The sequence below is a fragment of the Erythrolamprus reginae genome, chromosome 1, assembly GCF_031021105.1.
Source record: "Erythrolamprus reginae isolate rEryReg1 chromosome 1, rEryReg1.hap1, whole genome shotgun sequence".
In the NCBI taxonomy this organism is placed as follows: Eukaryota; Metazoa; Chordata; class Lepidosauria; order Squamata; family Dipsadidae; genus Erythrolamprus; species Erythrolamprus reginae.
In genome coordinates this window covers 203,054,058-203,126,146 of record NC_091950.1, presented here as the reverse complement: position 1 = coordinate 203,126,146, position 72,089 = coordinate 203,054,058, and the positions used below count along the sequence as shown (strand labels likewise).

At 40.5% G+C, this 72,089-nt stretch overlaps 1 protein-coding gene across 1 annotated transcript; it reads right to left on the bottom strand.

The window, feature by feature from the left end:
* Window positions 1–34,553: 34,553 nt before the first annotated feature.
* On the bottom strand, window positions 34,554–48,932 carry LOC139170046 (uncharacterized protein MCAP_0864-like). The gene is made up of 8 exons (XM_070756797.1): window positions 48,894–48,932; window positions 38,379–38,455; window positions 37,559–37,621; window positions 37,145–37,171; window positions 36,911–36,975; window positions 36,588–36,725; window positions 36,307–36,447; window positions 34,554–34,695 (listed from the first exon to the last, which is right to left on the bottom strand). The coding sequence occupies exons 2-8, from the start codon at window positions 38,433–38,435 to the stop codon at window positions 34,554–34,556; spliced, it is 633 nt and encodes a 210-aa protein (XP_070612898.1). The 5' UTR covers window positions 38,436–38,455; window positions 48,894–48,932.
* Between the last annotated feature and the right edge of the window lie 23,157 nt (window positions 48,933–72,089).

Genomic DNA, 72,089 nt, shown 5'->3' with positions numbered 1-72,089 from the left:
GTTAACCAGAATTTTAAATTTTAAGTATATTACTTATATATTATTTTAGCATTTTGTTAATATTCATATAAAATTATTATTTATTTATTAGATTTGTATTATGTTTAAAAAGTTTTCATTTTTTATTTTTCTCAATCTGAAACCAATTTCCCTATTTTCCATAGAAATACTACTATGAATAGTGTGAATTTGAATAACATTCACCACTTCATGGAACTCATTAACCTCAATGAGACCTACCTGTATTAGGAAATTGTTATGTATCTGCTGAATTGGGCACTAATAAAGACCAGCATAAAATAAAAATAATTTGCAACACAAAATCAAGCTTATTATCAGATATATACAATTTTTTTCTACTTTGTAGTCATTCAGTGGAAGCTCTTATATCTCTTTCTTTCACAAAAGAACTCTTCAAACATATACTGTACACTAATATCTTATATATTTATAAACCTCTTAAAATATAGCTTTTCTCCATCCAATATTAAAACATCACGATAACCTATACATTAATCGCTGTTCATTTAAATTCACGCCTTATTTTAATCTTACAAATCTATTTAGCTAATTGTTCCCAAAAACAATTTTCATATAATATCTAGTAGTGGAGTAAGTTATATGTAAAATATAACATATAAATCTTCATATTACAATAAAAAATCTAGAAAGCCATAATCCTACATATCTAATAAACTGACAATGGGTTTGACCCAATACCATAGAACAGCTCTCACTAGAGCAAGATTTGAGCAGTTAGATTCTATGGTTAATTACGGATGATTCCACTAAGTACCATATTTTGAGAGAACACGCATCTGCAGCGCACCAGAAATAGAAGATATTGCGCACGTCCTACTCAACTGTAAATTATACTCCTCAGTAAGACCTCAGTATTTACAGTCCCTACTTGACAAAATTACACACTGGGACTGTAATAAACAATTAGCTTACTTTCTTCAGGGTGCAAATATATATATGTAGTTTCTAGAACTGCTAAATTTATAGTCAAGGCCAGGGGTGGGCAATTAATTTTGCCATGGGGCCGCATGAGAAATTGGGATGGTTTTAGAAGGCCGGACTTTAATTATTTTTTATATTTAGATATATGAATTTAGGAATTGCTGATCTGTTTTAATAAAGTTAGAAGTATTGATTATAATAAGATACGTAGTGTTGTGGCTGGCTCTGGGCCAGCTCCTACTCCAAGGACTGTGGGGGTTGACGTGGGAGAATCCTCACATTATCAGAGGCCGGTTTTACTGCCAACAGTTTCCGACGGTGAAGCGTCTGTGACATGGGACGATTCTGGAAGTGAAGTAGGATCAAAGGAGGAGGTAGTTATAGGCAGCCCATTAGCTAATTACCCCATTAGTGAACTATCTCATCATCATCATTATCATTGTTAGATTCAGAAGGGGAGGCATTCATAGATGTTCGCAGATGCAGGTTGATGTCAAGGAAGGAACAAATGCGCAAGTATTATAGGAAATAAGGGAGAACACCTGTGGCTGGGGCAATTAGGCTAATGGGGCTGCTGATAAATTGCCAGTGTTGTTGCCTCTCTGCGTGGGAGTTTATCCGTTTTGAGAGAAAGAGACTTGTGGTTTATTTCAGAAATTTACAAAGACTTGTGAACGGCTTCAGGATTTACAAGGACTCTGTGGAACAATTCACAGTTAAGCATGAGGACTCTTGAAGGGGGGTGGTTGTGATGTCTTCACAGCTGCTTTTTATCTGCTTTGCTTTTGTTTTATATTTTTCACAGCATTCAAGGCTTGTGGTGTGTGGGAGAGCACTTTGGCTGATTAAAAGTGCGTTTTGGACAGTATCTTCCTTTTGATAAACCAACGTTGTTTACTTTACAAACCTGTGTGTTTGAATTTCTACTTTGGTCTTAATTGGGGGCTTGTAACGTGAAGCCCGGCATAACGTAGTAGGTGATACTGATTTGGATTAATGCATAAATGGAATTGAATTTTGAATGGTTGGGGAGATTAATGATGTTAATGATTTTTAATTGATTGAAAATAGAGAATATTTAGAATTTTTTCCTTTTTTTTTCCTTTTTTCAAATTGACTGAAATTTAAGATTAATAATTAAGTAAGAAATGCAGATAAGTATTAATTGGCTAAATGTTAGATGGGTTGAAATAATTTTTAAATTTGGGATTAGGTAAAGTTGCTATTTAGAGGGGGGAAGAAGTCTGAAATTCATATATGTTTATGTTTTGTTTTTAAATTTCTTTTGTTAACATCTGATTGGCTATACAAGGTTTTATTGGTTTATAGAAAAATGTATAAAGAAAGAAGGAAGCACTTTGGCATAATGGTTAATAAGTTAGAAATATAATTGGTGTCGTACTTTTTGAAGGAACATTAAGGAGGGAATTTAATTAAAAGAAAATGTAACTAGATGACAAAATTAGAAAAAAAAACTTTTGCAACTCTTTTGATGATTGATATTAGTTACTAACAAAATACCGCATTTTATTCATGGAAAATTAGATGACACACTGTATTGTTTGAAAGTATGTTAAGAGAAAATTTTTTAAAAATTACCACCCCCCAAAAGTCTTTCCTTCCTCTGTCCCTCCATTCATTTCATTCTTCCTTCCTTCCTTCCTTGTTCCCTCCATTTGTCCTTTTTTTCCCTTTCTTCCTTCCTTCCTTCCCTCCTTCCTCTCCACTTCTCTTTCCCTCCCTCTCTTTGCGTTTTCTTTCTTTCTCTCTATATTTTCCCTTTCTCTCATTCTTTCACTCCAGGTCTCTCATTTATTTCTGTGTATTTCTCCCTCTTCCCCCCCTTCTCTCTCTTATTTGTTTCTCCTCCCTTTTTGCTCTCATTTCTGTCACCTTAATTTCGGGTGGGGGGTGCGGCTGTGGTGGCAGGCAAAAAGCCGTTTTCTTCAGGGAGGGGCCATGTGCCTCTGTGGGGGGAGACTGAGTGCAAGCTTTAAAAAGAAAGGCTGAGGGAGGCCGAGGCAAGAGCTCTGGTTTGGGCAGCGCCATCACTGGACAATGGGAGCGACCGCCCCTTTCCCCCCACAGAATACACACACACACACAAACACACATACGGCACTGCCCAAACCGCAACTCTTGTCTCGCCCTCTCTCCGCTTTTCTCTTTAAAGCTCACGGCGGAGTGCTTAGCTTCCTCCCTGCCCCCGAACATGGCAGGTTAAGGTTCCAGATTAGAAACCAGGAGATTATGCCACCTTAAATATGAAAGTCAGCTGTGTACTTTGGGTTAGTCACTGTCTCAGTCCAGTCTACCTTAAAGGATTGTTATGGGGAAAAGTAGGAAGGGGAAGGGCTATTAGGTATGTTCATTCCTTTGAGTTACTTATAAAATAATAATGGGAGGAAATAAATAATTAAGAAAATGAAATAATTAGAATGTTAATGTATTCCAGGATATCTATTTATGTTTTAAAGGCTCTTTTGGATTTTTTTTCTTTTCAAACTTTGCTTTAGAAAACAGATAATAATAGTAATACTACTACTACTACTACTACTACTACTACTACTACTAATATTATTATTATTATTATTATTATTATTAATAATAATAATAATAATAATAATAATAATAATAATATATTAGATTTGTATGCCCTCCGGCTCCAAGGACCCAGAGCGGAGATACAAAATCTAATATGTTCAGGTATTTTAAAGACCCACACAAAATAATTTTCAAGCACAAAGATTACTTATCATTTCAAAAGCAGCAGGAGAGCCAAAGAAAGGCAAAGGGCTGGGGGATTTGATTCATTTTATTAACTTTATGTATTTTGCCCCTGCAAAAATCCAAGGTTTTTCTTTATTTCCCTGTTGTCATTTAGCACTTATCGAATATTTACAGCCCAGATCTAGTTCTTTTAGATTATATGATTAAAATCTGAATCTAGGGAGTTCATGCAAGTGTTGCTGTTTATCTATGTTCTAGTCTAATATTTGGAATCAGTGTTAGTTGTAGCAATAAAATATGTTATTTTGAAGAATGCTTGTAAGGTGTATATTGCTGCAAGATTCATTTGACTTAAGCGGGACAACCTTAGCACTGTTCGAATGTGGTTCTAACAAATCATGCACAGATTCTAATCAATTTTCCCAGTTAAATTTTCTGACTTTTTCCTCTCTTTCTGCAAAGCCGCAAAGTTAGCTCTAAAATAATAATCCGTGTGTGTCCAGTGACCTCCCCCTATCTCGACGAAGTACTAAAGCTGTTGTGTAGTATTTTTTAAAAATAGATATGCTCCATTTGACAATAGCCCCTTTATTTATTCTGGATTCTGCTATTAAATATGTAAAATAAATTTTGCCTTTCTCTTGGCCGTAGAACAGTAGCTAAGCACTCTCTGAGAAAAGATGGGGAAGGAAGGGTTGGGAGGGGGAAATCAGAAGACTTTAACAATATCAGTCTGTGTTAGCCTACTTAAAACTAAAACCTATTGACTCCAATAGAATCGAGGCATCTACTGTATACGTTGGACTGTGGCATCAGTTTCTTTTAATGGATGATTGAGGCACAGTGTTAAGTAATGTGAAATGGCAGGACGCTCCTTTGCTTTGAGGAACACTTGTTTGTATTCAGGGCATGGCTAGTCTCGTGAAGAGAAGGACTAGGGGAGACATGATGGCAGTGTACCAATATTTGAGAGGCTGCCACAGAGAGAAGGGATGAAATTCAGCAGGTTCTGACTCATTCTGGAGAACCAGTAGCGGAAATTTTGAGTAGTTTGGAGAACTACTCTTGCTGGACCCAAAGTGGGGTGGGAATGGAGATTTTGCAGTATCCTTCCCTTGAAGTAGGGTGGGAATGGAGATTTTGCATATCCTTCCCTGCTACGCCCACAGAAGTGGTAGGGGAAATTTTTGAATTTCACCTTGGGTCAAGCTATTTTCCAAGGCACCTGAAGGCCAGACAAGAAATAATGGATGAAAACTGATCAAAGAGAGATACAACCTAGAAATAATTTTTATTTATTTTTATTTATTCATTTGTCCAATACACAACACATATGGAAGAGAATAGACTTGAAGTAATATATATAAAGATAATATGTAAAAATAGAGGAGAAGATATATGAAAGGGAGAAAATATATATGATATATGAGATAAAGGAAAGACAATTGGACAGGGGATGAAAGGCACACTAGTGCACTTATGTACGCCCATTACTGACCTAATAGGAATCTGGAGAGGTCAATCGTGGATAGTCTAAGGGAGAAATGTTGGGGGTTAGGGGTTGACACTATTGAGTCCGGTAATGAGTTCCACGCTTCGACAACTCGATTGTTAAAGTCATATTTTTTACAGTCAAGTTTGGAGCGGTTAATATTAAGTTTGAATCTGTTGCATGCTCTTGTGTTGTTGCGGTTGAAGCTGAAGTATTCATTGACTGGTAGGACATTGCAGCATATGATCTTGTGGGCTATACTTAAATCGTGTTTTAGGCACCGTAGTTCTAAGCTTTCTAGACCTAGGATTGTTAGTCGTAGGGTATTCTGTTTCGAGTGGAGGAGTGAAGGGCTCTTCTGGTGAAATATGTTAGGACGTTTTCTTTTCTTTTTTTAAAATATACTTTATTAGGTTATTTAAAAAAGAAGGGAAAGGGGCGATGGGAATACAAAAAGAGAAGTAGGAGGGGGATGGGGTAAACAATATTTTTATACAATAGCTTATATATATTGTTGTATATACATTCCAAATCTTATAACTGTAGTATTTGGCAGTCCAAGGGTGACGTGGAAAGGAAAGGTAGTTGGAGGTGGGATAGAAAAGAAAAGAAGGAGGAAAGGAAAGAAGGAGGAAGAAAGAAAAGAGAGAAAAGGAGAGGGGTGGGGTAGTACCTGCAAACTAGCAGGAATATGAATTGTGATGACTTTGATTGTGTTTGTTATTTTTGTTAGTGAAAAGTATTTGTGAGTTATGGTATTAGTAAGTTATTAATAATTATCAAGTGGATTGAACTCAGACAGGGATTGTATTGATTTTGGTCCGAATTTCTATTGTGTATATCTTTATTTTGATTTATATTAAGAGATTTTGATTGATTTTTATTTTATTGTTTTTAAAGTTTCTTTAAACTTTGGACGTTTTTAAGGGTGTTGATGTCCAAGATGTGGTATGGGTTCCAGACAGATGAGCTGTATTCAAGGATGGGTCTGGCAAAAGTTTTGTAGGCTCTTGTGAGTAGTGTGAGATTGCTGGAGCAAATAAGGAGGAATTTTTTAATCGTGAGAACAATCAACCAATGCCAGACCCCGCACTGTATATTAATGCAATGGAATGAGTCCAGAGATATTTCATGAGAAGAGTCCTCCACTCCTCTGCTCGTAACTGAATACCTTATGCCGCCAGGCTTGAAAATTTTGGGCTTAGTCAACTGAGAACTACGCCACCTTCGGTCTGACCTAAATGTAGTACATAAAATTATCTGCTACAATGTCTCACCTGTCAATGACTACTTCAGCTTCAACCACAACAATAAACGGGCAGGAGTGAAATGCTGCTGGTTCAGCACAGTTTGGGTGTACTGGTAACAGCGGCAGCTGTTGGTTTGGTGAACCAGTAGAAGCTGCAGTGTAAAGCTCTGCCCACCTGCCTGGACATCACTATTTTTAACACTATGTGCAAAACCTTCTGCATATTTGCAGAGGTGAATGTATGCGATGCTGGCACAAAGTGTGCACTTATGAACTGGTAGGGAAGGTAAATAGATTTCACCACTGGAGCACACAATAAGGTAAAGTGCTCCAAAATCGATTGCAGAAAATAGCTTTTAACACAGAGAGTTACAGTGTGTGGACACAAAAATGGAAACACCTTGAAAAACCATCAAAATATCTTTTAATATGGTGTTGGTCCACCTTTTGTGGCAAATACAGCCTCAATTCTCTGAGGTATTGATTCATACAAATTGTGAGTTGTTTCTAAGGAATTTTAGCCCATTCTTGGTTAAAGCACCCTCCAGTTCTTTTAGAGACGATGGTGGTGGAAATTGACTTCTTACTTGAATCTCTAAAATTGACCATAAATGCTCAATAATGTTGCGGTCTGGTGATTGTGGTGGCCAGATGAGATGCTAAACATCATTAGAATGATCCTCGTGCCATTCTTTAACAATTCTTGCTCTATGGATTGGTGCATTATCATCTTGAAAGATGGCATCCCCCTCTGGAAACAGTTCTTGAACCATAGGATGAATTTGGTCGGCCAAAATTCCTAAATAGTGATGGCTGTTAACTCTTCCATGAAGGTAAATCATTGGCCCGGTGGATTTCCAAGAAATAGCACCCCAGATCATCATTGAACCCCGTCATGTTTGACAGTTGGGAGAAGGCAGTCTGGATGAAATGATTCTTTTGGCTGCCTCCAAATATAAGCACGGCCAGAGGTTGGAAAAACGGTAAACGATGATTCGTCAGAGAAAATCACATTTTGCCACTGCTCGAGGGACCATTTCTGGGGGTTTCTACACCACTCTAAATGCTTTGAAACATTTGTCTTTGAGAGCAGAGATTTTCTAATTGCAGCTCTTCCGTGGAGTCCAGATTTGTGAAGCTCCCTTTGAACAGTTTTTGTGGAAACTGGATTCTGTACGTGTCTATTGAGCTCTGCAGTGATCTTAGGAGCTGTGGTCTTGCGATCCGCTCTAACAATTCACTTTAGAGTCCGACGGTCTCTCTCAGACAACTTCGACTTTCGACTAGACCTGTGCTTGACTCAGGACGTTTTCTCTTGTCTTTCAAAAGCAGTCATTACTTTTGAGACATTACCTCTTGAAACGCCAAACATTCGGGCACATTCTGTTACACTAGTGCCTGCCATTTGAGGACCAACAATTTGGTCTCTTTGAAAGTCTGAGAGGTCTGCCATTTCTAGAAGGTTATAACCAATTTCCTTAAATTTCTGTAAAAAAATAAGGTAGTTTAAAAAACATCAAATAACAGAATTAAAAAACAAAAAACATTAAAATATGTCATGTTTTGGTTGATTTGAACATGTTCAAACATTATGATGCCAAAAAGTCAAGTATTTCCATTTTGTTGTCCACCCCCTGTATATCTGAATTAAGTCAAATTCACATCCTTTTTTACTTAAGAAAAATTAAACATATGGTTCTTCATATACACAAGAGGGAGCTTTTGCACAAGTATTTCAAATCATAATACAGTACTATACTTTTAATAGTGATCATAGAGAAATCGTCCAATGTAAATAATGAGATGTTTTCAATTCATAAACAAGCAATAACAAAATACTAAAATACATGAAAGTGAACCGTAGCAACAATGGATTGTGAATATTTGAAGTGTTCTGGTTCATATAATAAATACTTCTTGTACCAACTGTTTTGCAGAATGTCTTCTGCTGTCATATCGGTAAATCTAAAACAAACAGATCTGAGCTGCAGAAATTAGAGAATACCAAACGCTAACCCTCTGTTCAGAGTTTTGCACACCAGATCTGGTACCCTTAGAAAACTGCCATACAGGTCTGGGAAGGAATTAAATTCTCTTTTTAATTTAAAAAAAATCTGACTTTATTAAAATGTAGGGTTTTTTTCCCCAAAATTCAAGACAAACACTAACAAAATTAAAACAACCCAAAATCATGATTAAAAATATAAGAATCTGAAAAGGAGAATAAAATTTGGGAGATGGTTTCCTCTTCTCTTTCTTATACACAAACACCAGGAGTGGGTTCCAACTTATCTCACTGCTGGTTCACTTCCTCCCATGCCGCTTGGGCACACAGTGCAATTTTTTTTAAAAAAAAGCCGAAAACAAGATGACGATTGCATGCACAGTGCTAGAAACATGGCTTCTGCGCATGCTCAGAAGAAAAAATAAAGAAAAAATAATTCAAAACATTTTTTTTTAAAAAAGATGGCGGTGCCCAGACCATGGCACTAACTGAACCGGGTCGATGACATTCATTCATTCATTCATTCATTCATTCATTCATTCATTCATTCATTCATCCATCCATCCATCCATCCATCCATCCATCCATCTATTTATTTATCTATTTATTTATTTATTTATTTATTTATTTATTCATTCATTCATTCATTCATTTTTATTTATTTATTTATTCATTCATTTATATATATATATATGCCCCCCCTCCAAGGACTCGGGGCGGCTTTATCATTTTACCGTGGGTCACTACCAGTTCGGGTGAACCGGTCCAAAGTGGGAAAAACCCACCCGATGGACACACAGAGAAAGAGAGGGCGGGGAATTCATGAAAAATATAAGAATCTTTTAAGAGAAAAGTTTCTTGAGCGATTTGAGGATAGAATGACAACTGTACAATTGAAAGAAGCAAATGAAAATTTATAAAAATGTATAAAATATAACACTTAGGTGTGAGACTCTTTGTTGCTTCCTACCATTGCAAATTGACCATAAATTGTAATCAGTGCAGATAATGTATTAATGCTCCCTTGGAGACAGGAACCTACCTCTTAGGCAAGACCACTGTCAGTAAGAAAGGAACATCTACCCAAGCTTAAAATTAAAAGTAAACATGAAAAGATAGTTGATGTTAAACACGTCAAGATGACCCTTTAGAGCAGGGGTCCCCAAACTTGGCAACTTTAAGGCTTGTGGACTTCAACTCCCAGAATTCCCCAGCCAGCAAAGCAGGCTGAGGAATTCTGGGAATTGAAGTCTACCAGCCTAAAATAACTTCAAAGAACCAAGGGGAGTAGGGAGGGCTTCTGAGGTGTGGCATGGATTGTGTAGGGATATAAAATGTATAACCTGAACACTGCTTTTTGCACTCTTTGAACTCAATCCATTTGGGAAGGGTCTAAGAGGCAACCATGCCAGCAACCACTTTTTCAATTTTTCTTCAATAAAACTTTGATCCGTGAACCAGACTTGTCTTCCCATTGTGAGTATACAATTTGGCGGAGGAGGCAGTAGTGGGTTGCTACCGGTTGCCAGATTGCGCAATTTGCAATGCGGCTGCTCCGATGGCAGTTCTATGGGTGGCGCCATCTTTTTTCATATTTTTTGCGCATGCGCAAAAGCAAAATCTCACAAAGGAGCGCGCGTGTGTGCGTGAAATTTTTGGCTTTGGCACATGCACGGAAGCAAAAAAATAGCAAAAATCTTGCACACGCAGGCACGAATCCCCTCACAGAATTTCAGCACATTTTTTGCCTCCTGCTCATGCGCAGAATCAAAAACATGCTCGGGATGCACACGCATAGCGTGCATGTGCACAGAACACGAATGAAGCTACGTGCCCCTGGGAGTGGGTGTCTTGCATCTCACACCACGGTTTGTAATATGTTTGTCTCTTGTATTATAAAGTACTGGGCCATATCTGTTGCTATTATTATTTTTTAAAAAACTGCCGTACCAGGTGATGAAAAAGGAAAATTGAAATTTTATTTATTTATATTTTTTTTGCAAAAGAATACAAAACAGAATGATACACACCAGAAGCAAGAACATTTCTTCTGCAGGGTTGGGAACACAAAAGATTGAATTATAGCTCCGGATTTTCTTAACAACTTCAGTGCTAGCTGGTAACCTGTGGTCTGGCTGGGGATAGTTCAGATACTTTCTCAAGTCTCCATTACATTTCTGTCGGCTCTAAAATGTAGACCAGAGCAAGAAACAAAAGCCATATTGGTTTAAAACTCCTTTTGTTGGAAGAGCTAGAGAAACAGAATCTTCCAACTCTGAATGTTGCTCCCATTGTCCGTCTCCCCCCGCTCCTGCCGCGATAGCCCCCTTATTTTAATCTTTGTGTGAATTAGGGAGAGGTTGTCTGAAGCATTTTTCTAAAATTTATCTCTTGGAATGAGCTCAAGTCTCATTGTTGCCTTGGTAACAAATCTTCCCTCTGTCCTTTAAGGCCATTCTCTATGCCCTCCACATCTTGGCTCCACAACCTGGCAACCAAAGACAGCAATCTACCAGACTGGGCTTAGAAGCCTCCTTAGAAAAGCAAAACACGAGCAGCTGCAGCAGAGTGCAGTTCCACACCACACATACACACACTCCCCCCGCCCTCCGGAGGGAAAGGATGCTTGCTTCTTGTAAAAAAAAAGAACAAAGGTATGCAGGGCCGGGAGATAATTTCCTGTGAAACTGAGGGCCAAAAGGATGGCAAGGAACATTCTGGTGAATAGGATCATTGTAATTAATTAAATGCCTCATAGCTACTGTTTGGCGGATGGGAAAACTCATCTAGTCTTCCCACCATTTCACAAAAATACCTGCAACATATTTTCGAAAGACTACGAGTCCCAAAAAGGTTGAGAACTTTCTGGCAAACTCCGCTTTTCCTCCTGAATGTTGGTGTGCTGAATTTGTCATTGTCTTCATTCCTGTCTTTTTGCTGTTTCTTTCTCTTTATTATAGTTCATATGTTCCAACAGGTAACCTCATAATCAAACTACCTGTTTTTCTTTTAACAACCTGCTGTGGGAGGCCTTGGTCCATCTGTTTTCATGCCCTTGTGGTTGTGAACTTAGGAAAGGGATTTATAGCCCCATAATATTAAAAAAGGAAGAAGCAAAAAGAGGAATATGTACAGATGTGTTGGTTATTACCTATTGTTCTGCCGGGCTTTATGGTATGAGTCTCCCGAAAATTCAAGGGTACAAATTTCCGACACACACACACACACACACTTGAAAGTTCAAAAACAATGTTCTTTATCACAAAAATTCAAAAGAAACAAAGCACCCTTTTTGTATTGCAAAGAGCACTCGTCCAAAAACAACCTCGTAGTCTGTACAATCCCCTTAATCAGTCCTTAAGTACTTAACTAGCAGCTGTGAAGGAACATCACAGCCCTCCGTCTTCCACAAAGTGAGACCCCCACACTTTGCTCTGCTTTGGTTTCAAAGTCGTGAAAAATCAACAAAGTCTGGAAACAGCAAGGCAGGGTTCTGAAGAAACAATGATCAGATAATCTTCCACAACGGCCAAACCAGCATGCTGCTATTTATATCAGCAGCTCTAATTACTGGAGCCCCAGCCAAACACTCTTATCTCCTGTAATATTTCTTCAATTGTTCTCTTCGATGCATAATTCTGCACATGCGTGGGTCTAACACTTCCTCATCCGAATCGACCGAAGATAATAGAGATTGGTTTCCTGGGCTGTGTGCCAAGCCCCCCTCTTCCAAGTCACCCCCACCTTCTTCTTTGTCCGAGGAAATTGTATTACCTGACTCTGTCAGCAATAAAACAGGCATATGACATGTTGATGTTTCCCCTGCATCCACCTCCACATTCCTTGGGGCAGGAGCTGGGCCAGAGCTAACCACAACAATCATCATCATCATCATCACCACCACCACCACCACCACCACCACCATCATCATCATCATTATTATTATTATTATTATTTATTAGATTTGTATGCCGCCCCTCTCCGAAGACTCGGAGTGGTTATGATTTGGAGTGAACAATTTGAGTTTCAGAACTGCAGAAAAAACAATTACTGCCAACCTGCCTTCCATTGAGGACCTGTATACTGCACAAAGAGGGCTGTGAAAATATTACTGACCCCTCGCATCCTGGACATAAATTGTTTCAGCTCTTGCCCTCAAAATGACGCTATAGAGCACTACACACCAAGACATCTAGACACAAGAGCAGTTTTTTCCTGAATGCCATCCCTCTGCTAAACAAATAATTTCTTCACCACTGTCAAACTTTTCTCTTAGACTGCATTACTGTTACTATTAGTCTTCTCATCGTTCCTATCACCCATCTCCTGCCTTTTATGTCTGTATGACTGTAACTTGTTGCTTGTATCCTTACGATTTATATTAATATTGATTGTGCTCAATCCTAACACAATATTTACAGCCACTGACAATTCTTTCTCCAATCTCTTGAGTTGGCATTTATGGATTATAAAGCAAGTACGTACAAATAAAATTGAGGTGTATTTTTCCCAATTCAAATTAAACTTTGTGCAAGTCTTGTCAAATCCAACCATGGAATATTGAACCTCAGAACTTAAATGTTAAAAGTAGCCTCCCCTTAAAGGTTTACCTAATAAAGTTGGTAACAGGGAAGGCTAGAATTAACATTTCTGAGCCACAAACTACTATCTTCAGTTATTTCAGGCAATATCCACCTCTAATTAATTTCTCTTTTGTTGCTTTTTAGCAACAAAATTTCTGTTTAATACAGAAAAAGAGCAAAAAGACCCTGTGCAAGAGTAAAGTGTACAGTCCAATTTGAACACATTTCTTCAGTCTAGTAAAGACCATTGCTATGTTTACCTCATGTTGAATTTGCCTATGGAAATTGTTGCGACAATAATACCACCATTATCTATCCCGAAACTTTCCATTCTGGATAAAGTTGAATTATACTGGATCTTACAACCTAAGAATTGTCCTCCTCAACCATACTGACTGGTGATCGATAGTTCTACTATTCAACCTGTCTCTTGCCATTTCCTGTCCTATAGTTGCATGGGGGATCACTGTGTAATAAAACCTGACGAATCTTGGATACAACTGAAGAGATTCAGATGACATTTACATGTGGAAAGTACTACCTATAATGACAACATAGTGTAGATACATAGATAGATGATCTCTACACATAGGGCTTCCACAGATAAAACCTGCCAGATGGTAATCAGATGGGATGAGATGGCATGGGGTGCATTTAAAAACTGGGGGAAATGAATCAAGCTGGCTAATCCCCTTTTCCATCCATTGTGAAGCAGCTTTCCAAGTTTGAGAAGTTAAGGGCTAGGACTTGTCTGACAGATTCTGGAGCTTTTGAACCACACAGCATCAAAATGTCTTTTGTAATGGGACAGTCTTTTCTGGCTGGCATCTTCCTTCCTTTTGCCTAATAAGCACATCCTATGCTTCAAGAAGCATATTTAGGTTGCAAATATCCAGAAGACTATTTGGTAGTGGCAAACAGCTTGGGGTTTCTGTAACTCTTGTGATTTTTGCAGCCAATATATCCATGCAATCAAGTTTGTTGAAGGCACAGCAAGAGAGGTTTGTGATCTTCAGGGCAGTTTCTTGTTCTGCCTTCACTATGTGTATGGACACTTCTGACTTCTTCACATCCACTACTATCACTGTCCAAATCCCATGAACCAGTTTTAAAATCACAACTGTTCTCAATCTAGTTACCAAAATCTCTTAAATCAGCGAAGAACAGTCTTTTTTACAGGGAGCAAAATAATTCCCACCCTTACTTTGTTTAAGATTAGGTAAGCTGGTCTGCAAACCTCCACATGGCAGGACAAAATAATCTTTTCACATTTCTCTGCTATCATCTAGTAGTTGATCTAGATTTCTGCAGTCAGATATGGTTCAGTTCTCTTAGCTTTGCTGCTCGTTTTGTTGCAGACGTAAAGGCAAAATAATCCTTACCTAAATATTAAATAAAAATAATAAAGTTAGCCATCAAGACTTCAACCACTTTTCCTTAATGTTCTGATCATTCAATAAACTTTTTTGATAGACCCACAAAATAGGCAAGATGCTAAAAGGTCTCTTTGCTGCCATCTAGTGACCACTCTGGAATCAATTGACCCCTGTGATCCGCACTCTTCCTACCTTCCTGGCTTTCCTGAAGGCTGTGAAAACTTGGCTTTGCCTGCAGGCCTGTGGCCAATGAGTTATACCATCTAGCTCCGGCTAAAAGGATGAATTATTTATTTTCTTGTGGTTTTAAATTGTTATTATATTGCTGGGGGAGGGGGAGAGAAATGTTTTCCTGCCAGTAATACTGGGAGATAAAATATCCTGAGCTGAGAAGCCCCTGAGTAGCCTCACTCACCACGGCACTAAAGACATTCCTCTTTGATTCAGCAGATTGAAACAGCCTTGTTCTGGGGATCAGCAAGAGGGGAAGAAATTGGAGAGGTTGGGAATGTTTTCAATAGGTTTTGTGGTTTTATTAGTTGTGTTTCAGCTAAGTGTGTGTATTGCCTACTGCCTGTCCTTGTTAGTTGTATATGGCTTGCTGTCATTCCCCTTGTTAAAAGGGCATTATAAATAAATAAATTAATAATAATAATTATAATAATAATAATAATTATTATTACTATTATTATTATTATTCTGTGAAAGGACAGTGGAACAGGTGTGTGCACATCGCAATTGTGCATCAGTTTAGTGCAAAAGAGATCCCCAAGATTCACAATCACGATCAGGCCCAGCATTTCCCAAACTGCTGTCTTCCAGATGTTTATTTATTTATTTGTCTAAACATACAAGATAGCAGGTATTGGTATAAATATAAACAAAAGCAAAGTTGGTACAGGTAAATTTGGACAATAGGACAGTAAGACAAGGATGGTAGGCACGATGGTGTGCTTATGCACGCCCCCTTATAGACCTCTAAGGAATGCGGTGAGGTCGACTGTAAACAGTCTAAGGCAGTGATGGCGAACCTATGACATGGGTGTCACAAGTGGCATGCGGAGCCATATTTGCTGGCATGTGAGCTCCAACATGCAGGTGTATGCTGGCCAGCTGATTTTTGGTTCACACAGAGGCTTTGGGAGGGTGTTTTTGGCTTCCAGAGAGCCTCCTGGGGGATGGGGAGGCATTTTTACCCTTCCCCGGTTCCAGGGAAGCCTTTGGAGCCTGGGGAGTGAAACAAGAGCTTATTGGGCCCACCAGAAGTTGTGAAACAGGCCATTTCCGGCCTCCAGAGGGGAAGGTGTTTTTCCCTCCCTGAGACATCATCATCATCATCATCATCATCATCATCATCATTATTATTATTATTATTATTATTATTATTATTATTATTATTTAGATTTGTATGCCGTCTCTCCGGAGACTCAGAGTGTCTCCTCACAAGAATTCACCGCATTTTTGCTTTCTGTGCATGTACAGAAGCAAAAACATGCTGGGGACATGCACACATAACACATACACAAGACAACCAAAGCTGCATACGCAGCACACCAGTAGCAGCGGACGGTAATAGTAATTTAAGTTTAAGTTTATTGGATTTATATGCCGCCCCTCTCTGAGGACTCAGAGCAGTTTACAACATATAAAAAAGACAATATACAGTATAACGAAATCCAAATAATTCAAATTCAGTTACAACTAAAAAAAACTAAATTTGCCCCTGGTTATGTTTTGAACCTCTCAACAAATCAGGAGGAAATTTAGGCGAGGCGATATACATGCCCGCTCGCTTGAGGGAAATCTCTCTTTTTCTGAACATGCATAAAAGATAGATAGACTGTCACTATATTGTTTAAATATTAAGAGAGAACTTAACCGCTGTTGTTACAGGCCGCAAACACATACTAAGAAAGAACTGATTTGGGCGAGGATTAGGGTTATGTTCTCTCAGTTTTTGTTGTTCTGTACTTCAAGACATGTATAGTCAAAATAAGCAAACGTACGATAAATTATGTAATGCCTTTTTTAAGGCTGATTGTAAAGATGGTTTATTGGTGGACAGGACCACATGGGTTTGCGGTACTTGGCAACATATGGAGGAGAGAGATTGAGGTATTTATACCCTCTCTTGGGCCTTGCCCTTAAGCTTCCTGTTCCTGTGCAAGAAATGTATTCTGTTGGCTTGTCAGACTCCCAGGTTATGCAGCAGTCATAGTTAACTTTGTAAGTTATCTGAGTCTCAGGCATGGTTGAAGCTTGCTAATGAAATGAAGGGGCTTGTCCTATTGCGGCTGAATGATTTTGCCCTTGGTTAGATCTTTCGTGAGGGCTAATCGCATCACTGAGGCTGAAGGTCTTTTGTCTTGTAGATAGGCTGGTCCAGTCCTGCTGGGGCTATTAAGAAAGGTGGGGGCTGTTTTCCAAGAGCATGTTTCTCCTTTAGGGAAATATAATATTCTACCTTTTAAATATTTCTCCAAATATTTCATTCTTCTAAGACAGGGTTGTGTGCTAGCTTTCCACAGGGTCACTAAACAAACTGTAACAAGTTGAGGATTACCTGTAATAACATTCACCTATCTCCAGTGATGGGCTCCTATGGGTATGGTCAGGTACTCAGTACCGGTAGCAAAATTTTGATTTTTTTTCTTTTCTTTTTTCCCTTCTGGGCTCTGGGTATGTTTTTCCTGTCACAATAAATGAGGTTGAATGGGTATAATTTTAGAAGAGCTGTGTGTGTGTGTGTGCGTGTATGTACATACACTTTATGTAGTAGATAATCAGGGCTGGGCTACTGCCCGGACGGGGGGTGGGAGGCAGTGGGGTAGCAAAAATGGAACTCCACCCCCAGAACACCCAATTTGCACTGAAAGATGTTGAAACAAAATGCATAAGCCACAACCACAGTGTGGTAGTAAAAATTTTGGTAGCCCATCACTGCATCTATCTCCTTCCCACTGAAGTACTAGCTAGGAAAAGAAACTTTGGGATTCCTGCAGATGTGGAAGAAGGACATAACTATGCTCGCCAGTTAGATTTATTAGTTATTAAAATTCTACTGTACAATTTGTGATTTTGTGTGTGTGAGAGAGAGAGAGATAGAGAGAGAAAGAAAGAGACAGACAAAGACAGAGAAGGGGAGGGGAACATTAGAGTTAGCCTAACCTCCAACAGCTATACTAGATAAGAAGTTTCCAACCTTGGCAACTTTAAGACTTGCAGACTTTAACTCCCAGAGTTGAAATTGACTAAGGAGTTCTAGGAGTTTAAGTCCACAAGTCTTAAAAGTTGCCAAGGTTGGAGACCCTGTACTCAGGGATGGGTTGCCACTGCGCATCAATAGCAGCCCCAGGACCGGCTGAAAGTCATGACAATTCCTGTGCGCAACGTCCAGGGGGACTCCAGTCTTAAAGTTGCTAAGTTTAAAGAGCCCTCCTTTAAGGCTTCTTTTCCACTTGATCCAATGATTTTGGGAAAAATTGGGTGCTCAGAATGGAATCTTGTCTTTAAGATATCTTCCCAGCATGCCAAGCAAGTATGGGGGTGCCCCGGTCTTCCCCATGGACAATCAGTGGCCTGGATGATTTCTCTGTAGGAAAGACACTGCTGGCAATGCTGCTAGAAGCTCTCTGGTGGAAACCAGGAGTGAGAGGTTGAGGGATCCCTCGTGAAAGTGAGTGGGATTCAGAGATACCAAGTTTGAGTTCGGCTCTGCCCCGACTTCTGATGGCCTATCAGCTGGAAGGTGAGGTGGCTGTGTCAATCTAGTCAAAGGCACATCCTGGATGGATCTTGTGGCACTCAGTAGTTTGAAGGCAGATTCTTACCAAAAGGCCCCAAAAAGGTCCATTTCTGCCTTGTTCCATTGGGCGGATTCTCTCCAACCCCTGAGCTAAAACAGAATTCATCTCGTTGGGGACCCCAATTTAGACCTGCAAGAGGGCCGCTTTCTTGGTCTTAAAGAGCCAGCCAGGTGGGGCTAGATCTCACGCAGTTGGGACATCCCTTCTCCACCAGAGACCCTGGAAGAAAAGTTAGTCCTACCCCAAAACAATGGCAATTAATCCTGTGCACAGAGCAGATGGGCAGGGCCCCAAAAATGTGCTGGCGATTATGCTGGGCATTTTCAGATCAGGATAAATCTGGAAAAATTTCCCCTTTTTTTCAAAGGAAAGTCAAATTAACTTTAACTATAGCAAGGAATGTGTTTGGCAGGATGCCAGTTACCTTGTGTAGGAAGAAGGACAACTGCATCCCATCTGATCCCACCCCTCAAAACAACATTTCATCTGGAAGGTTTTTCTAAAAAGATCAGTAGGATCCATTTAAAAGCTGACAGGATTTCATCCCACAATTGAAATTTTCCTACCTACCTGCATGGGGAAAAGAGCTCAAGCAGGTCAAAGGAATTCCTGATTGTGGGAACGCGGGAACTAGTGTCTTTGAATGTGCGTGCGAAAAGCATAGACCTTGAGCATGACACGTATGATGACCCAGTTTCTCTAGCAACATTCTCCTTCCCAGCACTCTTGTCTTGCCTTCTTTGCTGCTAGCCTAAGAAAAGTGCAAACGTTATATATCGCGAGGTGGGCTGATGGGACCTTTCTCTCGCTCTCGCTTTCTTTTTCTCATGAATCAGCACTTTGAAATGTAGCCCAGGTTGTGTGATTTTTATTGGTTATATTTTGTACGCTTAATACGTTATGAATTTGAATTGGTGTAACAGACCCATGTGAAATGTAGCATCGTAGAAGCCTGCATTTCTGTGTCTGCTTTCAATAAAAGGGTCATCCTGAATTGAATCTAGGTTGTCTCACCAAGGAGAAAAAGTTGTTTTCAAGTTTCTTGTCCGAGGTTTTTTCTCTCAATTGGATTTATTTATTTTATTTTATTTATTTATTTATTTTGTGACTAACGCGCAGTCAGTTGCCAGCTGCGAGCCTCTGTAACCCCATACCTGATCTTAAGAAAGAACTTTCCTCTGCGCAAATCCAAAGAGATTTCTTGGGGCAACTTTTCAGCACCATAAAATAGTGCACTCTGTCAGAGGTGGGAACCTCCCCCCCCCCAATCATTCTGTTTGGGCCTTGGGGAAAATTCTAGACAAGCATCAAGACCAACAACCAGAGGTAAGGAATCAAATATTTTGGTCTATAACATCACCACTTCAGAGAGTTGTGCTAGCAGAAGGGGTCCTGGGAACATAGCAGCCACCTCTACCATCATTGACATCAATGACTAAACTCAGGAAAAAACCCTGGAAATTCAGGTGCTGGACTGGAGGGTTTTGTAGCAGTTCCTGCCCATCCTATTCCTAGTGATGCAGAGATGAATTTGAGAATGTGGAGTGGAGATCTGTTTCCTGAGCCAGGAAGATGACAAGGAGTTGAAAGTGAAAAATATTCAAACAGGTTTTAATAGTTTATCATTTATTATTTTTAAAAATGCCTCCATACTAGTCTTTTCTAAGAACACCACAAAAAGGTCTCTCCCTCTGGGTAATCATTCCTTTGCTTTGCCCTGATAATTTCTGTTCTTCCAGCTTGTTCATAGCTGGCAAAATGGCAATGCCAGAAAGTGAGACTTCAGTCCTTACTGTGTGTTGTCCTCCAACTTCTTTTTTCTTTGCTCCCAAGGGAAAAGCCCACAACTGAGGTGATCATGCCAAGTAGGAGGGAATCTGCATAGTCCCTCCCAACAGCCACCTTGTTGAGGGAAAATCTCTCTGGAGGATCTAACTCAGGTCACATCAGGGTTGGATTGCCTGAATGATGTGAGGTCCCAGAAGTTCCCAACTGCCTCCATCTTCTGTTACACTCAAACTGTTTCAATCAAAGAGATTTATTCCCCGTTCCCTTCCTAGTCAGCTGAATGCAAATTCCTCATTCATTGGGATCGGCTTGATTTTGTTCTTGGGCAGCAGATCACACCATAGTAATCCCTTCTTTTTATTTAGGAGACTAATGTGGACACCCATCTTATGCCCAACATTCCTGGGCGGGTCAGTGCTTAAGAATAAAATATAAAAGCCAACAAAATGATAGTAATCACAAACCGTGCAGCGTATCATACCAACAAAACCATTCTCCCTCCACACCTTCTGAACTCTAGTCTCAACTTACCCCATACGTTAGAGGAAGAACCAACTGTTTGACGAGTCCATTTCACCCAATAAGGGGATGAAGGGGGGATGCTGAATGTCATAGAAAATCCTCTTACCACTTGGCAGGGGCAGCTATGGTCTCACTGGGTGATGTCTAAGCAAGGGGACCCGGAGACACCCATTCTTATCTGTCTCAGACAGAGAGAGGCCTTGCAAGTATCCTGGCTCTGTGCTATTCATGGTTTGAAAAGTGACGACCTTATTTTAAACCTGAGAAAAAACCCAAAAGTCCATGCAGCATGATAGCCAAAGGAAGACTCGATATACAGCCCATTACATGAGTGCAATTATGAAGGGACCAAGTAGTGAGGGACCATGAACAAATGGGAGGAGGTGACTCTGTGCCAAGCCAGCTAGCCACAGATAAACAACTGCTCCTCCAGCAGCAGTTGTGAGTCCAGAGCAGGGATGGGTCCCTCCTAGCTTGGACCGGTTCACCCAAACCGATAGCGACCCACTGGTGATGTCATGATGATGTTAATGAACCGGATTGGTCAGTGTCGGTCCATGGGCACAGCCCTCGTTTTATTTTTTATTTTTATTTTCTTCTGAGCATGTGGAGAAGCCCAGTTTCCAGCACTGTGTATGCAGTCACCATCTCGAGGAAGCGAACCAGTGGCAAGATAAGTTAGAACCCGCCCCTGCTTGGGTCCCCTCAACTTTTCAGTCCCAGAAAGTGGCTGAAAAATGCCCTTCTCCTGTTTTGCAGCCATGCACCATTTTCTGTCCTTGCCTCCTTCCTGTTTTTATTTGGTTTTCCCTCTCACTCTGAAAGCAAAAGGAAGTGAGGGAGGAAAGTGGGGAAGAAGGCACCGTTCCCCGTAAGCTGCACGCGTGAGCATGCGCGCGCCCCAAAATACCCCCGCACACCCTTTTCCACGGGCGCACGCTCTCCATCCCCCTGCCAGCCTGCCGGGGGGGCGGGGATGGAGAGGCGCCAACAGTAGAAGGAAAGGGAGCTGTGGCCTCCCCTGCCTCCCCATCGTGCCTCCCGCCCCCGCGTGCCCCTGGCCTCTTGGCGCTGCCCCCGCTCGCCCGATCCGCCCCCTCTCCTCCTCTTCCAAGAAAAGTGCGGAGGCTACCTGCTTGAGCCTCATGACGCCGCTTCGCCCTGCCTGTCTCCGTTGTGTTTTCGGGGGGGAGTGGCGGGAAAGCCCTGTGCCGGCCAGGAAAGCCAGCTTTCCAGGAAAGCAGCGTGCCTTTTAAACACGCTGCTTTCCTGCACCTCTTTCCTGGGGGGGGGGGAGTGGCCTCCTCCCCCCCCGCCCAGGAAAGAGTTGCAGGAAAGCAGCGCATTTGAAAAGCGCGCTGCTTTGCCGGAAAGCCGGCTTTTATATTCTTACTCTTTTCCCTTAATATCTTCTCTAAATTTGTTTCTTGTTTGAGGAATATTTCTTTATTTTCCCTTTTACTTAAATACGTACTTATTGAGTTAACTTGTAACCAATTTTGTTGTCCAAGGCATCTCTCTATTTCATTTCTATTGATCCTTCCATCCTTTTCATATAACTGTTCAATTCTCTGTATACCTTTTTCCTTTAATTTCCATATTATCTTTGTGAGGTTACTTTCTTTCTTTATATTTATCACATGCAGCGTCGCTAATTTAGAATTTGTCATTTTTAATTTGCCTTGCCATTTCATCCAACTTTCTATAATCGCTTTAGTTGGATCTATTAATCTATTTATTTCTATCTTGTTCCATTTCCTAAATAATAATTCTTGATTCTTAATGTCATTAATTCCTTTCTCTAATTCTACTCATGGTTTCTCTTCTAATAATTGTAATTCAATTAATCTATCTATTTGATATGCATCCCTGTAATACTCCAAACTTGGATTTCCCCAACCTCCCTCGCCTTCCGTGGCTATCAGCCTTTTTTTTAAAATTCTTGGACTTTTATTACCTTCTATCCAAGCATTTAATTTAGTATCCCATTCTTTTAATTTCCTTATTGGGAAGGTTCCATGCATTACCTGTAAAATGTATAACATTTTTGAGATAATCATAATTTTTAATGCTCTTACTCTAGCCAACCTTCTCAAATTTTTATTTCCCCAATTCTTAATTTGTTTCTGAATTTTTTTCCATATTAAATTATAATTAAATTCCACCATATTTTCTGGGTTCTTTAATAATCAAACTCCTAAATATTTCATTTTCTTATTCCCCCGTTTTAAACCTGATACCTTCCGTATTTCAATTTGTTCTTTAGGCCCGGTATTTAAACAAATAATTTCTGATTTTTCCATATTTATTTTTAACCCTGATTGGTCTTTAAATTCCTGAAGTATTACAATCATTCTCTTAATCTTATCTACTGGTGTCTCTGTAATTATTATAGCATCATCTGCAAATAGATTTAATTTTAATTCCATATTCCCTATTTGATATCCCTTCCATTGTTTGTCTTTTCTAATTTTATTAGCTAATGTTTCAATTGCCATCACGAAAAGCATCAGGGATAGGGGGCATCCTTGCTTGGTTCCATTATTTATTTCTATCTTCTCCGTTCTATTTCCATTCACTCTAACATAGGCTATATTTTCCTTATATATTTCTTTTATTACTTGACAAAATGTTTCCCCATATTCAGGCTATTACATAATTGAAATAAATAGTCATGATTTATTTTGTCAAAAGCTTTATAAACATCTAACTTTAATAGTCCCATTTTCCTTTTAGTTCTAGTAGCATGGTGCAGCACATTCACTATATTTCTAATAGGTTCATATATTCTTCTTCCTTTTATAAATCGATACTGATCCTTTCCAATTATTCTTGGTAGTATATTTTCCAATCTGTTTGCTAAAATTTTCATCAAAATTTTATAATCTTGATTTAGTAGACTAATTGGGCAGTAGGAACCGGGTTCTTTTAAATCTCGATCTGGTTTAGGAATTGTTACAATTTTGGAGTTCTTCCATGTTTGTGAAACATCTAATGTTGTGAGGACATTATTATACAATCTCTCCAAATGTCTTTGTAAGTTTTAACAAATCATTCCATTCTTTATTTCTTGTTATTCTTAAATCTTCTCTTATTAATTCTATTTCCCTTATTCTTTTTTCCCTTTCCATTCCCCAACTTTTTTAAATATAAGACTCCATACTGATTAAATTACCCCTAATAACTGCTTTCTTCGTGTCCCAGATAACTGATTGCCTCATTTCACCATTTTCATTTATATTATAAAATTCCTGAATATCTCTCTGAATTTTTCCCCTATTTTTTTCACTTACTGAAACAATTGTGTTATATCTCCAAATTCTTTGTCTACTAATGGAATCTATTTTTATAACTGCTGTTATGGGTGCATGGTCAGATATCCAATTACTCTTAATTTCTGCTTTTTTTATTTGAATATTTCCTGTTTTATTCATAAATATATAGTCAATACAACTAAACTTATTATGTCTTACAGAATAATATGTTCCTCTATTTAAATTATCAGCATGTAGGTCTGTCATATTTAACCTATTTAAATGTAGTTGTTTCTTTTCTTTGTTGTTAGCCATTATTTCTACATTGAAATCCCCAGCATATATCACCATCCCTTCTGAAAATAAATCCAATTTACGTTTTGCATTCATACTAAATTGGTTAGCATTTACATTTGGAGCATATATTACCGCAAGTGTTATTGTAATTTGGTTTATTTTTCCTTTTACAAATAATAATCTTCCTTCTTTGTCCCCTTTTGTTTGTATCACCTGAAATGGGTTCCTTTCATTTATTAATATAGCTACCCCCCTACTGTTTATTTTTCCTCTAGATTCGAAAATACCTTTCCATTCATTACTGTCAATCAGTTTATCCGTTCTTTCCCGTCCCTTATGGGTTTCAGTAAGAAATAAAAAATTGACATGATTTTCTTTCGCTAATTTCAATAGTCTGTGCCTTTTTAGAGGCGATGCAAGACCGTTTATATTTAATGCCATAATTGTTCGATCACTCATAGTATTTCCATTTAACGTTTTCCCCTCCTGTAACCCAGAGTTCTATTAAATTCTTCATTTTTATAAAAGAATCTTCCCACCCAGGTGCCTCCCCCCGAATTTCTCTCACAATGAGAGAAAAGCGGAGGGGAAGTCCGCTGTTTTGATCAGGCACCACTGGGGGCACGATTCCACCAAAACTGTTGCTCTCCCCCTAACACCCTTTCTTTAAAAAAGGAAATAAAACCCCACACTCCCCTCCCCAAGTCTCCCTTAATTTGATTAAAATTAAAACAAATATTAAATTAAATCAGGACCAAACCTTAACCTTTTTCTTAATATATAAAACAATCAAAACAAAAATATTTTACAAACATTTCATTTCTTTTTTTGCCTCGTAACTCTTGCCTCCATTTTGGAAGAATCTGGTGCTTCTTTCTCTTTCTCCAAAAGAGCTTGCCTTTTCAATTAGAACTCCTTAATGGGGAATGTTGATTGCAAAAGTTCAAAAAGATTTTTAGCCCCCTCTCCTCCTCTTGCACCCCCCTCTTCAATCGCCTCTGTTGCTTTTTCTGCCTGTTGCTTTAAATCCGGATTCAAACCAAGTTTTCCCAGCATTTCCTTCCCTTCCTCCAACGACTTTGCTCGGTACATTTTCCCCTCTCGAAAGACCATTATAATTGCCGGATATTGCCAGCTGAAACGAATGTTTCCCTTAAACAAAGCTTCTGCTATCGGACGCATCTGGCTCCTAGCTTCCAGGTTCCAAAGTTTTAGCTTTTTACTTAGTCCAGTTTATTTGAGACTCCAAGAGGTTCAATGGGGTTTAAAATCCAAAGTTTATTTTTTTCATTTGAGGAGCATTCAGAGTTCAGCGGAGCGTCTACACCAGTGATGGCGAACCTATGACACGCGTGTCAGCACTGACACGCGTAGCCATTTTCAGTGACATGCGGCCACTAAGGAAGTCAGGTGTCCATTTTTCCAGAGGAAGAAATATCGTTGCTTCGTGTTCTCTTTCATTGAGTGAGCCGATTCTTTCCATTACAATGAAACCTGTTCCTTCCAAAGAGCCCCTTCCGGGAACGGAGCTGGGCCGAAGGGGTTTTTCTACTCGTTTCCGAGGGAGCAATACTGCGGTTTGTCCAGCAGATGGCATTACGATCCCATTCATCGCTCGCACAGAAAATGGGTCTTCTAAGAACGAAGTTGCCGCCTTTTGTCTTACTGTCTCTCGGGGATCGTTAAGTCTCCACCATCAGACATTACGGGGAACGCGCAGCTTCCCAATGTTGGGGGTGGGTAGGTGAAAGAGGGCCGTCAGATGTTGCACAAAACGTGGGACTTCTCGAGATCCAGGTCGACCTCGACCGGATTTTAAATCTTCGAACCAACTGCGGTTCAGAAATTTCAAACATGGAGGGATTTGGGGCGCCCGCGTGTGTGGGGGGGGGAAGTTCCCGTAGCTCTTCCATTCGCTCTTCCGGATGAAGCTACCCCTCCCTCTGTTCGATTTTCTATGCCAGGAATTGGGCAACGGAGGCAACTGGCGGAGTGGCCTTTGCTTTCTTCCCGCAGCTTCAGCTGGGCACAGGCTGGAGAGGGCCTTGCTCCTTGGGCTATTCCCGCTTCTCACCGGAAAGAGATAGGCTGGGCTGCCCTTCGACGTGCCCCCCCTTTTCAAAGCCCATGGGATCTTTCTTTCTTTCTTCTTTTTTCTTTCTTTCATTCTCTCTTTTTCTCTTTCTTTCTCTCTCTCTCTCCTTCCTTCTCTCTCTGTCTCTTTCTTTCTGTCTTCCTACCATCTTTCTTTCTTTCCTTTGTTTCTCTCTCTTTCTCTCTCTCCCACTTTGTTTCTTTCTATCTTCCTTCCTTCTTACCTTTCTTTTTTCTCTCTCTCCTTCCTTCCTTCCTTCTTTTTCTTTCTTTCCTTCCTTACTTCTTTTTTCTCTTTCATTCTCTCTTCCGTCCTTCCCTCCTTCATTTTTCCATCTCTCTCTCTTTTTCTTTCTATCTAACTTCTTACCATCTTTCTTTCTTTCCTTTCTTTCTCTCCCTCTTTCTCTCTCCCTCTTTCTTTCTGTCTTCCTTCCTTCTTACCATTCTTTCTCTCTCTCTCCTTCCTTCCTTCCTTTTCCCCTCTGCTCCCTCCCTTCCTCCTTTCGTCTCCTCCTTCCCTCCCGTCATTTCCCTTCTTTTGAAGTTTGCTCTTTGCTTGCTTTTTCTGTCAAACCTTTGCAAGGATATCTGTCTCAGGCTTCTGGAAATAACCTGCAATTCACGTGAGAATTCACCGTTTCAGTGAGTCTTTGGGGCAAGGGCGCCCCTACCTCTCCTGCAGGAGTTTTTTTTTTTAAAAAAAGAGTCCGGGGACTATTCCACAAAGTGAAAATAAGACTCGGAGAAGCTTGTTTGTTGACTTGAGGTCAAAGCTTGAGAATGTAGAAAGGTGCCGCTTGGAGAATCAAGAGGAGTGCCACTATGAACGGGAAATTTGGAGTGCCTGGAATCGGTTACCAGACACTTTTAGCACAAAATTATGTTTTTTTCCTCAAGGTGACACACCACCCGAGTTATGCTCGGTTTTTTGGCAAATTTTGACACAATAAGCTCAAAAGGTTGCCCATCACTGGTCTACAAGCCTCGACGCAAACGCAAACAACTCCTGAAGCTTTCTTCAAACTCCTTATACATTTCAGTTTTTTCTTCGCAAAGTTTCTTATTTTCTTTAAAAAGTTCATTAATTTTTATTTGTAATTCTTCTTTTTCATTCTGTAGTTTTGAAATTTCCAGTGTGTTCCTGCAAATAATGAAGACCAGAGAGAAATTAGCCCCCAGGGTTTTTTTTAACTTGAATTATCAACCTTTTTATTCAATTTTTATTAAATACACATTAAAAATACCTTATGAAATTATGAATGTCATACAGACAGGGTGAACTTAATAGGATTGTGCAAAGATTTGATGAACTATGTGAAGACTTACAAGCCTTTCCTCTGTAGTTTCTGGTGGTTATCTAAAAATTTCTCACCTCCACTGTAATTTGTAGTGTTCTCGGCAGAGCTCCTCATTTTTATCAATATTTTCAATTTTTTCGAATGTGGTTTTTTCAATTTCAATTTTCATTTCTTCTTTTTCTGTTGTAATTTTTTCTATTACTGCCATTTTCCTGTAAAATATAAGGACCAGAGAGATATTAGCCCTCTTGCAATATAGAGGCGGGAGGAGTGGAGAAGCCCATATCTAGGGTGGCACAGGGCCAGAATATCCCGGTTTTGCTGGGGAGAGGCAGATATGTTGGGAGACATGGGGTAGGCTGCTCTCGAGGAACAAGAGGTCGCTGCTTGAAAGCAATCCCTTGTTCCGGCCCCATGAGCTTAGCTCGGGGTACTGGCGACAAGTGAATCTCAAACCATAGGCTCAGGCTGTTGATATTCAATGCCAGGTCAGTTGTAAATAAAGCTCCCCTCATCCAGGATTTACTCCTAGATGAGGAGGCTGACCTGACATGTGTTACTGAGATCTGGCTGGGCCCAGAAGGAGGAGTCCCTCTCTCTGAAATGTGCCCAGCTGGGTTGCAGGTGTGGCACCAGCCACGACCCCAGGGAAGGTGGGATGAGTGGCTATTATAGCGAAAAAGACCTTCAGCCTACGCAGGCTCGCTGCTCCTGAGATTACGGATTGTGAGTCCCTCTTTGTGAAGTTGGACCTAGGGGTTCAGGTGGGCTTGTTGCTCATGTACCTGCCTCCCAGCTGCGTGTCAACAGCCCTGCCTGTGCTACTCGAGGAGGTAGCTGGGCTGGCAGTGGAGTTCCCCAAGCTTATTGTCTTGGTGGACATTAACCTGTTGCTCGGAGAATCCTCTGGATTGGTGCAGGAGTTTATGGCCACCATGGCAACCATGGACCTGACCGAAGTAATTTAGGGTGCAACTCATGAGGGGGGCATGCTCCTGACATGGTATTCCCCACAGAGCAGTTGAGCAATGATCTGAAATTAAGGGTCTTAAATATGTTGGCTTTGTCATGGTCAGATCATTTTCTGCTACGGCTTGATTTCAAGGCTTCAATCCTCCTCTGCAGGGAGATGGAATTGATTAGGGGATTCCTTCCCAGGCACCTGATGGACCCAGAAAGCTTTCAGAGGATACTCCCATCTGCTGGTCCATTACTCTGGGGGGGAAAGAACATCATCTTTCAGCTCTGGCAAGGGGCACGTTTGCCTGGTGCACCAGTTGCGGCCTTATTTGGACCGTGAGTCTCTACTCACAGTCGCTCATGCCTTTATCACCTTGAGATTCAACTACTGCAATGCTCTCTACATGGGGCTACCTTTGAAGAAAGAGTGTTTGGAAAATTAAAATTGTGCAAAATGTGGCCGTGCAAATGGTCATGGGCATTCCTAGACATGCCCCTCTTTCTCCAACACTACGTGGATTGCATTGTTTGCTGATTGGTTTCTGGACACAATTAGTGTTGGTAATGACCTATAAAGCCAAACATGGCATCGGTACTTGGCGGTACTTGTGGGACCGCCTTCTGCCGCATCAATCCCAGCAATTGGTGAGGTCCCACAGAGTTGGCCTTCTCCAGGTCCCATCAACTAGACAATGTCGTTTGGTGGTGCGTAGGTGAAGAGCCTTTTCTGTGGGGGCTTCTGAATCAGCTCCCCCTGGAGATTCGCTCTGCCCCCCCTTCATTTATGCCACCAGCCTTGGGGCAGTTAGATCTCAGTCCCCCTGGCCGACCAAATGTTTGTATGGCTGTTGTTTGAATGGGTATGACTGATTTTTAATATAATTGAGGGTTTTAGATTGCCTCTATAGTTTTAATTTAATTGGATTTGCAATTGTATTTGTATTGTATATGTTTTTATAAGTTGTAAGCCACCCCAAGTCCTTAGAGAGGGGCGGCATATAAATCCAATAAATAAAATAAATAAAATAAAAATAAACATTTCTCACCTATGCAGTTCTTCTTTCAACTCATTAATTTCTTGGAGGAGCTCTACTTTCTTGATGGCATCTTTTTTAATTTTTGTGCTGAGACTTTCATTTTCTTTTATTATTTTTTGAATCTCGTCTTCTTTCCTGTAAAATATCAAGAGCAGAGTGAAGTTAGCCCCCTTAGGTTTTTTTACTCAAATTGTAAAACTTGTTTAAAATTAAAACTAATTGAAATATTGAAGAAACGATGAGAAAGTCAGGGTTGCTATCCAAAATTTTCTCACCTCCTCAACTTTTCTTCAAAGTCTTCACAAATTTCATTTTTTTCTTGGCAAAGTTTCTTATTTTCCTTAAGAAGTTCTTTTGTCTGAACAATCTAGAGAAGCCAAAATAGATCATAAGTCAGGAATATATTTCCGTAGCAGCCCACTTGCTACCCCTCACTACCCAATTAGTCACACTGGGCTTTCCCCCCTCTTTTTATGATATGAACTATGTCTCAGTCATGCACACTCAACAGGTTCCTTATGTACTAGATTGCTTACCTGATGGGAACGCAACTTTATGCTGGGCTAGAAAAAAAAATAGTCTTAGTTAATTTCTTTAGGAAATGTAAAACACAGTGGTTCAAAACAATTATGAATCATCTAAATTTTATTTCACTGCTATTGGTATTGTATGTGGCCAAGGAAACTAGCTAATGTAGCAAAGAAGGAACCGACCAAGAATTAGCATCAGCTCTGATAATTGCCATTCTTTCACAGAAATTACAAATAAACTAGTCTGTATAGATGTGTGTATGGATTTCATATATGCAATAGAAATATAAAGCGAACATATATACTACATAAAATATGCTGCACATGCATTATTAACCATTACCAATTGTGAAAAAATCATTTATTTTCATTTTTCTCATAATTATATTCTAAGGTGATTAGAGACACTATTTTTTCTATCAACAATTCTAAATGACTTGGGTTGATGTTAAACATTGTTTCCTCTTCAAATCTGGGGTACCAACTATATCTCTGCCATCTAATCTTTGACACATGCCTGGAAATTCACACTACTGAAAAAAAAATAACATTTTACTATTCTTCCAAAACTGAAGAAACTTCTTGGATTACGGTCTAAAAATTTTCAAAAAAAAACCAAGCAAAGAAAAAGGAAAGTCCAGTTTCTTCTCGGTTGGATGAGTTCCTGCTGTTTTCCTAACAAGATTTTTCAGAAGTGGTTTGGTGTTGCCTCCTTTCTAGGGGAAGAAAAGGTGACTGGGTCAGGGTCACCCACTTGGCTTTGTGCCTAAAGTGGGGCAAGGAATGTCGGTCTCTGCGTGCGCAGGGTGATGCCTTAACCACGATACCAAACTGGCTTTCTTGGGTTGCTAATGCAAGCTAACTATGTATTTCAAAGGTCAAAACAAAAACCTAAACGGTCAACTGAGGATAAACAGAAATCACAATTCATATTCTGTATGTCTGTCTATCTGTGTTTCTCCAACTACCTACTGTTCTTTCTATCTATATGTCTGTCTGATTGACTGTCTGTATCTATCTATCTATCTATCTATCTATCTATCTATCTATCTATCTATCTATCTATCTATCTATCCTGGCTATCTATCTATCCTATCTATCCCCTACCTAGCTACCTAACTACCTGCCTAAAATTTCTATATGTTCCATCACGCATTTACTGTGACAGCGTATGAACAAATGTTTTCTCTTACCTCCTTTTGGAGATGTTTCATCTTTTCTCTTGATTTTGTCAACAAATTGTTTTCCATCACAAAATCAGTAATGGAAACTAGAAGACAAAGTAGTAGGTGAGAATGCAGAACAGCCTTGACATTTTTATTTCCATAATTGGAATCTAAACTTGAGAGACAGTGTCCAGAATAGCACATAATTTTAAAATTATATTTGCCCTCTAATTCCTCTACTCTGATCCTTTAGGTAAGGTGACCAGATGTCCCACTTTTGGGCAGGACAGTCCCAATTTTTAACAATTTGTCCCACATCCTGCAGCATTTTTAAAAAGTCCTGATTATTATTTTTTTTACTTCCAACTTGACATTGCATCATGGCAGGGCAGCCTCCAGTGAACTCCAGGGCTGTTCTCTGCTTTTGAGCTTTTTTGGTTGCAGCTTGGAGAGCCTCCACAACTTAAAGAAGAACTTCCTGTGTATCTGTGGCGTTAAGGTGATCCCCCAGAGAGCGAGAAATAGCCTCAGGACCACAGCTGATGCAGCTGCCTGACACTTAAAAGGGAAGCAGGAAATAACAGCCAAAATAAGCCAAATAAGGGACTAAAACGGATGGGGATTGCGGATTTGTGGAAAGGTTCGGAGTGAGAGGTGGTAATAGTAGAATGACTTGGAGAGAGGAGCCCTTGATGCTGTCTGGTTGGATTGATTTGATTGTACAGTATTTGATTTGATCGGGAGTTCCAAGGGGCAACGCAGCAGTCATTGCATTTCATCAGGAACAGTGAGGACTTGGAAGATGGGTGAGGAGAAAGAGTTGAAGTGGCGGACGGGTGATTGGAGATCGGAAATCAGAGCTCGGAGATAGGAGACCAGCCACAGACTCCCTCCTCCTAATACCAGATTTAGACCTACTTGGGAATCATTCCGGACAAGCTGTTTGAATAGCAAAGGGCAAGGTGGTGTTTTTGCATGTACAGTATATGAAGTTTTGTGCAAGTTGAAAGAACAGAAGACTTAGAGGTGACTAGGCAAACCGGAAGCCCCACGCTGAAAATAAAGGGAGTATCACCAGCTCAGCGGGTTTATTAATTTGGATATAAACGGATTAGAACTATAAGCAACTTGATGACCAATAAGGAACATTGTTGAATTAATTTAGGATTGGGTCAGACTGATACATTAATTAGAAGACAATTGGGTTCTTAACTAACTTAATAACATTAAGAGTTCAAAACTGATCTTATTTAATAATCAATGTAAAACTGTCTAGGTATATCCTAATTCCTATTTCTCTCTTTCCTCTTCTGATATTCATTTACAATTGATTCCATATTAAATATAGAATTAATATTAATACTGATCAAACCTGATTAATCAAAATTACTTAACTATTTATTGGCTACTTTATTTAACATTGGTTTGTAAATGAACTGTTATTGATTGATTTGCTTTATTACCTACTGTAGTGATAGATTGCTTGCTTGTTATTATTATTATTAATTATTAGATCTTTAATTTTTAATTACATTAACTATTCAATATTTGAGGGGCAGAGATATTAATAGACAAACCTGACACATAGCAACTCTTTTTTGAAATAGTTTAAATAAATATAATAGAAGTATATGGTTAATTGGAGTTATATTCTGGAAATATTTAAAATATTTAATTTAAAACTGGCTTTTTGCCAGTTTTGTATTGGAATGTAGTAAAATGTCGATGTCTTCAGCGACTACATTCCAATCCATGGTAAGGATGCAGCAATCAATCAATCAAAATTATGAAAAGATGACAGAAACATGTAAGATATGAGGGGTAATATTAAAAGAGTAGAGGATATAGTAGTCAAAATGGATGGGAAAATAGAGTCTATTCAATAAACATTATCAAAGAATGAGCCAAAAATAAAAGAAATAGAAGAGAAGAGTGAAAAGATGGAGGCAAAAATGCAAGAAACAGAAACTAACAGGATGACAACTATTAAAAATATGGAAGAAGTTTTACTTAGCACGGAACTTGAAAAACCTGCTTTCTTTCTGAGGTTCCAGAACATACAGGAAAATAAAAAAGAAAATAATGGCTGAAATAGTAGCAAGCATTATATGGCATTAAATATGGCAAAGAATAAAATAATACTATGCATAACTTTTTAATGTATTATATTTGTAAATTGTACTTAAAATTAAAATATATATATTGCAATACTATTTTCGTGTTCTATGAAACTTTTTGTTGCTCCATATAGACCAAATTTTTAATCAAGAAACACCCCCGGTCAATGGTGTCCTGCTTTACCAATGTTAAAATCTGGCTACCTTTCCTTTAGGACAAGTGTTGAACACAAGTAACATAAAAAGATAAGCAAATAAATAATATTTCTGTCCTAAAAGATCTAGACGAATAGACACAATAATGAAAAATGTGACTGGTAAATTAAAATCTAAACCATAACAACATGGGCCCCTAAAGACCATACTAAAATAAGTGTTCTATGGATTTTATAAAGACAGAGCTGTAGCCAAATGCAGCTGCCTCAAGACTGCCTTGTAAACTCTGGAGATGATGCAGGAAAAGACCATCTCCCATCGGCCTAATAGTTCACTCTCAAGAGCAGCGGAGTTTCTGCGTATCTCCTGCAGACTTCAGTGTCTGCTGAAACACATTTTCTATTTATATGTGGCTTGCCTTACCTAAAGGCAATACTTGGTAACTAAGTGAAATAAAACATTAACAGATTGTAAAAGGAAACATCAACAGTAACATGGTTTAAAAAATGTGAATCCTTCTGTGTAGGGGATGTAACCATGGACCTGCTGAACTATCATGGATCTATCATAGTACTTGGCTGTGAATGTTCCCCATGAAGAGCCTTTCAATTCAAAGAATATTTTTCTCTTTCATAGCAGAACAGACACGAAATATTCAAAACAATTTCTAGAGGTAATGTTTTTGATTTAGTGTGTGGGAAAAGTTCTCACTTTGTTCCCAAATGCCAATCTGCCAAACAAGCTGCTTTCTCACAGTACCCTTTTTGTGCGGTTGCATGAGATCACAACTGCTTTAACAAAATTTGCAATAGTGATGAGAGCTTCATATGAATCACAAGCTCAACTATTTATATATGCAGGGTTTTTTTCTCCAAAGTTTGATCAGAATGCAGGTCAACAAATAGCAGATGTCTTTTTGGTATTCTATATTTAGTCTATAATTTATCTGCCTTTAAAATGGGGATTGGCAACAGGATTAGCAACAGAATTTTATAGACATTTACCAAGAAGTCTGCCTCTCAGTTTCGATGTAAAAACTAAATACTGAATGCAAACGTGTCATCAAGGCTTGGTGCAAGATGGGAAATGACATCTCAGTGCTTTCTCTAAAAGTGGGACCCACTGGGTCATTCTTCCAAAACTGTGTCCTTACCAGGATCCTCAGGTCTTTCACGCCTTAGCACTTCAGCAGATACACGCTTGAGTTTCTCGATTTTCCTTTTCATTTGTTCTTTTTCTATTGTAAAATTTTCCAATACTAGCGTTTTCCTGTAACATAATAAGGACCAGAGAGATATTAGTCCTCTTGCAATATAGAGGCGGGAGGAGTGGAGGAGCCCATATCTAGGGTGGCACAGGGCCGGAATATCCCGGTTTTGCTGGGGAAAGGCAGATATGTTGGGAGACATGGGGTAGGCGGCTCTCGGGGAACAAGAGCTCACTGCTTGAAAGCAATCCCTTGTTCTGGCCCCATGAGCTTAGCTCGGGGTACTGGCGACAAGCGAATCTCGGACCTTAGGCTCAGGCTGTTGATATTCAATGCCAGGTCAGTTGTAAATAAAGCTCCCCTCATCCAGGATTTACTCCTAGATGAGGAGGCTGACCTGACATGTGTTACTGAGATCTGGCTGGGCCCAGAAGGAGGAGTCCCTCTCTCTGAAATGTGCCCAGCTGGGTTGCAGGTGTGGCACCAGCCACGACCCCAGGGAAGGTGGGGGGATGAGTGGCTATTATAGTGAAAAAGACCTTCAGCCTACACAGGCTCGCTGCTCCTGAGATTACGGATTGTGAGTCCCTCTTTGTGAAGTTGGACCTAGGGGTTCAGTTGGGCTTGTTGCTCATGTACCTGCCTCCCAGCTGCATGTCAACAGCCCTGCCTGCGCTACTCAAGGAGGTAGCTGGGCTGGCAGTGGAGTTCCCCAAGCTTATTGTCTTGGTGGACATTAACCTGTTGCTCGGAGAATCCTCTGGATTGGTGTAGGAGTTGGACCTGACTGAAGTAATTTAGGGTGCAACTCATGAGGGGGGCATGCTCCTGACATGGTATTCCCCACAGAGCAGTTGAGCAATGATATGAAATTAAGGGTCTTAAATATGTTGCCTTTGTCATGGTCAGATCATTTTCTGCTATGGCTTGATTTCAAGGCTTCAATCCTCCTTATTTGGACCGGGAGTCTACTCACAGTCGCTCATGCCTTTATCACCTTGAGATTCAACTACTGCAATGCTCTCTACATGGGGCTACCTTTGAAGAGTGTTTGGAAAATTAAAATTGTGCAAAATGTGGCCGTGCAAATGGTCATGGGCATTCCTAGACATGCCCCTCTTTCTCCAACACTACGTGGATTGCATTGATTGCTGATTGGTTTCTGGACACAATTCAAAGTGTTGGTAATGACCTATAAAGCCATACATGGCGTCGGTACTTGGCGGTACTTGTGGGACCGCCTTCTGCCGCATCAATCCCAGCAATTGGTGAGGTCCCACAGAGTTGGCCTTCTCCAGGTCTCATCAACTAGACAATGTCATTTGGTGGTGCGTAGGTGAAGAGCTTTTTCTGTGGGGGCTTCTGAATCAGCTCCTCCTGGAGATTCGCTCTGCCCCCCCCCACTTCATTTATGCCACCAGGCTTGGGGCAGTTAGATCTCAGTCCCCCTGGCCGACGAAATGTTTGTATGGCTGTTGTTTGAATGGGTATGACTGATTTTTAATATAATTGGGGTTTTTAGATTGTCTCTATAGTTTTAATTTAATTGGATTTGCTATTGTATTTCTATTGTATATGTTTTTATATGTTGTAAGCCACCCCGAGTCCTTAGAGAGGGACGGCATATAAATCCAATAAATAAAATAAATAAAATAAAAATAAACATTTCTCACCTATGCAGTTCTTCTTTCAACTCATTAATTTTGTGGAGGAGCTCTAATTTCTCCATGGCATCTTTTTTAATTTTTGTGCTGAGAGTTTCATTTTCTTTTATAATTTTTTGAATCTCGTCTTCTTTCTCCGAAGTAATTTTCCTGTAAAATATCAAGAGCAGAGTGAAGTTAGCCCCCTTAGGTTTTTTTACTCAAATTGTAAAACTTGTTTAAAATTAAAACTAATTGAAATATTGAAGAAACGATGAGAAAGTCAGGGTTGCTATCTAAAATTTTCTCACCTCCTCAACTTTTCTTCAAAGTCTTCCGAAATTTCATTTTTTTCTTTGCAAAGTTTCTTATTTTCCTCAAAAAGTTCATTATTTTTTATTTCTAATTCATTTTTTTCAGTCAGCAGTTTAGAAATTTTCATTGTCATGCTGCAAATAATGAAGACCAGAGAGAAATTAGCCCCCAGGTTTTTTTTTTACTTGAATTATCAACCTTTTTATTCATTTTTTATTAAATACACATTAAAAATACCTTATGAAATTATGAATGTCATACAGACAGGGTGAACTTAAGAGGATTGTGCAAAGATTTGATGAACTATGTGAAGACTTACATATAATTCTGCTCCTTCACTCTGTTCAAATCAGCATCAGATCTTTGCGCTTTTGTCTGAACAATCTAGAGAAGCCAAAATAGATCATAAGTCAGGAATATATTTCCGTAGCAGCCCACTTGCTACCCCTCACTACCCAATCAGTCACACTGGGCTTTCCCCCCTCTTTTTATGATATGAACTATGTCTCGGTCATGCACACTCAACAGGTTCCTTATGTACTAGATTGCTTACCTGATGGGAACGCAACTTTATGCTGGGCTAGAAAAAAAAGTAGTCTTAGTTAATTTCTTTAGGAAATGTAAAACACAGTGGTTCAAAACAATTATGAATCATCTAAATTTTATTTCACTGCTATTGGTATTGTATGTGGCCAAAGAAGCTAGCTAATGTAGCAACGAAGGAACCGACCAAGAATTAGCATGAGCTCTGATAATTGCCATTCTTTTACAGAAATTACAAATAAACTAGTCTGTATAGATGTGTGTATGGATTTCATATATGCAATAGAAATATAAAGCGAACATATATACTACATAAAATATGCTGCACATGCATTATTAACCATTACCAATTGTGAAAAAATCATTTATTTTCATTTTTCTCATAATTATATTCTAAGGTGAGCTGCAAGTATACATTATATACCTCAGCATGTCTTTGTGCTAGAAGAGGAAGTCTCGAACTTTCTTCATCCGGAGACAAAATATCCTATTTTTAAAAAGCAAATTGACAGTGATTAGAGACACTAATTTTTCTATCAACAATTCTAAATGATATTAAACATTGTTTCCTCTTAAAATCTGGGGTACCAACTATATCTCTGCCATCTAATCTTTGACACATGCCTGGAAATTCACACTACTGAAAAAAATAACATTTTACTATTCTTCCAAAACTGAAGAAACTTCTTGGATTACGGTCTAAAAATTTTCAAAAAAAACCCAAGCAAAGAAAAAGGAAAGTCCAGTCTCTTCTCGGTTGGATGAGTTCCTGCTGTTTTCCTAACAAGATTTTTCAGATGTGGTTTGGTGTTGCCTCCTTTCTAGGGAAAGAAAAGGTGACTGGGTCAGGGTCACCCACTTGGCTTTGTGCCTAAAGTGGGGCAAGGAATGTCGGTCTCTGGGTGCGCAGGGTGATGCCTTAACCACGATACCAAACTGGCTTTCTTGGGTTGCTAATGCAAGCTAACTATGTATTTCAAAGGTCAAAACAAAAACCTAAACGGTCAACTGAGGATAAACAGAAATCACAATTCATATTCTATCTGTCTGTCTATCTGTGTTTCTCCAACTACCTACTGTTCTTTCTATCTATATGTCTGTCTGATTGACTGTCTGTCTGTCTCTCTCTATATATATATACTATCTATCTATCCCTACCTAGCTACCTAGCTACCTGCCTAAAATTTCTATATGTTTCATCACACATTTACTGTGACAGCGTATGAACAAATGTTTTCTCTTACCTCCCTTTCGAGACGTTTCATCTTTTCTCTTAATTTTGTCAACAAATTGTTTTCCATCGCAAAATCAGTAATGGAGACTAGAAGACAAAGTAATAGGTGAGAATGCAGAACAGCCTTGACATTTTTATTTCCAAAATTGGAATGTAAACTTGAGACAGTGTCCAGAATAGCACATAATTTTAAAATTATATTTGCCCTCTAATTCCTCTACTCTGATCCTTTAGGTAAGGTGACCAGATGTCCCACTTTTGGGCAGGACAGTCCCAATTTTTAACAATTTGTCCCACATCCCGCAGCATTTTTAAAAAGTCCTGATTATTTTTTTTTTACTTCCAACTTGACATCGCATCATGGCAGGGCAGCCTCCAGTGAACTCCAGGTCTGTTCTCTGCTTTTGAGCTTTTTTGGTTGCAGCTTGGAGAGCCTCCACAACTTAAAGAGGAACTTCCTGTGGCGTTAAGGTGATCCCCCAGAGAGTGAGAAATACCCTCAGGACCACAGCTGATGCAGCTACCTGACACTTAAAAGGGAAGCAAGAAATAACAGCCAAAATAAGCCAAATAAGGGACTAAAACGGATGGGGATTGCAGATTTGTGGGAAGGTTCGGAGTGAGAGGTGGTAATAGTAGAATGACTTGGAGAGAGGAGCCCTTGATGCTGTCTGGTTGGATTGATTTGATTGTATTTGATTTGATCGGGAGTTCCAAGGGGCAACGCAGCAGTCATTGCATTTCATCAGGAACAGTGAGGACTTGGAAGATGGGTGAGGAGAAAGAGTTGAAGTGGCGGACGGGTGATTGGAGATCGGAAATCAGAGCTCGGAGATAGGAGACCAGCCACAGACTCCCTCCTCCTAATACCAGATTTAGACCTACTTGGGAATCATTCCGGACGAGCTGTTTGAATAGCAAAGGGCAAGGTGGTGTTTTTGAATGTATATGAAGTTTTGTGCAAGTTGAAAGAACAGAAGACTTAGAGGTGACTAGGCAAACTGGAAGCCCCATGCTGAAAATAAAGGGAGTATCACCTGCTCAGTGGGTTTATTAATTTGGATATAAACGGATTAGAACTATAAGCAACTTGACGACCAATAAGGAACATTGTTGAATTAATTTAGGATTGGGTCAGACTGATACATTAATTAGAAGACAATTGGGTTCTTAACTAACTTAATAACATTAAGAGTTCAAAACTGATCTTATTTAATAATCAATGTAAAACTGTCTAGGTATATCCTAATTCCTATTTCTCTCTTTCCTCTTCTGAAATTCATTTACAATTGATTCCATATTAAATATAGAATTAATATTAATACTGATCAAACCTGATTAATCAAAATTACTTAACTATTTATTGGCTACTTTATTTAACATTGCTTTGTAAATGAACTGTCATTGATTGATTTACTTTATTACCTACTATAGTGATAGATTGCTTGCTTCTTATTATTATTAATTATTAGATCTTTAATTTTTAATTACATTAACTATTCAATATTTGAGAGGCAGAGATATTAATAGACAAACCTGACACATAGCAACTCTTTTTTTAAATAGTTTAAATAAATATAATAGAAGTATATGGTTAATTGGAGTTATATTCTGGAAATATTTAAAATATTTAATTTAAAACTGGCTTTTTGCCAGTTTTGTATTGGAATGTAGTAAAATGTTGATGTCTTCAGCGACTACATTCCAATCCATGGTAAGGATGCAGCAATCAATCAATCAAAATTATGAAAAGATGACAGAAAACATGGAAGATATGAGGGGTAATATTAAAAGAGTAGAGGATAGAGTAGTCAAAATGGATGGGAAAATAGAGTCTATTCAATAAACATTATCAAAGAATGAGCCAAAAATAAAAGAAATAGAAGAGAAGAGTGAAAAGATGGAGGCAAAAATGCAAGAAACAGAAACTAACAGGATGACAACTATTAAAAATATGGAAGAAGTTTTACTTAGCACGGAACTTGAAAAACCTGCTTTCTTTCTGAGGTTCCAGAACATACAGGAAAATAAAAAAGAAAATAATGGCTGAAATAGTAGCGAGCATTATATGGCATTAAATATGGCAAAGAATAAAATAATACTATGCATAACTTTTTAATGTATTATATTTGTAAATTGTACTTAAAATTAAAATATATATATTGCAATACTATTTTCGTGTTCTATGAAACTTTTTGTTGCTCCATATAGACCAAATTTTTAATCAAGAAACACCCCCGGTCAATGGTGTCCTGCTTTACCAATGTTAAAATCTGGCTACCTTTCCTTTAGGACAAGTGTTGAACATAAGTAACATAAAAAGATAAGCAAATAAATAATATTTCTGTCCTAAAAGATCTAGACGAATAGACACAATAATGAAAAATGTGACTGGTAAATTAAAATCTAAACCATAACAACATGGGCCCCTAAAGACCATACTAAAATAAGTGTTCTATGGATTTTATAAAGACAGAGCTGTAGCCAAATGCAGCTGCCTCAAGACTGCCTTGTAAACTCTGGAGATGATGCAGGAAAAGACCATCTCCCATCGGCCTATCTGCGTATCTCCTGCAGACTTCAGTGTCTGATGAAACACATTTTCTATTTATATGTGGCTTGCCTTACCTAAAGGCAATACTTGGTAACTAAGTGAAATAAAACATTAACAGATTGTAAAAGGAAACATCAACAGTAACATGGTTTAAAAAATGTGAATCCTTCTGTGTAGGGGATGTAACCATGGACCTGCTGAACTATCATGGATCTATCATAGTACTTGGCTGTGAATGTTCCCCATGAAGAGCCTTTCAATTCAAAGAATATTTTTCTCTTTCATAGCAGAACAGACACGAAATATTCAAAACAATTTCTAGAGGTAATGTTTTTGATTTAGTGTGTGGGAAAAGTTCTCACTTTGTTCCCAAATGCCAATCTGCCAAAGTAGGCCAACAAGCTGCTTTCTCACAGTACCCTTTTTGTGAGGTTGCGTGACATCACAATTGCCTTAACAAAATTTGCAATAGTGATGAGAGCTTCATATGAATCACAAGCTCAACTATTTATATATGCAGCTTTTTCTCTCCAAAGTTTGATCAGAATGCAGGTCAACAAATAGCAGATGTCTTTTTGGTATTCTATATTTAGTCTATAATTTATCTGCCTTTAAAATGGGGATTGGCAACAGGATTAGCAACAGAATTTTATACACATTCACCAAGAAGTCTGCCTCTCAGTTTCGATGTACAAACTAAATGCTGAATGCAAACGTGTCATCAAGGCTTGGTGCAAGATGGGAAATGACATCTCAGTGCTTTCTCTAAAAGTGGGACCCACTGGGTCATTCTTCCAAAACTGTGTCCTTACCAGGATCCTCAGGTCTTTCACGCCTTAGCACTTCAGCAATTCCACACTTCAGATCCTCAGCACGTCCACCCCTCCACCCGTCCACCCCTCCACCCGTCCACCCGTCCACCCGTCCAGCCCTCCGCCCCTCCGCCCCTCCGCTCCTCCGCCCCTCCGCCCCTCCGCTCCTCCGCCCCTCCACCCCTCCGCCCCTCCGCCCCTCCGCCCCTCCGCCCCTCCGCCCCTCCGCTCCTACGCTCCTCCACTCCTCCATCCCTCCACTCCTCCACTCCTCCACTCCTCCACTCCTCCACTCCTCCACTCCTCCACTCCTCCACTCCTCCACTCCTCCACTCCTCCACTCCTCCACTCCTCCACTCCTCCACTCCTCCACTCCTCCACTCCTCCACTCCACCACTCCACCCCTCCACCCCTCCACTCCTCCACTCCTCCACTCCTCCACTCCTCCACTCCTCCACTCCTCCACTCCTCCACTCCTCCACTCCTCCACTCAACTCAACTCAACTCAACTCCTCAACTACTCAACGCCTCCACTCCTCCACTCCTCAACTAAACACCCTCAGCACAAGGATTGGGATCTTGGATATATATATGTATGTAGCAGTCAATTATCACAATGAGTGTTTCATGACTTATCCTATTAAGGCAAACCTTTGTCCTAGAATCGCCATGGCTCCTCATATACATGATAACCTCATCTGCTTTTTGGCTGAGAGTCCTACCTCTGAAATGGTTTCAGCAGTTTTGATTCTGATGGGGGATCCGAATTTAGCCTATTTCTAAAATACCAGCTCAATTAATTTTTAAAATTAATTTTATCCCCCGTTTACAATTAAAATTATCCTTCCTTCTTTCCTCTTTCATTTCCTCCTCTCCCTACTTTCCTCCTCTTCTCCTCTCCTTTTCTCCAGTTCTCGGTGCCACAGGTTCTGTCATCTTATTTTTTGCTTCTGTGCATGCGCGTAAGCTGGTTTTTTTAGCACTGTGCATGCGTGTGTGAAGCGCCCGCACAGCAAGGAGTGAACTAGCATCAAAAAAACTCAGAACCCGCCCCCAGGATTGCAGGATGCTGTAACTCTCATAATTGTGCGCCAAGCACCCAATTGTAATTTCATTGCAAGAACACTGCAATGACTGCTACCTTGAGGACCAGTCATAAATCCTCTTATTCATTATAACCCTAAACTGTTAATAAATAAATGGTCATTAAATGAGGACTGCATTTAGAGGGAAAGGTTTGGCTACTGAGTGCGATGAGAACAGTATAGGATGGAAATAAGCGCGATAATAAATGGAAAGGCTAGTAAATTTTTCTTTTGGGGGGGTGTAATTTTTAAATTTAAATTTTCCTTCTCTAATCATGTGTATAGAAAAAAAGATACCATTAATTTTAAGTTACATTGTAGTATATCATTTTTGCAATTTTGGTATACATAGATTAACCAATGCCACCTCCTTACCATTTGACAGCTGAACAAAAAATAATTATTCCAATTACTTATATGATAAGAAAGAAAGAAAACTGTTAGCCAATATACATTTTAGCCTGTTACTATTCTTAATCACATCAAATTAATTAGATCATAATGTTTCAATTTTCACAAAATCTCCTCCATATCAATTTTCATGTATAATTTAAACCTTCTTCCATAGCAAATTTTTCAACATTGAGGGAATAATGTCGTGTTTGATTGGCAACATGAATGGATGTGTATTTTTGAATGCAAATCATGCCATGTTGTTGGCTGAGGAGAAAATAAGTATGCATAATTATAATAATAATATAATATTATAATAATAGTTCCTTTACAAACATCTGTGTTTGAATTTCTCTTTTTGGACTTAATTGGGGGTTCGCAACGAGAAGCCCGGCAGAAGACATAATAATATGCTTTCGTCCAAGTTGAAGTGAGAGTTGGGGCTGGTTAGGTCTCACAGAGTTTGCTTTCTCCAGGTCCCGTCAGCTAGGCAATGCCGCCTGGCAGGGCCTATTAGACGAGCCTTCTCTGGCATCCCTGGCTCTCTGGAATCAACTCCTTCCAGGAATTCGTACTGCCCCCACCCTCCTGGCCTTCCGCAAGGCTTTAAAACCTCACCTTTGCCAGCAGGCTTGGGGCCGTTGAGTGTGATGCCTAGCTCCGGCCAACGGATTGGAATCTACATGGGATGAGTGTGGATTCTTGTTTTAATGTATTGGGGGTTTAGATCTGATTTTTAAATTTTGATTTCTTATGCATTGTATTTTTGTACCTATTTTGTTGTGAGCCACCCTGAGTCTGCAGAGAAGGGCAAAAATAAATAAGTAAGTAGGCCAGTCAGAGACATAGAAGTAAGTTGAAGTCATTGAGAATTGGGTACATCAAAAAACTATAGTAAAACATGAAGAACAAAAGTGAAGACTTCTTGTAGTGTGAATGGATTTTGAATATGAAAGTAAATGACCAATATGAAACTGTAATGAGGTAACATGACATCAGTCCCTCAGGACAGAACAGGAAACTAGCCCCAGCCCCAGCCCTAGAGCTCCTGCCCAGCCCTAGCCCTAGCCCTAGCCTAGCCTCAGATGGCCAACGCACACACACGCACTGGAGCTGACATAGGGCAATGTCTTGTGTACCCTCTGATATGGTTCTACGTGCCACCACACGTTTAAAAAGCGTCCGCTTTCCCGGGCAGCCGGCTTTGCTGGCTGGAGAAGTGAGTGATCTGGGACTGCGTGGCTTTGCGCCACTTCAAACGTTTCTGCGCAGAGGGTTTTTAATGGCTGCGCGGGCGCGCACCTGCGCAGCTTATAGGTAACAGTGCCTGCCAACTTGGTAAAAAGCGATTAAAATCGTCTGTTTAGTTTCTAGAAAAAGAGTGAAATGAGATGGAGGTGATGTCATGAGAATGTATCCCTCAAACAAGAATGTTTTGCTGCAGCTGACGGAACATGACACTGAATTCTGTGTCAGAAATGGATATTTTGCAACCAGACTGTTTTTCAAATGTCAACCTCGTGTCCCCACCCACAAAATGTGGTTACATTCGAATAAGCAGGTAGCCATGGCCTGCCCTACTTCCCCAACATGAAGTCAGTGTGGGATGTGATGGGCATGTGGACATAATCAGGGCCAGATTGCGATTATTAAAGCTACCGGAGTGCTGCACACGCAGCTTTGGTTCTCTTGCATGCGGTGTGCATGTCCCAGCGTGTTTTCCCCCCTGCAAAATACTGTATCCAGATGGTTCAGTTCCAAGTGGGGAGAAAGACACTGGAAACATGGAGGCTGATTGGAAAGATGGTTTATTGGTGAACAGGACCACATGGGTTTGAGGTCCTGGGCAACACATGGAGGAGAGAGATTGAGGTATTTATACCCTCTCTTGGGCCTGGCCCTTAAGCTTCCTGTTCCTGTGCAAGAAATGTATTCTGTTGGCTTGTCAGACTCCCAGGTTATGCAGCAGTCATAGTTAACTTTGTAAGTTATCTGAGTCTCAGGCTTGGTTGAAGCTTGCTAATGAAATGAAAGGGCTTGTCCTATTACGGCTGAATGATTTTGCCCTTGGTTAGATCTTTTGTGAGGGCTAATCGCATCACTGAGGCTGAAGGTCTTTTGTCTTGTAGATAGGCTGGTCCAGTCCTGCTGGGGCTATTAAGAAAGGTGGGGGCTGTTTTCCAAGAGCATGTTTCTCCGTTAGGGAAATATAATATTCTACCTTTTAAATATTTCTCCAAATATTTCATTCTTCTAAGACAGGGTTGGGTGCTAGCTTTCCATAGGATCACTAAACAAACTGTAACAAGTTGAGGATTACCTGTAATAACGTTCACCTATCTCCAGTGATGGGCTCCTACGGGTATGGTCAGGTACTCAGTACCGGTAGCAAAATTTTGATTTTTTTTTTCTTTTTTCCCTTCTGGGCTCTGGGTATGTTTTTCCTGTCGCAATAAATTAGGTTGAATATGTATAATTTTAGAAGAGCTGTGTGTGCATGTGTGTACATACACTTTATGTAGTAGATAATCAGGGGTGGGCTACTGCCCGGATGGGGGGTGGGATGCAGTGGGGTAGCGAAAATGGAACTCCACCCCAGAACACCCAATTTGCACTGAAAGATGTTGAAATGCATAAGCCAAGCCCACAGTGTGGTAGTAAAATTTTTGATAACCCCTCACTGCATCTATCTCCTTCCCACTGAAGTACTAGCTAGGAAGAGAAACTTTGGGATTCCTACAGATGTGGAAGAAGGACATAACAATGCACGCCATTTAGATTTATTAGTTATTAAAATTCTACTGTACAATTTGTCATTTTGTGTGTGTGTGAGAGAGAGACAGTGAGAAAGAAAGAGACAGACAGAGACAGAGAAGGGGAGGGGAACATTAGAGTTAGCCTAACCTCCAACACCTATACTAGACCAGAGGTTTCCAACCTTGGCAACTTTAAGACTTGCGGACTTTAACTCCCAGAGTTGAAATTGACTGAGAAGTTCTAGGAGTTGATGTCCACAAGTCTTAAAAGTTGCCAAGGTTGGAGACCCTGTACTCAGGGATGGGTTGCCACTGCGCATCAATAGCAGCCACCAAATTGTGCAACCTGCAGGCAACCACTCTGGTGCCAGTCCTATGGGCTACCACCATCTTTTTTCTTTAATTGTTTGCATTTTTTTTTGCTTCGTGCAGACAAGCAAAACCTTGTGAGGAGAGGCACATGCGTGCAAGATTTTGGTGATTTTTTGCATCTAAAAATCACCAAAAACACACATACACGTGTTCCCTTGCAAGATTTCAGCACATTTTTTGCTTCCTGCCCATGCGCGGAAGCCAAATCATGCTGGGGATGCACATGCACAATGAGATAATCCAAGCTGCGTGCACACCCCACCGGTAATAGCCGGTAGTAGCAATCCTCCCTAGCCTGTACTACACTACAGAATCCAGACATCCCTAATAAAACTCACACCAATGCCCACACACACCCCAGGACCAGTCTACCAGCTGTGCCAGCAAGGGAAAATTCACTGCTCCTTCCTCAGGGGGAGGGGCATATTTTCGCACCTCAGTGGGGACTAACGCAGCAGCAGACTCTCCACCCCCCACACCACCCAATTAACAAAGAGGAAATCCAGAAAGACTGTTTGATTCCGCTCTACCCCAGGACTGGCTGAAAGTCATGACAATTCCTGTGCGCAACGTCCAGGGGGCGCTCCACACATCCGAGGAGTTCAAAGCAGGGAGAGGAAGGGGTCAAGTCATCCTGCCATGCTTCCCATCAGGGATTGAGCTCCGGGCCAATTTGCATTGCATATTCCTCACAGAGACACACCCACGCTCCAGCCAACGGGAAGTCTTCTTATATCATGCGCAGAACGCCCAGAAGAAGCCAACCTTCTCGGTAGCGTCAGAGGACTAATGGAACATGCGCAAGAGAACGTTTCCCATAGTAATTCCTGGGGAGCGTGGGCGGCAACGTTTCCTTTAATCTCCCCTCCGATTTGCAGGATAGGCTGCAGTAGCAGGCAGGGACCACTAGGTGGCGGCTGCTGTGCAGCATCCCAAGGAAAGAGATTCCTCCTGTTAGCAGGCTACAATGGGGGGCGGGGACAGGACACTCGGAATGAGTCGGGATCTTTAGAAAGGGGCCGCAGTCCAGGTGAGGTTTGCTAGGGTGGGAGTCTTCTCCCCTCCTAGCCACAATCTCCTGTAAGTGCAGTAATTTCTTTCCTTTAAGGCAGGGGTCTTCAAACTTGGCAGCTTTAAGACTTGTGGACTTCAACTCCCAGAACTCTCCAGCCACCATATCTGACATAGCATAGCTGACTCTGGGAGTTGAAGTCCACAAGTCTTAAAGTTGCTAAGATTAAAGAGCCCTCCTTTAAGGCTTCTTTTCCACTTGATCCAGTGATTTTGGGAAAAATTGGGAGCTCAGGATGGAATCTTGTCTTTAAGATATCTTCCCAGCATGCCAAGCAAGTGTCGGAGTGCCCCGGTCTTCCCCATGGACAATCAGTGGCCTGGATGATTTCTCTGTAGGAAAGACACTGCTGGCAATGCTGCTAGGAGCTCCCTGGTGGAAACCAGGAGTGAGAGGTTGAGGGATCCCTCGTGAAAGTGAGTGGGATTCAGAGATACCAAGTTTGAGTTCGGCTCTGCCCCGACTTCTGATGGCCTATCAGCTGGAAGGTGAGGTGGCTGTGTCAATCTAGTCAAAGGCACATCCTGGATGGATCTTGTGGCACTCAGTAGTTTGAAGGCAGATTCTTACCAAAAGGCCCCAAAAAGGTCCATTTCTGCCTTGTTCCATTGGGCGGATTCTCTCCAACCCCTGAGCTAAAACAGAATTCATCTCGTTGGGGACCTCAATTTAGACCTGCAAGAGGGCTGCTTTCTTGGTCTTAAAGAGCCAGCCAGGTGGGGCTAGATCTCACGCAGTTGGGACATCCCTTCTCCACCAGAGACCCTGGAGGAAAAGTTAGTCCTACCCAAAACAATGGCAATTAATCCTGTGCACAGAGCAGATGGGCGGGGCCCCAAAAATGTGCTGGCGATTATGCTGGGCATTTTCAGATCAGGATAAATCTGGAAAAATTTCCCCTTTTTTTCAAAGGAAAGTCAAATTAACTTTAACTGTAGCAAGGAATGTGTTTGTCAGGATGCCAGTTACCTTATGTAGGAAGAAGGACAACTGCATCTGATCCCATCCCTCAAAACAACATTTCATCTGGAAGGTTTTTCTAAAAAGATCAGTAGGATCCATTTAAAAGCTGACAGGATTTCATCCCACAATTGAAATTTTCCTACCTACCTGCATGGGGAAAAGAGCTCAAGCAGGTCAAAGGAATTCCTGATTGTGGGAACACGGGAACTAGTGTCTTGGAATGTGCGTGCGAAAAGCTATGAACTGGACCAACAACAAAGTATTCTTAGTTAAAAATAATGGTAACTGCTTTGATGTCAGGAAATTCTCATTCCTAAAGTATATATCTATAGGTGGGCAGTGGGAGTTGAATGAGGCTATCTACTAGATTTATAGATGTAAAATTATAATGAGCTATAATTCTTTTTTTTTCTAAAATAAGGATAATGTGAGATTTTTCTGAATTTTCTAAGTTAAGGAGAACCTAATACAAAATTCTGGACCAGGAAGTTTATGGTGGCTATCTAAAAATTTCTCACCTCCATTTCAATTCATAATAGTCTCGGCAGAGCTGCTCATTTTTATCCATTAAGTCAATGTTTTGGAACGTGATTTTCTCCATTTTCATTTCTTCTTTTTCTCTTGTTAATTTTTCAATTACTGACGTTTTCCTGTAAAATATAAGGACCAGAGAGATATTAGCCCTCTTGCAATGTAGAGGTGGGAGGAGTGGAGGAGCCCATATCTAGGGTGGCACAGGGCCGGAATATCCCGGTTATGCTGGGGAGAGGCAGATATGATGGGAGACATGGGGTAGGCTGCTCTCGGGGAACAAGAGCTCGCTGCTTGAAAGCGATCCCTTGTTCCGGCCCCATGAGCTTAGCCCGGGGTACTGGCAACAAGCGAATCTCAGACCCTAGGCTCAGGCAGTTGATACTCAATTCCAGGTCGGTTGTAAATAAAGCTCTCCTCATCCAGGATTTACTCCTAGATGAGGAGGCTGACCTGACATGTGTGACTGAGATCTGGCTGGGCCCAGAAGGAGGAGTCCCTCTCTCTGAAATGTGCCCAGCTGGGTTGCAGGTGTGGCACCAGCCATGACCCCAGGGAAGGTGGGGGGGATGAGTGGCTATTATAGCGAAAAAGACCTTCAGCCTACGCAGGCTCGCTGCTTCTGAGATTACGGGTTGTGAGGCCCTCTTTGTGAAGTTGGACCTAGGGGTTCAGGTGGGCTTGTTGCTCATGTACCTGCCTCCCAGCTGCGTGTCAACAGCCCTGCCTGCACTACTCGAGGAGGTAGCTGGACTGGCAGTGGAGTTCCCCAAGCTTATTGTCTTGGTGGACATTAACCTGTTGCTCAGAGAATCCTCTGGATTGGTGCAGGAGTTTATGGCCACCATGGCAACCATGGACCTGACCGAAGTAATTTAGGGTGCAACTCATGAGGGGGGCATGCTCCTGACATGGTATTCCCCACAGAGGAGTTGAGCAATGATCTGAAATTAAGGGTCTTAAATATTTTGCATTTGTCATTTTCTGCTACGGCTTGATTTCAAGGCTTCAATCCTCCTCTGCAGGGAGATGGAACTGATTAGGTGATTCCTTCCCAGGCGCCTGATGGACTCAGAGGGCTTTCAGAGGATACTTTCATCTGCTGGTCCATTACTCTGGGGGGGAAGAAACCATCATCTTTCAGCTGTGGCAAGGGGCACGTTTGCCTGGTGCACCAGTTGCGGCCTTATTTGGACCGTGAGTCTCTACTCACAGTCGCTCATGCCTTTATCACCTTGAGATTCAACTACTGCAATGCTCTCTACATGGGGCTACCTTTGAAGAGTGGTTGGAAAATTAAAATTGTGCAAAATGCGGCCGTGCAAACGGTCATGGGCATTCCTAGACATGCCCCTCTTTCTCCAACACTACATGGATTGCATTGGTTGCTGATTGGTTTCTGGACACAATTCAAAGAGTTGGTAATGACCTATAAAGCCATACATGGCATCGATACTTGGCGGTACTTGTGGGACCACCTTCTGCCGCATCAATCCCAGCAATTGGTGAGGTCCCACAGAGTTGGCCTTCTCCAGGTCCCATCAACTAGACAATATCGTTTGGTGGTGCGTAGGTGAAGAGCCTTTTCTGTGGGGGCTTCTGAATCAGCTCCCCCTGGAGATTCGCTCTGCCCCCCCCCCACTTCATTTATGCCACCAGGCTTGGGGCAGTTAGATCTCAGTCCCCCTGGCCGACCAAATGTTTGTATGGCTGTTGTTTGAATGGGTATGACTGATTTTTAACATAATTGGGGTTTTTAGATTGTCTCTATAGTTTTAATTTAATTGTATTTGCTATTGTATTTGTATTGCATTTGTTTTTATATGTTGTAAGCCACCCTGAGTTCTTGGAGATGGGCGGCATATAAATCCAATTAATAAAATAAATAAAATAAAAATAAACATTTCTCACCTATACAGTTCTTCTTTCAATTCATTATTTTCGTGGAGGAGCTCTACTTTCTCGATGGCATATTTTTTAATTTTTGAGCTGAGACTTTCATTTTGTTTTATAATTTTTTCAATCTCCTCTTATTTCTCTGAAGTAATTTTCCTGTAAAATATCAAGAGCAGAGTGAAGTTAGCCCCGTTAGGTTTTTTTATTCAAATTGTAAAACTTGTTTAAAATTAAAACTAATTGAAATATTGAAGAAACGACGAGAAAGTCAGGGTTGAGTCCCATTTTCCAAAGAGAGAAAGAAAGGCAAATGGAGAGGAAGGAGGACAGAGAGTCCCATTTTCAAGAGGGGAGGAAAAAGAGAAAGAGAGAAGGCAAATTGAGAGGAAGGAGGATGGATGGATGGATGGATGGATGGATAGGAATTCTTTCCCCTCTCAGCGAGGGGGCTGCAGGAGAGGTGGGACGGGCATTCTCACTGCAGAGACCGGCGAAGGTGATTTTTAATGTCGGGTGCGCCGGCGAAGGTTTTTCTTACTTTGAATGTTCCGGGCGGATTGGCAGGGGGATGGGGAGTGCGCGCGCCCGCCCACACGCCTGACATTGAAAATCACCTTTGCCGGTCTCCGCTGTGAGAAGAACGGAGAGAGAATGAGAGAGAGTGAGAGCGACAGAGCAAGATAGAGAGAAAGTGAGAAAGAGAGAGAGAGAGAGAGAAAGGGGGGAGAGAAAGAGATAGCAAGAGAGAGAACAAGAGAGAGAAAGAGTGAGAGAAAGAAAACAAGAGAGAAAGAGTGAGTGAGAGAGAAAGCAAGAGAGAGAGAAAGAAAACAAGAGAGAAAGAGTGAGTGAAAGAGAAAGCAAGAGAGAGAGAAAGAAAACAAGAGAGAGAAAGTGAGAAAAAGAGAGAGCAAGAGGGGGAGAGAAAGAAAGAGAGAGAGAGATGAGAGAGGAAGGAAGAGAGTGTGAGAGAGGAAGAAAGCAAGCAAGAGGGAGACAGACAGAGAAAGCAAGAGAGAGAGAAGAGTGGAAGGAAAAGAGAGAGAGAAAGAAAGAGAAATGATAGAAAAAAGTGGAGAAAAAGAGAAATGAGAAAATATTTGAGGCTTAGAATGACAGGAAAGAGAGAGAAACAGAGAGAGAAGTGACTCTTGATTTAAAGCATATGGTAAAAGCACTTAAATAATAACAGAGAAAAAAACCCCCAGCCCTCACCTGTTTTTATTAATAGTTATGTTTTTGGTTTTGCTGGTTGTTTTAGTTTTAATAGTAATGGATTTTGGTTTTTTTAAATTATTAATTTCTTTTAATAAAAAAGAAGGGATTTTTTTCTTATTTATTTCTTGTTTGTTTGTTTGTTTGTTTGTTTATTTCTATGCGGCCCAGTCCCAAGGGGACTGCCATTCAGACACTATACTTTTCCGCCCACACCGGAAAAAAATTAGAGGGAACATTGATCACAAGAATGTTATTTTATTCTATCAGGCAAGGTGGATAAGTTCTGTGTCCCACCAGTTTTGGTTTCCACGCAGGGCTTACAGATAGGATTTAGGAAGTGTGCTTTCTGTCTCAAGATTCCTGCTTTATAAACAACCTTCCTATGAAGATTCAAACACCCTTGATCGTTTTTGGTCTCCAGTTATGAGGCTGTGGAAGCCTGCTTGTATTTGTTATGTGGATAAGGATTTTTTTTTTTTTTACGTGGCCCTATATACCGTAATAGCCATTTAATACTATTTAAATGTCAGGGTCAGAAATCACAGGTCTGTTGAGATGGTTGTTTTGTTCCTTAGTAAATGAATGGCCAGATTAATGGAGAATAAGAGTAAAGAATAATTGTAGCACCATCGTGTGAAGATGGTCTACATCACATGGCAGAATTGGACGGAAACAAGTTTTCTTTCCAAAGTTTCCCAGGAATGACATTAGCTTACTTTGAGGTTAGCATTAGCATTCATTTAATTAAAAGACCTTAGGTTTGCTCGGATGTCATTCCTGAAACTGCATATTACAGGACAGACATCCCATCAAAGTAAGTACTAAATTTGATGTAAAAGCAGATTTCAGAAAATGGGAGAAACGCACAAGAATGCTCAATGCTCCTAAATAGAAAATAAAAAACCGGATATTGTAGAAACAAGGATTATTGTTTTGACAATAAGGAACTGAAATAACCCACAGATTGGAAAATATGATTGCTTCTATCAAGTCATCCAAACACTTGAGTCACATGGACAACACTGTAGTTTCAGAGATTAATCACCGAGCTATTTTTAGAAAGCAATTTGCAAAACCATGAAGAAAGTTCCTACTTATTCCTACGGGATTGTTCTCACATAGTTAAAATGAATTATTTTCAGAATAACTTAAGTTACACGTAAAATTTTTTACATGAGTCAAGTTAGATAACAAGTTAGAATAAACTTACTAAGTAGCAGATGATTATGGTCTATAATAAAATCTAGTGAATGAAATGAAACAAGAGGAAAATAGGATTTACTCTATGTATTTATAATATTCTTACCATTAAAATCTTTTTCTGACTAGATCCTAAACTAGATCCTGAGCTATTTAGAAATTTCTTAATCAAGTATTGACCAGGTCCTACCTTGCCTACTTCCTAGCTCAAACAATGTTGCAGTGCAGGTGGGGTTGGTACTTACCGCCATTACTGGTATGATGCATGCGCAGGTCTGCGTCGCCAGTGTGCACGATCGCATGCCCCAGCGAGATTTTGCTTCTGCATATGGAAGGAAGCAAAATCTCATGAAAGGGCATGTGCGCGTGAGATTTCAGTATTTTTTTTTGCTTCTGCACATGCGCAGAAGCAAAATCTCACTGGGGCGCACACATGCCGGCAACACAGAGCTGCAAGCGCAGCTCCATTTTTCGCTACCGGTACGCAGTGTGGCCCGTACTGGCTAGCAACCTAAAAAAACAAGTATTGTGGTGCCACAATTAATTGTTATATTGCTCCACCTCAACTACAGACCAGAGAAAACGTAGCACATGTGCATTAAGAAGGGATTCCTCCTCTTCTTCCTCATCTCTGCTGTGAGGTGCTGGAGGTTCAGAAGTCCTGGCTGAACCTCTGCCACTGCCACCGAATCCTTACCAGCCTCCTCACTATCCAACTTGTGTGCCAGCATCACCTCATTGGCGTCATCTCGGATGGGATCCGCTACCAGCTGCACAAGCTGCTGGGTGTGTGCGTGTCACAACATATATCTACTTTTCTGCATTGGAACTTTTTGCTTACGTATTTAACAAAAATAGGTGTACTCCTATCACAAAGCACATCATAGACTGCACCTGGAGTCTCTAAGATATATGATCATGTACATGTGATTTTCAAACATCTGCTACTTTCTCCACAGATATAATGCTCTGCATTTGTGTGCAACTTGTGGTCTCAAAGTAAACCCAGCAATCCTGGAGTCACCATCATGTGCAACAATGTTGGAAGAACGCTCACATCTGAATATTACCTCTGGCTGAAGACCTGCTCTATATTACAGTACTGTGAGGCAGACAGATAGAAAATGAAAAAGAATCGTAAGAGCCCGGTTTGATCAGACTAAAAGCACTTTTATCCCAGGATCATGTTTCCACTATGGCCAGTGTTCTGTCTGGGTGCCCCCAGACTTCAACACCAACTGGAAAAAGCAGCCAGACACGCTGGTAAAAGCAAAAGCACTTTATAGTTTGAAAAATAAACACAGAGAAAAACCTGTTCTTCCCAACAGGCAGGCTATGAGACTTCACAGCAGAGTCCTGATGGCCAGACAATACAGCAGACTTCTTGCTGGCACACCCACCACTGTAGAGAATAAGACCCACACCTTTCCCCCCCAAGGTTTCAGTATTCAAAGTCACAAACCAGAATTCCAAGACGCCAAAGATCACAGCCAGGTCCCAGGACTCCCAAAGATAATACTCCACAAGCCAGGAAGGGTGGGTCTGCCTTTTCAGAGAGCACCACACCCAAACCCAGCTGTTGCCTCTTTAGTGCTGAAAGTACCTGGCTAATTGTCCCCTTCATTGTGTTGCTCTTCTCTGCCGGAGATCTATGATTGCTTGTGCATTTTCATCTAAGGAATCCAGGCTGCTTGCTGGGGAGAGCTCCCCCGAGGGGGACTCTGGCTGTCCTCCCTCTCCCTCAGCCTGAGATTCCTCCTCCCCGTCTGCCTGAACCTCCTGTTCCTCATCCTCCCCCTCTGAGCAGGAAGCCGGCAGAGGATCACCCGTTCCCTGAGGGGCCTCAGACGGAATCACAACAGCCAGTCAGAAGCCTCTCAATGTATTGTGTAAGCAGCACACAGAAGCAACCGGTTCCATCTGCTGATATTCTCCATCAATCCATATTTGCAATCCATACCCATATTTGAAATCCCATTTCTTCTAATCCTGGAGGTTTTATGTGGTCATTACAAAAATAAGTCATTAGTTGATTTCCCCCCTCTATGACTATATTTATCTCTCTTTTGATTGCCTTCTACTCTTATTTATTCAGGATAAAGTTGCCTTTCAAAGTTGCTTTTTCCAAAGACGGTCACATTGAAGCACAAAATAAATTGGCAAAAATCGGCGAGTTTTGGTGATTTTCAACCTTTCTTTGCTTCTGCGCATGTGCAGAAGCAAAGAAATAGCTGAAATCTCTCACATGTGAATGTCCTCACCTGAGATTTCAGCAATTTTCACTGATTTCTTTGCTTCTGCGCATGCACAGAAGCAAATTCTTGCACGGGAGTGTGTGCACCCACATCGGCATCCGGGATTGATACGGTAGGGAAAGAAGGTAAGTGCGGCCCTTCACTGGTCTAATGTCCAGCAGTGGGTTGCGCCCGGTTCAGCCTGGTTGTCTGAACTGGTAGCAGTGGCAGTGGGAGACTCCGCCCACCCACCCAGGATTGTGCACGTGAGTGAGCATGTGAACTGGTAACAAAACCATTTAGAATCCACCACTGCTAAGTCAACAAAAAACCCCAAAGGTACAAGTACAGACTAGGTGAAACCTGGCTCAAAAACAGGAACTGTGAGAGGGAAAATCGTGCATGGAGCCACAGGTGCACCCGTGTTTCGGCATGCGTGAAAGCAAAAAACCCTCACCGAAACATAGGCACACCTGCGGCCCATGCACAATTTTGCTACCTCCAAAGGAAGAAGAACATACGAGCCGCGGCAGTGAGCGCAATTTAGCATTCTGGCTCGTAGCCCACCACTGGACCTAGAGGACATTCCTTTTCTGCCATAGCATCCACCTTGTGCACATTCTTCCTCCAGATATCAGGATGGCCCCACACCCTGTTGGCCTTTCATAAAGCCATGAAGGCCTGGTTCTGGGCTCAGGGAACCAGCTTCTTTGTTGTACTAATAATTTGGGTTGGATGTTTTTCAACTGCATTGTATTTTAATTTTTGCAATGTTTTTTTAATTTTGTTCACCATTAAGAGTGATTTGTTGAGCTACACTACTATACAAACTGAATAAATACATGATCATTAAGCTCATGGCTTCTGGCTAATTTCCACATCAGCTAGAAGCCAACATTTTATGTTTTGGAACAACAAAAATATAATTCCACTTTTCCAATCACCTTTTATTTGGCCCAAAGGCAGCTATCTCCATGTCCAGTCAACGAAGCAGCGGAAGTGATGTGCCGGTGTCTGGAGGCTGTTGGGGCCTGGATGGGTGTCAACAGACTCAAACTCAACCCGGATAAGATGGAGTGGCTGTGGGTTTTGCCTCCCAAGGACAATTCCTTCTGTCCGTCCATTACCCTGGGGGGGGGGAATTATTGACCCCCTTGGAGAGGGTCCGCAACTTGGGCGTCCTCCTCGATCCACAGCTCACTTTAGAGAACCATCTTTCAGCTGTGGCGAGGGGGGCGTTTGCCCAGGTTCGCCTGGTGCACCAGTTGCAGCCCTATCTGGACCGGGACTCATTGCTCACAGTCACTCATGCCCTCATCACCTGGAGGTTCGACTACTGTAATGCTCTCTACATTGGGCTACCTTTGAAAAGTGTTCGGAAACTTCAGATCGTGCAGAATGCAGCTGCGAGAGCAGTCATGGGCTTATCTAGGTATGTCCATGTTTCGCCATCACTCCACAGTCTGCATTGGCTGCCGATCAATTTCCGGTCACAATTCAAAGTGTTGGTTATGACCTTTAAAGCCCTTCATGGCACCGGACCAGAATATCTCCGAGACCGCCTCCTGCCGCACGAATCCCAGCGACCGATTAGGTCCCACAGAGTGGGCCTTCTCCAGGTCCCGTCAACTAAACAATGTCGGTTGGCGGGCCCCAGAGAAAGAGCCTTCTCTGTGGCGGCCCCGACTCTCTGGAACCAACTCCCCCCAGAGATTAGAACTGCCCCTACTCTCCCTGCCTTCCGTAAACTCCTTAAAACCCACCTTTGCCGTCAGGCATGGGGAAACTAAAACACCTCCCCCGGGCATGTACAATTTATGCATGGTATGTTTGTGTGTGTGTGTGTGTGTTAGTATATTGGGACTCTTTTTAAACTTTTTAAATATTTAAATTTATTTGGATTTGTTACGATTTGTTGTGTCTTGTTGTGAGCCGCCCCGAGTCTGCGGAGAGGGGCGGCATACAAATCTAAATAATAAATAATAAATAAAATAAAAATAAATAATAAATATCTTTTTGGTTTTCTTTGTAAAGTGGTATGGACTGATTTGTGCACTCAACTTCCCTCATTCCAGTGTTGAAAAATGACTGACAGATGGTTGTTGTGCTAGAAAACTGACAGTTATCTTAGGCCAGAAAGAGGGGGGAGAAATAGAGTAAGAGCACATTCTTGTAATTAGCTAATGGGGTAAAATATTTAACCTTACACAACTGAACCAGCATGTTGCTAAGTATGCAAGGATGGGGATAGTTAATTAGTTAACAGCAAAGACATGAATGTTGTTTGTTCCAGGAAGGAAGAATGATAAATTAGCACTGAGATTGAACTGCTTTAATGTCCCATGTAGGCACTTTACTCATTAAAGATTAAAGATTGCAATTTGTTTTGGGGCAAAAAAACCCCCTGAATTATCAAAAGACACAGGTGTAAAATAAATCCCGTCTTAACCCTAAAAGTCAGTTACAACAGCATCAGAATAAAAAAAAAAAAAGATGTTTCAGCCTTTAGGGTTCCCTGTTTGTTCCACTGGATAGATGCCACCTGCTCTTGGGCCAAATCTAAAAAGGGTCTAGTATTAAGTTCTTTTAATTATTGCTTTTTGTTACATTTACATTTTTTAAAAACTTTTTTACTTTGTTTCTAAATGGTGGCAATTTTGTAAGTGGGTTCACTTTAACTGTTCTGTAGAGGTTACTAGGGCGTTCAGTAAATGCCAACACTTAAGTACAGTGGTACCTCTATTTAAGAACGCCTCTACTTAAGAACTTTTCTAGATAAGAACCGGATGTTCAAGATCTTTTTCCCTTTTCTTAAGAACCATTTTCTACTTAAGAACCCGAGGCCGGAAAGGTTTCCCAGGGAATTTGAGAGCGGCACGAAGGCCTGGCCAGTTTCCTGCCATTCCCCCTTTAATCCTGAAATCTCGGGCTTTACTGGACTGCCAGAGGAGCCTTTCGGTGGCGCTTAAGGAGGCTTTGGCAGTCCAGAGTGAACGAAGCATTTTCCTTTCTCTGGGCGCTTGGAGAGGGAATAAACCTCTGCCAGCGCCCAGAAAAAAAAAGAAATGCTCCCTTCACTCTGGGCAGTGACTGTCCTCCTCCTCTTCTTCCTCCTCCTCCTCCCACCCAGATTCTGAGCTTTTATTTCTTTCCTAATGGGTTTGCATGCATTATTTGCTTTTACATTGATTCCTATGGGAAAAAATTATTCTACTTACAAACTTTTCTACTTAAGAACCTGGTCACGGAACGAATTAAGTTCTTAAATAGAGGTACCACTGTATTATTTTTTTAAGGGAAAACTAAGAATATCTATGGATCAGGCGCGGGTTCCTCTTACCTTCGCTACTGGTGCACATCGTGATGTTGCACGAATGCAGGTGCCACACTCATACACGCGTGTCCCTTCCTGCAATTTCACTTCCGGACATGCTCAGAAGGTGGTTTCAGGCCGAAACACAGCTGTGGACCCACTCAGCTGTGCTTCGGATGAAGAAATATAGGTGGGTATTAACGTGCGGGCAGGAGGGGTGGCTTTTTCCACAGTAGAGGAGAAGAAGCCATGCAAACAACAACCAAAAAAATCACTGAAAATTCCAAAAAAAGAGAGATGGTGGAAAGCACAGACCGGCAAAGACAGAGTCTGATCTATGACACCTAAATTACATTACCAGCAGGTTGCTAACAGTTTGGGTGATCTGGTCCGAACCGGGAAGAACCCACCCAGGCGGAACGGGGGGCATGCCATTCCGTTGACGGAAATGGAGCGTGTAGGCTCACTCCATTGCCGTCGGATGTGCATGCGCTGTGCATGCGCAATGGCGCAATTGTGGTAAAAATTAACGGGTTTTTTGCTTGAACGCATGCAGAAGGAGATTTCTTGCTGCCACGCCTAGAGCAGCAGCTGGGGCCAGCAGCAAAAGCATCTTGCCCCAGCTCCGGTCATGTGGCCTGCTCTTTGATCTCCTGGGCCACAGGAGAGATGCCTGCAGTGTGGGAGAGCACAGAATAGGCCGTGCGGCCAGAATTGGGGCCACCCACCCTGCTCCCTGTGCCATAGCCCCTGCAGGAGGTGATCCAGGTAAGCGGGGCGAGGGGCCTGGCGAGGGGAGTGAGGGCAAGGGGCACGGCGGAGGGAGAGAGGGTGAGCGGCGCAGCGAGAGAGGGTGAGCAATGCAGCGGGGGAGTGAGGGCGAGTGGTGCAGCGAGGGGAGCATGCATGGAAGCAAAAAATCCCGGAAATAATGCACACGTCTTTGCACAATATTTAGCTTCTGCACATGCACAGAAGCCAAACTGTGCACCAGGCACGGGTGCATGCCAGGTGCGCTTGCAGTGGTGCGCTCCCAGTGTGTTCCGGTAGGACTGTGGTTGGTAGCCTGCCCCTGAACCTATGGATGCTACTCTAGTCTCCTACCTTAAAATTACTGTTCCTTCTTATTATATGTAGCTTTCAATATGCTACAAAATGCTGCAGAATTTGCCCAATTCCTCATATTTCTTCCCTCATCTGTGTCTCCAGATATTTCCTCAAGAAGATGAAAGTGTAATCTAGAAATTGCACAAGTCCTTTCCATCCTGGAGGTAATAAGCAATCAGGAGGAAATGACTTTTAATACAATCAATTGCATTCGATTAAGGAAAATGTAAAGTCATCTTTGAGTCACATTTGACTCCTGATGATTCCAGGAAATTGTCTATATAATGGTCTCATCAGTAATAGAGAAGTGATTTGTTCCTGTCTTCTCCAAGATATTTTCCCACCTCCTAGAAAAAACATATAGCCCTGGGATTATCCAGTGGGCTACCATCCAAATACGCACCAGGCCCCAAGTCAGCTAAATATTGCCACTTGATTGTCAGTTTATTCAACTCCATCAGAGCCAGATAACACCTGGGTTCACACATCACACTAAACCAGTGGTTTTCAATATTTGCAACTTTAAGCTTGATGGTCTTCAGTTCCCAGAATATACTGGCTAGGGAATTCTGGGAATTGAAGTTTATTTACTTTGAAGTTGCCATGGTTAAGAAACACTTTTAAGTCAGGAATTTGAAATATTAGTTTAATAATAATAATAATAATAATAATAATAATAATTTATTAGATTTGTATGCTGCCCCTCTCCGAAGACTCGAGGTGGCTTACCTAATAAGCTACAGTGTTAGCTGGTTTAGAATGCCATGATCCATCCTTCCTTCCTTCCTTCCTTCCTTCCTTCCTTCCTTCCTTCCTTCCTTCCTTCCTTCCTTCCTCCCGCAAAGGAAGGACATATAGGCTCTACTTTAGGTAGCAAATAGGCTCTACTTTAGGTAGCAAAATGACTTAGGATGGTCCTGATCAAGGTGAACCAACTCTTTTGTTTCAGCTTCTTATACACTGCTCAAAAATAAATAAATAAAGAGAACACTTAAATAACAGAATATAACTCCAAGTAAATCAAACGTCTGTGAGATCAAACTGTCCACTTAGGAAGCAACAGTGATTTACAATCAATTTCAAATGCCGTTGTGCAAATGGAATAGTTGTGCAAATGAAATATTCAATGAGAATATTTCATTCATTCAGATCTAGGATGTGTTATTTGAGCGTTCCCTTTATTTATTTATTTTTTGAGCAGTTTATATGCCCTAGGGCAGTGTTTCCCAACCTTGGCAACTTGAAGACAGCTGGACTTCAACTCCCAGAATTCCTTCCTTCCTTCTGGGAGTTGAAGTCCAAGTATCTTCAAGGTGCCAAGGTTGGGAAACACTGCCCTAGGGTCCCATTGACAAAAAGCCAGCAATGCTGCAAAAATACTACCAGCGAGTCTCAGGGTTCATTCAGCTGTTTGACACTGTTTTACGCTTAGCCCTCCCCCTCTTGCAGAACGGAGCCAAAAGCATAGAGCGAACTACAGGTTCCAGCATGCTTTTGCCTTTAGCATGCCGATGAACGGTCGGTGTGTAAGAGCGAACTGTGCTTATTTGCTTTTGTTGGATCCTGAATCCATGTAAGATTCGGATCACTGGTTGTTAAGTGCGAAATGAATGTACCGATGTTGCTTTCCAGTAATCATTTCCCTCTGTTCTGTTGCCAGCCCTCGATATAGGATATAGGATAAAAAACTTTTAAAGTTTTTTGGTGGTTTTTTAAAAAAAATTATAATTTATAATAAAAAGAATTATTAAAAAACTTTATAATAGGTTTTTTAATAATTATTTTTTTGGGGGGGAAATCTCTTCAGATACATGGCTGTCTTTTTCCTTTAAACCGATCTAATCACTTTAATAACTTAAATACACTTTGGCTCTATTTTGGCTTCACCTGTAGTGATACAGTCAAAGATAGTACAGTACAGTAGATCTTTCTCAGTGCTAAAACAAGATTTCATTAGACTCACAAATTGCTATGCAACATAGTACAGCCACAAGAGATCACTGATAAATTATCAATCAAGATTGGCAAATTCTCTTTATAATTTCTTAACACTGCAACATGTAGCCTCTGTATAACATCAGTAAATTTTAGGATACTTTTCTTACGGCATTTAGTAGCCATACTTAAAATTCATAGCCCTTATTAACAAGATGATTTGTGATGCTAATGAAGCTGTTTTCTAAACTCTTTTGTAATGTTTGAGCTGTTATAAAAATTGCTTTTCTGTTCATTTAGCACTTCAAATAATCTAGGCTAAATTACACATTGTCAGAAATTGATGCTGGGAATTGAGAAATTAAAGTGCCAAGATACAAGAGTCCTTTTGGAGAATGCTGATTTATTTTATTGATTGATTGATCAAATTTATCTAGCCAAGAAGTAACTGGGCTGCCTATCATTAATTATCTATCATCTCTGAGAAGGAAATTTCAACAAGGTGTTTTCCACTAAGCCCAATTTAGCCAGTTTAGTAATTGATATATGCAACTGGGCTCCAAATTACATTCAGATTCAAATGTGTGGAAACAGTTTTTCAGAAATTCTAGTCATAAAATATTTATAATTGTATAGGTAAGAACTAGAATTCTCAATTGGATTTAGAAAAAAATGGAAAAACGACAGTTCACAATATATGGCTTTGATTCACAGGCCATGCAATAACTATAGTTTTCAAGTGTAAGATTATGTTGAGTTATCTGCTATATAAAATAGACAATGCTATCATTTGAACATCCAGAAGCTATAGCAAATCTAACAGCGCCCCCAGTCTGCACAATTGATTGCACAACAGAGTGGAAGTAGATGGGCAACGCATCCAGGGGTGGGCTATTGCCCGGACGGGGAGAGGAGGGACACAGTGGGGTAGTGAAAATGGAGCTCCACCTCAGAGCACCCAATTTGCACTGAAAGATGTTGAAAGAAAATGCAGGGTGTCCTGCAGAAGCAATGCCCATATTGTGGTAGTAAAAATTTTGGTAGCCCTTCACTGAACACATCTATCAATCAATCCTAATCCGAGCAGATGATATGCCCAGTTCTGGGTCAAGTTGTTGATGAGTTATTGGATTTATTTGAAGTGAATCTTTGTACAATTTTTAACTCTGCCAAGATTCAAGATTGAACGTTTATAAGCTCTTTGGCACAGATATTGGTTTGGTTTAATGTGATAATCCAAAGAAAATAATAGTAATTATAATATAATGTGTCTTTCATTATCATTCAATAACCATTGTGAAGTCTAGCTCCAAAGATCTGAAATAAAATAAAATTTATTGGAATTATATGGAACTTTGTGTGCACGATGAGTCAAATATTCAATTCCTAAAATGCAATATGAGCAAGTTAAATAGTCCCAAAAGCCATCTATTTTGCCTGAAGAATTCCACTTTTATAATTTGTATTTTCATTTGAGTATGGGAATTATAATCCAGGACAGGACAGGAAAAAGTCAACTCTGTTGGTTGGCCTTATTTACCTTGCATTTCTCTGATCTGCCTTTTTGGGATGTTTCATCCATAAAATAGTTCAGAGCCTCAATGGCTCATTGGACATTTCAGGAAGATGAAAGTCCTCAATATTTTTGAACAGGCTTCTACAATGGAGAATTCCCTTCATGTATGATGTGTCTTGGAGTTACAAGTCCAGTGCACATGGAGGCCACCAGATTGGGTACAGCTTCTCTAAAAAAACCTAGGCTTTATATGACCTTAACTGTTTTATTAAATATGACACGGCGCCTATGCTTTGTTTTTATTGATTTATGTCATGTTCATTAGTTGCTTGAAAGTGTACTCCTTTGTTGTAGATTGTGTAAGTCTACCAACACTGAGCAATACAGCAGAAAACCCATAAACACCAGGGGCAAATTTCAGATGGGCACTAGTAAGGCTAGCCAAACAGGGTTAGCAGCATGTTTAATGACAAGTCACTTTAATCCAGTACAGTGATACCTTGTCTTACAAACTTAATTGGTTCCGGGACGAGGTTCTTAAGGTGAAAAATTTGTAAGATGAAACAATGTTTCCCATAGGAATCAATGGAAAAGCGATTAATGCGTGCAAGCCCAAAATTCACCCCTTTTGCCAGCCGAAGCGCCTGTTTTTGTACTGCTGGGATTCCCCTGAGGCTCCCCTCCATAGGAAACCCCACCTCCGGACCTCTGTGTTTTTGCAATGCTGCGATTTCACTGAGAATCCCCTCGCTGTGAAACCCCACCTCTGGACTTCCGTTGCCAGTGAAGTGCCCATTTTTGCGCTGCTGGGATTCCCCTGCTAGGATTCCTTGCAGCATCACAAAAACACGGAAGTCCTGAGGTGGGGTTTCCCATGGAGGGGAGCCTCAGGTGAATCCCAGCAGCGCAAAAATGGGTGCTTCGCTGGCAACGGAAGTCCAGAGGCGGGGCATCCCAGCGGCGGCGGTGGGTTTGTAAGGTGAAAATAGTTTGTAAGAAGAGGCAAAAAAATCTTAAACCCCGGGTTTGTATCTCGAAAAGTTTGTATGACGAGGCATTTGTAAGATGAGGTATCACTGTACTCCACACTCAACGTGTAGTCCTCAATGGAACTGCATCTACATGGAGAGACATATACAGTGGGGTACCCCATGGATCTGTTTTAAGGCCAGTACTCTTCAACATATTCATCAATGATGTGGATAAGCGTATAGGTTAGGTTAGGTTAGGTTTATTGGATTTATATGCCACCCCTTTAGATGAAGAACTCATCAAATTTTCGGACAACACCAAGCTAGCAGGAATAGCCAACACTCCAGAAGATAAGCTTAAGATATAGAAGGATCTTGATAGATTTGAATTTGGACATTATCTAACTAAATGAAATTCAAAGATGAAAAAAGTAAGGTTCTACATTTAGACAAGTAAAATAAAATGCACATATATAGTATATGCGGTACCTTGTTCAACAGCAGTAACTGTGAGAGGGATCTTGGAGTCCTAGTGGACAATCACTTAAATATGAACCAGCAGAGCGCTACAGTGAGCAAAAAACCCAACATAGTTCTAGGCTGCATAAAGAGAGGGATAGAATCAAGATCATACAAAGTGTTAATACCACTTTATAATGCCTTGGTAAGGCCACACTTGGAATATTGCATTCAGTTTTGGTTGCCACAACTTTAAAAAAAATGTTGAGACTCTAGAAAGAGTGCAAAAAAGAGCAACAAAATGATTAGGGGACTGGAGGCTAAAACATACAAAGAATGGTTGCTGGAGCTGGGTATGTCTAGTCTGATGAAAAGGACTAGGGGTGACATGATAGCAGTGTTCCAATATCTCAGAGGCTGTCACAAAGGAGAGAGTCAAGCTATTCTCCAAAGCCCTGACGGTAGGACAAGAAGCAATGGGTGGAAACTAATCAAGGAGAGAAGCAACTTAGAACTAAGGAGAAATTTCCTGATACCTAAAACAATCAATGGAACAACCTGCCTCCAGAGGTTGTAAATGCTCCAACACTGGAAGTTTCAAATAAGAGATTTGATAACTATTTGTCTGAAGTGGTGTTGGCTTTCCTGCCTAAGCAGGAGGTTGGACTAGAAGACGTCCAACCTTCCAGCTCTTTTATTCTATTTTTTCTCTTCACAAATTCCATTTTATAACAAAACATATACGCCTTAAAATATATCAATAAGATATATATACATTTTCAATATTTCATAAACCAATATCTTATTTTGCACCCTTTTCAACTCTTATTCTTCAGTCTGACCCAACACTCCTCTCTCTCAACCTTCATCCCCTTCCTACTTTCTTACTCCTTCTCTCCCCTTTCTCCTTCCCTCCATTCATCCTCTATTAACACTCTATATTTTCTACTTCTTTTCACTCCTCTAACTTCCCCTTCTACTTCCTCTTCCTCCCTCTAATACCGTTCCCTGAGTGTCTCCTATCCTCACTCAATTTATATTTGACAAACTGATATTATGTTCCTTATTTTCATACTAGCGGTGCCACTTCTCAAATTATTATTTTTGTTTCATTGCTATGTTTATAATTTGTACAACCTTGGCATATGTTACATGACTCTAATGTCACCTAATCCCCTAGTTTTGTCTCCTGGGCCAACCACCAATTAATTCAATTTTTATTCTTAAAATATTGCTATAGCTTAATTTTTTTCACTAATTATCATTTCTTGTGGAGCTCTATTATTCTATTCTTTTCTATTCTATTCTATTATTTGTTTGTTTTTGTCAAGTACATATTGGTAGTATACAAAGATATAACAATGTTTATATACATGATACTAATAAGAGAGGAAACATTAGTACAGGGGACAGAAAGCATGCTGGTGCACTTATGCACGCCCCTTACTGATATCTTAACAATCAGAAGTCAACAGTGGATAGTCTAAGGGTAAAGTTTTGGGGGTTAGATGATGATACTAGAGTCAGGTAGTGAATTCCATACATTAACTACTCGGTTATGAAAGTCATATTTCCTGCAGTCAAGTTTGGTGCAGTTTACTTTAAGTTTGTATCTGTTATGTGCTCATGTGTTGTTGTGTGTGAAGCTGAAGTAGTTGTTGACAGGAAGGACGTTGTAGTAGATGATTTTATGGGCTATACTTAGGTCGTGTTTTAGCTGACATCGATCTAAGCTTTCTAAACCTAGGATTGTAAATCTAGTTGCGTAGGGTATTCTGTTGTGAGTAGAGGAATGGACATATTTCTGGACATTTTCTAGAGTGTTTATGTCCAAAATGTGATGCGGGTTCCAGATAGATGAGCTGTATTTAAGGATTGGTCTGACAAAAGTTTTGTATGCTCTGGCTAGTATGAGATTACCGGAGCAGAAGCTATGTAGGATTAGGTTAACAACTCTTGAAGCCTTTTTGGCGATGTCCTTGCAGTGGGCTTTGACACTTAGGGCATTTAATATTTATTTATTTTATTTATTTATTTTGTCCATTTTATGAGTGGCTCCTATCCTCACTCAATTTATATTTGACAGACTGATATTATGTTCCTTATTTTCATACTAGCCTTTCATATTAGCCTTGGAATATGAGTATTCCAAGGTTCTTAGCGAGTGAGGGTTGTCTGCAAGGTCTTGTTTATTCAGCCTGTATTTGGTGATCTACTGTATTTGCCAATGTGTAGGACAGAGCATTTGTTGGTTGAGATTTGGTCCGGAGAGAGACAAAGGCAGCTGAGAATCGGGGCGAGGGAACTCAGATGCCGCCTTCTCTCCAAACAACCCGTCAGGCCTGCTGCGGTTTGCGCCCGGGCGGGGCGGCTGACTGGCCTCGGATTTCTCCTTGCCTTTGGGCGAGGAGGAGGAGGAGGCGGCTGACGAGGCTGGCGGCAGAAGCCGGCCTCGGTCACGTGGTGCCGGCGCAGAGGAGCAGCTTCTGCCGCCTGCAATTTTCCGCCGGCTGCTCATCGCCCGGCTTTTTCTGGGGATGCTCCCCAGACGCGGCTTTGTGGTAGCAGAGTCAGGCCAAAGTCGCCGACGTCTTGCGTCGCTTCGCCTTTGCCGCGCGGCTCAGGTGACTCTTCTGCCCGGCGGCGATGTAAGGCAAGCCCGGCGCTCGCTCCCTCGCTCGCTTCGAGGAACCAGCTTCACCTGCTAGGGCTGAAGTAGGAGTTTTTTTTTAAAAAAAAGGCCCTCCCCTGCCCGGCTCTTGGAGTTCAAGGGGCGGCCTTTCTTTTGGGAAGGTGAGTCTGGGGTCGGCGGCCGCTTCTGTCCTTCCTTGGGATGGCGGGAGGAAGGGGCTTCCTGAGCACAGAGAGAGGCGAAAAAAATGGGTCTGCTTCGGATGGGATCCGCCTCTGAATTATGGAACTAGGCCATCGAGAGGGTCTGACCGTGTTTTTAAGGCAGACCCTTCCCGGCGACGAAGCTTGCTTTTTTGTGGTGGCCCCGATAATCTTTCGACGAAGGACCAATAAAGGACGAAGCGGTAAAATTCCAGGACTGAGAGCTGTGGCTGGAAGGAGGAAGAGAGCAACGTATTGAACTGAATTGAATTTTTCTAAGCCTTTCTGCTGAACTAAAAAACCTCTTCTCCCTCTTGATTGGGTGATTTTTTGAGTATTTTTAAAATAATAAGAAGAATAATTTAATATTTATTTAATATCACGTTTGTTCATTTTTCTCAAAAGGGATGCTTTATTTGGGACAAACTCTTAAGTTTGCATCCTCCCACTTGCTGCTATGTGAAGGGAATGATTTTTCTAAAATTGCATGTTGATTGATTGATTTGACTGACTGACTGACTTTTTATGGTTTGGGTTGTTTTTTTTAAATTTATTTATTTATTATTTAGATTTGTATGCCGCCCCTCTCCACAGACTCGATTATAAATTATAATAAGATTATAATTTAAATTAACTGGATTTGGGACGTTATATATTGTTTCATTATGTGTTGTAAGCCACCCTGAGTCTTCGGGGAGGGGTGGCATAAAAGTCCAATTAATAAATAAGAAATAAATAATATGATGCCCAACTCCTGAAGGACTCTGGGCGTAAATGCATATGCCATCTAAACATGAAGGTGGCATCCTTTTTTCCTTCAGAAATTATACTTTCACTCCGATAGCAATGTGTATAGAAGCGATCGACTGTTAAAAACTAATTTAATTCATCAGTGGAAGCCTATGTTGACTTAATGGAATTATTCATTATTCTACTTAAGGTTAAGTTCTTAGATAGATGGTCATTGCTTTTGATTCCTCCTTAGATAAATGAACATTTAAAAAAGTTTCTTCAATTGGAAGTCTTCTGGATTTGGGGAAGTCTTCTGGAGTCTGCAGAGAGGGGCGGCATACAAATTTAATAAATAATAATAATAATAAATATTAATAATAATAATCAAATCCCTTCCTTCCCATTCAAATAAATTACCGGTATATGAAAGTTATATGAATGTGTTGCTGTCGTATGTTTTATTGTGGAGGTAATATTAAATCTATATGCCCTTTCTTTGTACAGTAGATTTCTTTTTAGGTAAATGGTGTTAAGTTTCTTCAACTGGACAACTTAGAGAGTTCTTAAATTAAAAAAAACTCTGGATGATGCTAAAATATGTTCCTTCCATTCAGATTAAAATTGCTATGGAATTATTGTTGCCTTATGTTACATTATAGAGGTAATGTTAATTTTATATGTCCTTTCTTTGAAATCATTTTAATGAATGACACTATGTTATTGGTTATGCAGATGAATCATGGCTATTTATCATTCCCATAAACATGATGATGCTGAATAACTACAAAGAAAAAAAATCCACATCTTTCTGGAGGCTTATTTTTTATTTAAAGGATAGTTGAATAATTTTCAAAATTGTGGAAAAGGTTAAAATACTGTACTTGCATATCTAAGTGAATGAACAAAAGCTTTCTAGAACTTTGTTTTTAACTTCAACTGAGTGGTGAAAGTTAATCATAGCCCCTTTTTCAAATTCATCTGGCTTTTTAATTTTAGCTTGGAACAGTTCAGTTTTTTTAAATGGATTTTAGTTATAAGGTATGATATAATAATCATCAGTGGCTAGTATTGAGACAGTGTCAGAAATTTAGATTCTGCTTCTATGAGACACTCGTATAGTAGTGTTGACAAACCATAGATGGCCAGCTAAATCTACCACTCTAATTTAATTTATAAACCTACTCTGAACTTCCTAAACACAAATCTAATAAATACATGAAAAATATACTAATTGTATTGAATTGAAAAGTATGACCAACTAAATCAAAATTTCAACAAATCTTGTCTAGTTGAACAGTGGAGTAGGGCGTACTTGTATTTAGCACTTAGAAACACTTGGTCTGTGAAGGATCTCATGTGTAGACTAGCTGAAAAAAAATCCTAGAATGCAATGGCAAGACCATTTCCATATTGTAGCCGGGTGTGGGCTACTGCACAGACCGGGGCGGGGGGGATGCAGTGGGGTAGCAAAAATGGAGCTCCACCCCAGAGCATCCAATTTGCACTGAAAGATGATGAAAGGAAATGCAGGGCGTCCTGCATAAACAATGCCCACAGTGTGGTAGTAAAAGGTTTGGTAGCCCTTCACACTGATTGTAGCCCTCCACCCCCCCCCCACCCCCCCACCCCCCACAAAACCCCACTTTATGAATCTACCTATGTTGTCATCAGGAATAAAATTCAACTCAAGGATTTGATTACCGGTATATTATTGCCTTCCCGTTCTTTGAAAATTTTTCTGAATTCTGATTATTTTATTTCTTTATTTCTTTATTTTATTTTATTTATCATACAAATATAGTATTGTATTGTAGTATGTTTAACATAATATAAGTATAAAGTAGAGATAGAAAAGATAAAGAGACATTAGGACAGGAACGGTAGGCACAAAGGTGCACTTATGCACACCCCTTACAGACCTCTTAGAAAAGGGCAGAGGTCTATTGTAGATAATGTAAGGTTGAAGATTTTGGGATTGGGGGAAGAAACAACAGAGTGAATTCCAGGCCACTCTATTGCTGAAATTGTATTTTCTGCAGTCTAGTTTGGAGCAATTTACATTTAGTTTGTATCTATTGCATGCTCTTGCGTTGTTGTTGTTGTTAAAGGTGAAGTAGTCGCCAACAGGGAGTAGTACATTGTGATGTATGATTTTATGAGCAACAGTTAAATCAGTTCGGAGGCGGCGTATTACTTTCAAATGATGATACCAAAAATGGACTGTATATTCACTAATTAACTCTGTGCATATAGTTACTTCCTCTGGCTCTGATTTGGCAATTGAAATCAATAAAGAAAATGTTTAGCATTATATTTGATAAGTTGACTGCAACATTTATATAAATAATTTGGATTTGCATGGGTTTTGCTGTATCTTATGAGATTATGAGCATCCCTGTTGGGTTGGCAGTATTACAGGATCGATATGACATTAATAATCCTGTGGAATAGACAGTCACCTTGCACAAATATGATAGGTCCCACAAAATAATTTAATACAGTATATGAAAATATTTTTGTACTGCTTTAGAACGAGCACAAAATTACTTCCCGTTTAAATGCCAGTGTCAAATGAGATAACAATGATTTTCCTCCCATTTATCTTAATATATCAATTGTGCGTTGGTGCTTTTTGAAAGAGAAAGAGATGAATTGAGGAATCTGCCACATATAATATAGATCCTGGACCAGGGAAGAGGAGGGAAAGAGAAGGGAAGTGAGCTACTGCTTTATAGATTAACTTCTTTGTCCTTCGTATGCGTAGGAATCTGTTCCCCAAATATTGCTTCTTGTGTTTTTCATAGCAATACCAGTAATGCAATTATATTTCTTGAGCACCATACAATTCTCAATAATAAATTCTTTGAATTTAGTTAACCTGGTTTTCTGGTATCTTCAGTATTAAAGATGTTGATAATACCTTGTCTTCATTCTCACAGTGGATCTACTTCCTATCTATTGTCTTTCTACCCAGACATGAATAGAAGAAAGCTCCATTTTTCAGATGAGAGACCTGCCTCTGAGCACACTTATTTTGGAATGGAGCCACACCGGCTTTTAACATTGTTGTTGTCCTCTAACAACAATTTGTAATACATTAAGGCCAATGTTGCAAATACAGAACTAAATAATTCACATGCCTTCTGTGAGGGGGTCAATAGAATTAGAAGGAAGTTTAAGTAGATTCTATGACATCTGTACTCTAAGAGCAAACAGAATATATTGTAATTTCTAGGGTTCCTAATACTAAAAAGCCCAGGAAGTTGTTTATGGAACTCCCTCAATGTGCTAAAGTTTCTTAGCTCAAGGAATTGGATTTAAAAATTGGTTTGTTCTGTGACTTTTCTCTGAAAGTGTGATCTGTATGACGGTAAGACATAGAATGGAGTTCCATATAATATACATGTCTTAAAGAACCCAGTTATTCATTATTGGACTTCTAGACCATTCAGAAGCCGTGATTCTCAGCCATTTTATGATGGTGCAGAAATCAAGCAAGAGCCAAGGATAAATGTGCACGTAAGAGAGGGGGAGGATGGGAGAAATGTCGAAGATTTTTTTGAGAAATAACTCGTGAAACTATATCCTGTAAAATCTTAACAGGAAAACTGATAAACAAAATAATGTGTTTATGGGAAAAACCTCCTTATGTTTGGTTCCAAAAACAGTGCTTTCTATGATAGGAACATGAGAACTGTGGGAGAACTCATTTTTCTTCACTGTTAATATCTTTTTCACTGCTGTGATTAGTTGATGAAATAACATCA

What these genes read in the sequence shown, in the direction of transcription:
- LOC139170046 (XM_070756797.1), bottom strand. Translation starts at nt 38,435, where the DNA reads ATGGAAAACAATTTGTTGACAAAATTAAGAGAAAAGATGAAACGTCTC. An exon ending in TAGCACAAAGACATGCTGAG is followed by an intron (nt 37,172 to 37,558) that starts GTATATAATGTA and finishes TTTTTTTTCTAG; the next exon opens with CCCAGCATAAAGTTGCGTTC. An exon ending in GTGAAGGAGCAGAATTATAT is followed by an intron (nt 36,726 to 36,910) that starts GTAAGTCTTCAC and finishes CATTATTTGCAG; the next exon opens with CATGACAATGAAAATTTCTA.